Source organism: Dryobates pubescens, chromosome 23 (assembly GCF_014839835.1).
Source record: "Dryobates pubescens isolate bDryPub1 chromosome 23, bDryPub1.pri, whole genome shotgun sequence".
NCBI classification, from domain to species: domain Eukaryota; kingdom Metazoa; phylum Chordata; class Aves; order Piciformes; family Picidae; genus Dryobates; species Dryobates pubescens.
The window spans coordinates 6,320,981-6,391,558 of NC_071634.1; the positions used below are offsets into that span (position 1 = coordinate 6,320,981).

The 70,578-nt window shown below is 47.0% G+C and overlaps 2 protein-coding genes across 2 annotated transcripts; one reads left to right on the forward strand and one right to left on the reverse strand.

Annotated features, from left to right (window-relative positions):
- Positions 1–8,145: 8,145 nt before the first annotated feature.
- On the reverse strand, positions 8,146–42,525 carry ACOX3 (acyl-CoA oxidase 3, pristanoyl). Its single transcript, XM_054172426.1, has 18 exons — positions 42,478–42,525; positions 39,294–39,473; positions 37,739–37,972; positions 36,662–36,733; positions 34,393–34,482; positions 33,192–33,335; positions 32,172–32,260; positions 23,362–23,458; positions 22,199–22,381; positions 20,594–20,716; positions 19,378–19,498; positions 18,784–18,903; positions 17,988–18,101; positions 15,366–15,481; positions 13,401–13,575; positions 12,459–12,526; positions 11,195–11,281; positions 8,146–9,662 (listed from the first exon to the last, which is right to left on the reverse strand). Exons 2-18 carry the CDS (start codon positions 39,459–39,461, stop codon positions 9,543–9,545), a joined length of 2,121 nt encoding a protein of 706 aa, XP_054028401.1. The 5' UTR covers positions 39,462–39,473; positions 42,478–42,525; the 3' UTR covers positions 8,146–9,542.
- A 2-nt stretch (positions 42,526–42,527) lies between these two features.
- On the forward strand, positions 42,528–56,143 carry TRMT44 (tRNA methyltransferase 44 homolog). The gene is made up of 11 exons (XM_009909054.2): positions 42,528–42,958; positions 44,313–44,430; positions 45,232–45,451; positions 46,435–46,503; positions 47,881–47,988; positions 49,358–49,429; positions 50,632–50,738; positions 51,541–51,724; positions 53,194–53,569; positions 55,059–55,175; positions 55,757–56,143. The coding sequence occupies exons 1-11, from the start codon at positions 42,559–42,561 to the stop codon at positions 55,990–55,992; spliced, it is 2,007 nt and encodes a 668-aa protein (XP_009907356.2). The 5' UTR covers positions 42,528–42,558; the 3' UTR covers positions 55,993–56,143.
- The last annotated feature ends 14,435 nt before the right edge of the window (positions 56,144–70,578 follow it).

Consider the following 70,578-nt stretch of genomic DNA (forward strand, 5'->3'; position numbering starts at 1 on the left):
CTCTGGGTGAGAGCTTGCTGTTGTCACTCTGTCTGGGCCTTGTGTGCAAGTTATCACTAAGCTTTAGAACTCCTTGGAGATTTCTGCCCAAACTCTGGACTTCCCTCTCTCCCACACAGTAAAACTCACTCCCAGTGGTGTGCACTGGCCACTTCCTTTCTTCTGTCCCTGGCAAATGCACCTCTGTCCTCATTTCTGTGCCAGGTACAAGAGAGAGCAGAATCATAGAATGGGTTGGGTTAGAAGGGACCTTGAAGATCATCCAGTTCCAAACCCCTGCCATGGGCAAGGATACCTTCTACTAGCCCAGGTTGCTCAAGGTCTAATCCAACCTGGCCTTGAACACCTCCAGGGAGGGAACATCCACAACCTCCCTGGGCAACCTGTCCCAGTGCCTCACCACCTTCAATGTCAAGAACTTCTTCCTAATCTCCAGTCTAAATCTCCTCTCTTACCCCTTCAGGTACTGGAAGGTCCTAAGGTCTCCATGGAGCCTTCTCTTTTCCAGGCTGAACGGCCCCAACTCTCTCAGCCTGTGCCCATAGGGGAGGTGCTCCAGCCTCTGTCTTCATGGCCTCCTCTGGACCTGCTCCAGCAGTTCCATGTCCTTCTTGTGCTGGAGATACCAGAATTGGACAGAGTACTCCAGACTAGGTGCACTTTCCCTTAGCACCAGACCTTGGCACTGTTCCTTGCTTGCTTTGTCTTTCCACTGTCTTCTGTCTAAGATTAAGCCTAAATTCTTGGTCTTTACTCTCAGGTCTCATCATAGCTTGATCCTAGTTTTGGAATCTTCCATTCACTTACAGGATGTTTACTCCAGCCCCCACGATGCCACCCTTGATGCCAAGGGCTGGCTACCTATATTCTCATAAGCTGGCCTATATCAGGAAGAGTCTGGCCAGCACAAGTGTCCAGAGAAGGGCAACAAGGCTGGGGAGAGGCCTCGAGCACAGCCCTGTGAGGAGAGGCTGAGGGAGTTGGGGTTGTTTAGCCTGGAGAAGAGGAGGCTCAGGGGAGACCTTATTGCTCTCTACAACTACCTGAAGGGAGGTTGCAGCCAGGAGGGGGTTGGTCTCTTCTCCCAGGCAACCAGCACCAGAACAAGAGGACACAGTCTCAAGCTGTGCCAGGAGAAGTTTAGGCTGGAGGTGAGGAGAAAGTTCTTCCCAGAATGAGTTTGGCCATTGGAATGTGCTGCCCAGGGAGGCGGTAGAGTCACCGTGCCTGGAAGTGTTCAAGAGGGGCTTGGACGTGGCACTTGGAGCCATGGTTTAGTTGTTAAGAGGTGTTGGGTGACAGGTTGGACTTGATGATCTTTGAGATCTTTTCCAACCTTATTGATTCTATGATTCTAAATACCAGATTGTAGGGCTAGCACAGGGACAGTTAATCCTGTCCTGCAGAACAGCATTTGACTGGAAGAGACCCTGAGTCACCTCACCTCTCATGGTGTAGGAACGTGAATGAGTCTGCCTGGGACCTTTTAGCTGTTTCCGTGCAAGGACTGTTGCAGCCCTGAGTGGGAACTTGAATGTTTAGCAGAGGATCACTCTGGTAAGTCAGGGGCACCACAATGGTTCAGGGAAGTGACCAGACACACTTAACCCCTAATGATGATGCTCCCATGTTCCTCCCAAGTGAAACAAACCATAACTGAGGATGGTGCAAACTGAGCACCTAAGGAATTTGCCTCCCTGTAGAAGTTCTTGCTCTCTGCTCTGAGCTGAAGCAAAACACAGCACAACTGCTTCGACTTGCAGCTTTCTTAGGTCAAACAAAAAAAAAAACCCAAGAAGATAATTTTTTTTTTCTTTAAACATCTAAAATCCTGTCTTGTGAGATTAGCTGGTGAAGCAAGTTTTGGATTATGTGATTATGGGAGAAGTCAGGCAAACAGAAAGATGACTCAAACGCTTCAGTGCCAGGACTATTTCTTAACACGCAGGAAAATCATCCTCTGGTTGCATATGGAACCCTCCCACAATGAACAGGGAGTCTGGCAACAGAAATGAACTTGAGAATGCTCCAGCTTGGGCTCTGGACCCGGCCTCACAACTGAATTATGAGGAGGAGGCACCAGTGAAATGGACACTAGGGAGGAGAAGCCGTAAGATGGCTAACTAAGGCTGTGCCATTGCCTTGCTTGGCAAAACAACCAACCTGAGAGACAGAAAGGGAAACTTCTCTTTAATTCTCCCTCCCTGTCAAAAAAGGAAACCCAAACCACAACAAAACCAAACCAAACCAAAAAGAAAAAGCCCAACCAACCAATCCAAACTAAACCAAAAGACAAACCCACAACCTCCCCCCCCAACAAATAGGATAGAATAGAATAGAATAGAATAGAATAGAATAGAATAGAATAGAATAGAATAGAATAGAATAGAATAGAATAGAATAGAATAGAATTAACCAGGCTGGAAAAGAACTTTGAGATTGAGTCCAACCTATCACCCAACACCATCTCATCAACTAAACCATGGCACCAAGCACCCCATCCAGTCTCTTCCTAAACACCTCCAGTGATGGTGACTCCACCACCTCCCTGGGCAGCACATTCCAGTGGTAAATCTCTCTTTCTGTGAAGAACTTCTTCCTAACATCCAGCCTGAACCTCCCCTGGTGCAGCTTGAGACTGTGTCCTCTTGTTTGGTGCTGGTTGCCTGGAAGAAGTGACCAACCCCCCACCTGGCTACAACCTCAACAAGTGAACCAAAAGCACAGAAACGAACTCCCCAAGTGTGCTCTCACCAGAACCATGATGGACCATGCAAGAGAAGAGTGGCCTCTTCCTGCTCAGGTAGAGTGCAGCAGGGCAGCACTGCACCACCTCCAAAGCATCATCTGGTGATTGGTGTGGGACCACCCTGGAACAGAGCCCACCAGTGAGACCAGAGAGTGCCTCTGACTGCATCTGTGCTGATGGGTTGGTCTGGGATGAACAAAGCTCCATGCAGCTGTGTGCTGGGAAAGAGATGTGTGGTCTGCATCTGAATGCTGTGTATCCTCAGTGTCTTAGGCAATTGTCTGCTTCTTCCTTTCGCTGATCTTCTCAAAGATCAGGTGGTGGAGCCATCTGTAGTGTTTCTACAGAAATACTTTGTGACAATTCTGAATCACACAGGGAATTGTTTATATTGGAAAAGCCCTCTAAGATCATCGAGTCCACCCATCAACCCAACACACCCATGGCCTTTAAACCCTGCCCTGAGCTGCCATGTCTACACTTTTTAGAACACCTCAAGGGATGGTGACTCCACCACCTCCCTGCCCAGCCTGTTCCAATCCCTGACCGCTCTTGCAGCAAAGAATTTTTTCCTACTCTCCAATCCAAACCTCTCCTGGTGCAGCTTGAGGCCATTCCCTCTTGTCCTATCAATGTGTTTCTTGGGAGAAGGGACCAACCCCCACCTCACTCCATCCTCCTTTCAGGCAGTTGTAGAGAGCAATGAGGTCTCCCCTCAGCCTCCTTTTCTCTAGTCTAAACAACCCCAGTTCCCTCAGCTGCTCTTCATGCTCTTGTTCTCTTGTCTCTCCTGTTCTGCTCCCACTGCCCAACGCATCTGGCCGTGGGACTTGCCCACAGCTTTAGGCCTGGAGCAGGATCTGCAGTTTCTGTGGAGCTGGAAGGCATTCTTTCAATAGGAATTTGTGCAGAGATCAAAACACACAGAGAGAAACCCAATTCCACCCTATATGTGTCAAAACTAAATTTACAACTGGGAATACTCCCCAGGAGATGTTTTTGCTGGCTCCTCTATCACTCGAGTGAAACGCAGCCAGTGCTCAGCTCTGGGCTGTGCAAACACTCAGCATTGATAAACTGATGGAAAAAGCCAAGTGTTTGTGTGGGCTTAGGCAAAAATCATTATTATTTCATGACACTCAGAGCTGTGCTTTTTTGGAGGGCAGTTGAAGCAGCACCAGCTGTTCTGAAAAGCAGATTTAAAGGACCTGGGGACAGCATGCAGGAAAAGCATGGAGGGTTGCTTGGCCATCCCAAAGAACAGGGCTTTGTGCAGACCCTTTCTCCAGTTAAACCATCTCCTCAACTCTCTGTCAATCAGACCCCAGTTGGCTTTGTATTGAGAATGAGCACTTTCTTCCTCTTCTGGGCAAGCCAATGATACTGGAATCTCAGCATATTTTTCAGCTCCCCTTTGACAAGATAATGCTGAGTTTCCTGTTGGGCCACACTCACCTCCAGCTTTCAAGTCCATGCAGTTTCTCCTTTTTGCATCCCTTGCTGGTGGTTGGTGTCCTGAGGAAGGGCCCCAATCAAGTCCAGTGTCAACCTAACACCATTAAACCATGTCCCCAAGTGCCATGTCCACAGGTTTCTTGAACACTTCTAGGGATGGTGACCCCACCACCTCCCTGGGCAGCCTGTTTCAATGCCTGACCACCCTTAAAGAAAGCCCTGATGGGAACTGCATTTATTCCAGGGAGATTCATGCTGTGACAATGCTGAAGAAATGCAAAGCCTGCAAAAAAATAAAAGAGGAAAGGAAAAGGCAAGGTGGCCAGGGGAAGTGCTGCTCTCAGCAAAAGCCTGCCTGGGAAAGGAAAGGCTGTGAAATGCTCTGCTTGCATTTGACAAACCTGAGACTTGACTTGCTTGGAGAAGAGCAAAGCTTTCTGCTTCTGTTCTCACTGCCTGTTGTGGGCAGCCTGCTGTGATCACAGCTGCCCTGCCCTTGGCTGGACCTGCCTGTCTCAGGTGATGCCATCACATGGATGCCTCATGCAGCGAGCTCCCCTCTGCTTAGGGTTCTCCTTAGCCCAGTGAACCAAGCTGGAATGATCTGATCTCAGGCTGATGAGCACTGGGAACAACAAAGCATTGCCAAGTCCTGCAGAGGCACAGGGCTCCGAGAGGAAACACAAGGCTCTGGGATGTCCATGAGGCTGTACTGAGGGAGAGGCTGCTCATGCTGGTAGAATGTGCTAGCACTGAATCACCACTCAGGCCTGAAAACACAGGAGGTGAGTAAAGAAACTACCTGCATAAAGGCAAACAGAAGAGAAGCTGCTGCAGAACACAGGAGAAATCATTTCCTGCAGTGGGAAAGAGGCTTTCAGGCAGAAGGGGCAGCATTTGAGCCCATGGATCTGTGCAGAAAACAAGCACCTCTGGGAGGCTTGCACACTGGGAACTGCAGCTGGAATGCTGCTTCACGTTCCACCTCTCCTCTTCCTGACCCCATCATCACTCCTGCCAAAGGTGATGTGAAAGGTTCATCTCTTTATCTTGCCACCCCAGCAAGGCAGATGCGTGCATTTAATGGCCTAATGCACGGGGACAATTTGTTGGCCTTTTTACTGATAGAAAAGGGATGTTTTTTGCTTTCACAGCAACAGAAATATCCTGTCACAAAGCAAAGCAGTGTGAAACCCCCTGGGCAGCTGGTTTGAGAGTCAGAGAGAAGGCAAATTCCACCGTCCAGGAGAGAAGCCCTCCTGGGCACAGAGCAAGCAGTAGGCTGAGGCTCTTTCAGGCATGCTTGGATTCAGCTTTCTGGAGACAAATTTAGCTGCCTCCTGTAGCAGCTTGAAAGGACAGATTCCCATGGCCAAATTGTTTTGGACTGAAGCTATCTGACAGCCTTTGACCCAGCTCCCCAACCAAGCTGAAATGACACAAGCAACTTTATTTGGCATTTGAACTATGAAGGAAACGACTTCTCCCTTTTCATTTCATGCCCCGTAAAGAGGAACAAACTGCCTGGGACATCTTGTGGCAGTTGTTAAATTATTGCCCTGTGATTTAGTGGATAATTGGATGCCAAATTTCATGACATATTTCTCACCCCATGCTGCAGCTATTAAACTTCACACTTAACATGGACTACTGCTCTGAGAAGCAGGATGTACAAGACCTCTAGAACCTTTGGCTTACTGTTGTCTGCAGGGGAAAAAAGCATTTAGGTCATTTGATGACACAGGGCCTGGCTTAGCATAGAGATTAGAAATTCAGAGTCATGGCTCACTGCAGAATGGTTCTAGGGAGATTCATACAGGGAAGAGCCACTCTGTGCTCTGCTCTCAGTTATCTGACTGCACCAGGGGAAGTTTAGGCTTTAAGATAAGGAGAAAGTTCTTCCCAGAGAGAGTTGATAGCCATTGATTGGAATGTGCTGCCCAGGGAGGTGGTGGAGTCACCATCCCTAGAGGTGTTCAAAAAAGGGTTGGATGTGGCACTTGAAGCCATGGTTTAGTAGTCATGAGGTGTTGGGTAATAGGTTGGACTTGATGATCTCTGAGGTATTTTCCAACCTTATTGATTCCATGATTACACAGGGCTTGACTTAGCACAGAGATCAGAAATTCAGAGCCATGGCTCACTGAAGAATGGTTCTATGGAGACTCATACAGGAAAGAGCCACTCTGTGCTCTGCTCTCAGTTATCTGACTGCACCAGGGGAAGTTTAGGCTTGAGGTGAGGAGAAATTTCCTCACAGAGTTGTTAGCCATTGGAATGTGCTGCCCAGGGAGGTGGTGGAGTCACCATCCCTGGAGGTGTTCAAAAAAGGGTTGGATGTGGCACTTGAAGCCATGGTTTAGTAGTCACGAGGTGTTGGGTAATAGGTTGGACTTGATGATCTCTGAGGTATTTTCCAACCTTATTGATTCTATGATTACACAGGGCCTGGCTTAGCACAGAGATTAGAAATTCAGAGCCATGGCTCACTGAAGAATGGTTCTATGGAGACTCATACAGGAAAGTGCCACTCTGTGCCCTGCTCTCAGTTATCTGAAGGACTCAGACTAAGGATTACAGTATCACAGTACATTAGAGCTTGGAAGGGATCTCCAGAGATCATTGGGTCTCCTGCCAAAGCAGGAGATTAGGCTGGAAGAGGGCAGATTTAGACTGGAGATTAGGAAGAAATTCTTGAGAGTGAGGGTGGGGAGACACTGGACTCCAATGTTGGACTCCCTATGGATACACAAACCAGTTGAAGATAGGACTCTAGGACTCCAGGCTATCTAACCACAGGTATTTACTTGTGTTGATCTATTCTTTTTCCATGGGATGATAGAACCTGTTGGGCTGCAAACCAGTTCAAATAAATCATAGAATCAATAAGGTTGGAAAAGATCTCAAAGACCATCAAGTCCAACCTGTCACCCAACACCTCATGACTAAACCATGGCACCAAGTGCCACGTCGAAGCCCCTCTTGAACACCTCCAGGGATGGTGACTCCACCACCTCCCTGGGCAGCACATTCCAATGCCTAACAACTCTCTCTGGGAAGAACTTTCTCCTCACCTCCAGCCTAAACTTCCCCTGGGACATCTTGAGACTGTGTCCTCTTGTTCTGGTGCTGGTTGCCTGGGAGAAGAGGCCAACCCCTTCCTGGCTACAGTCTCCCCTCAGGTAATTGCAGAGAGCAAAAAGGTCTCCCCTGAGCCTCCTCTTCTCCAGGCTAAGCAACCCCAGCTCCCTCAGCCTTTCCTCATAGGGCTGTGCTCGAGGCCTCTCACCAGCATCATTGCCCTTCTCCGGACGTGTTCAAGAGTCTCAATGTCCTTCTTAAACTGAGGGGCCCAGAACTGGACACAATACTCAAGGTGTGCTGGGGTGTGTTTTTTTCAGCAAAGGCAGCTCAGGTTTTGATTGTTTCCTACTGCCCAACAGCTCAGCAAAGAGTTTCTGTTGGGACATGCTGAATTCTGGTGCCTCACTAGACAAGATGAAAGAAGAGAGGCAGAAAGCACACCGGCAACACTGACTGTTTCTGGGAAAGAATCACCTGTTTAATGCTGTCCTTTCAATGCATTCTCCAGCCATGAAACATTTCCTGAGCTCTGTCACTCTTAGATGGAACCAAAGAACCCTCTACAGAACCTCTTGGTCACGTCGGGGGCAGTCTGTAAAGACTTACACACATTCATATACTGACACAGCACCAACAGCTGGGATCAGAGCATCCCACAGGGACAAGGCTCTGACTCTGCTCAAGCAGCAGAATTAAACACTGAAGTACTGAAAAGACATTTATTTCATAGCCCAAATTCAGCCCTGAGCAGCCATAAACACCACTCAGTTTTTAGTTTGTAAAAGAACCTCTTTGGCTTGAGAGGATTGCTCCCAACAGCAAGGGCAGCAGGAATCAGGTTTTAACGTTATTTCAGCTCACAGATACAATGAATGGAAAATGAATTTGCTTTCCACAGCATGTGTGGATCATAAACAGTTCTGGATTGTCAAAGCCTTGTCAGTGTCTCTTCCATTTGTGAATACACACATTTGATAGTTCATCCAGCTGAGGGAGAACTGTCCCACTCTGTTCAATAACTCCTGCCACTGACATACATCCTTATAAGGCCACATTGACAATAATTCACTTGAATATACTCTGACCCAACCCACAGCACAGTTTCTGTGTCACTGTCTCCCAGGCTTGAGGCTGGCTTTGCAGGACTGAAAATGTTCTAACCAACAAGAACACAGAGAAGCCTCCCATGTTTGCATTGCCATATGTGTTTGAAATGAGATGCATAAACAAGTTGGTTTCAATTAATTTTATCTACAGAATCAGACACAATTTAGACAGATTATCTCTAATCCCAGCCCTCCCCTGCACTGAGAGAGCAATCCAGGAGTTTAAGACAGAGGCATCTGAAGAAAATCAGACCAGCTTCACAGACTTCAAAGAGGCTGCTGGAAAGAGTCCCATCCCTGAACACAGGTTTAGCACTGTTGGTGTTCTTGGGGTTGGTTTTTGGTTTTGTTTTTCTTCAAATTCTCTTTTATGTTGCTTTTGTTCAGCTTATAGAATCACAGAATTGTCAGGGTTGGAAGGGACCTCAAGGATCATCTAGTTCAAACCCCTCTGCCACAGGCAGGGACACCTCACACTAGATCAGGCTGCTCAGAGCCACATCCAGCCTGGCCTCAAAAACCTCCAGGGGTGAGGCTTCTATCACCTCCCTGGGCAACCTGCTCCAGTGTCTCATCAGCCTCATGTGGAAAAACTTCTTCCTAACATCCAAGCTGAATCTACTCATTTGTATTTTTGCTCCATTCTCCCAAGTCCTATCACTCCCTGACACCCTCCCCAGCTTTCTTGTAGCCCCCTTCAGATGCTGGAAGGCCACAATGAGGTCTCCTCAGAGCCTTCTCTTCTCCAGACTGAACAGCCCCAAATCCCTCAGGCTGTCCTGGTTATTCATAATCCCTGGTGGGAAATGGTTTTGAATTATTTCACTTCTGTAACAGGACAGCAAAGTCCAGAGGCTGACTGAACATTGCTTTGATAGGACCTCTGCAAAGCAGCAACCACAACAAATCCTCAGCTTTATGCATTGAGCTGAGTCAATGTGAACAGTGTGCAGATGTGCTGCTCTTGCTCCTGCCATTGGTGTGTTACCAGTCCCTGAGATCAACTTGGACTTGATTTCAAAGTTGTAAGATAACTTGGCATTTCTCTACAGAATCCTCTCTCATTTTCAGTGCTTGACACGTGTTCTCCTTTCTCCTGATGTCTCCATCCACCTCTGGCCCATCCAGCCTCTTACAAGTGGTTTGCTTTACAATCTTGCCCTCAGCCTGCCCACCACAGGCTTGTTGACACACAATTCTGCCCACCACGAAGGTCTGCTCAGAGCTTTGTTGCCTTGAAGGATCTCTGTCCACATGTTTTTATATAACTGCAAAACAATCATCATAAAAAAAAGCAAAGGATTAATTCATACAGAAAATAAACCAACCTTCTGCATGACAAATGACCTGACTGGCTGGTTGAAATGAGATTGTGATTGACTTTCTAGATAGCAAATGTGAATAATTATGGCCAGGCAAGAATAAAGCACAAAGATCAAGCACAACATTTCAAAGCACGGCAAACATCAGACATCTGTGTAAATCATCCAGACCATCCTTGGCTTAGGAGCAGGAAACCAACAACCTTCCTCCCTCTTGTTTTCTAACAGGACATGAGTTGTTTTATCAAAGGTAGGGATTTGGGAGCAAGGTTATGTGAAGCTAAGCTTTGTTCCATCCAAACCTGAAGGCTGGCTCTGAATGCATGTCTGCTTTTACCTTTAGTTAATCACACTTCTGGAAAGCCAAATAAGTTCTCTCCCAGATGTGACCCAACCGAACAGAGCACAAGAAATTCCCCTCTCTTAAGCAGATTGATAATTCATCATCTTCAGCAATCTGCAATTTTATGTGGAATGGTTAAAAAAATGAGTACAGGAGAAGTGGAACCTGCAGAAGTGTCACTGGAGCAACATTTGGCAGTTCAGAATTAAATGAAGCTTAATGCTTCAGAAAGCATTGCAGAGGCTGCGCAGAGGCACCTCAGGAAGGCTACGTTCTCAGCAGCCAAATAACACTAACGTGGTCTGAAAGCAGTCAGTGATGTCAAGTGAAGAGTCTTTCTTCTAAACCAATAGAGGGCTTGGCTCTGTATCATACACCTAGAGACCTGTTTGGGTTGGAAAAGACCTTCAAGAACATCCAGTCCAACCATTCTCTAACGTTACCAACGCTGGTGCTAAACCATGGCCTTCAGCACCACATCTCTGACTCTCTGAAACACCTCCAGGGATGGGGATTCAGACACCTCTCTGCAGAGAGTCTCCAAGACTGCTTCAGTCTTTCAGAACTGCAATCCAACTCTCTCCTAATGATTAAACTTGCCAACTTTACAGAATCACAGAATCACCAAGGTTGGAAGAGACCTCAAAGATCATCAAGTCCAACCTGTCATCACAGACCTCATGACTAAACCATGGCACCAAGTGCCACATCCAATCCCCTCTTGAACACCTCCAGGGATGGTGACTCCACCACCTTCCTGGGCAGCACATTCCAATGGCTAACAACTCTCTCTGGGAAGAACTTTCTCCTCACTTCCAGCCTAAACTTGCCCTGGGACAGCTTGAGACTGTGTCCTCTTGTTCTGGTGGCGGTTGCCTGGGAGAAGAGACCAACTCCCTCCTGGGTACAACCTCCCTTCAGGGAGCTGTAGACAGCAATAAGGTCTTCCCTGAGCCTCCTCTTCTCCAAGCTAAACAACCCCAGCTCCCTCAGCCTCTCCTCACAGGGCTGTGCTTGAGGCCTCTCCCCAGCCTTGTTGCCCTTCTCTGAACATCTTCAAGAGTCTCAATGTCCTTCCTAAACTGAGGGGCCCAGAACTGGACATGGTACTCAAGGTGTGAATAGGTTTTCTTACCTCTCCACTAGCTTTACCAATGGGAGAGTTGAGAATGAAGTCAGGAGGAGCAAAGACATCAACCAAGGCGACTGCATCATCTTTCAGCTGTTTGAAAACAAAAGCCATGCATGTGGTAAGCTCTCTAACTATCTGTGGCTGCCTGGGGGATGCAGAGCAGCATGGAGATGGTTTTCATAAAGTACCTTCAGAGAACTCCCCACTCAGGTGTCTAGATCGAGTTTGCTTTTATTTCCTCCCTGGGTGACTGTGTTTTAAATACTGTTTCCCCTTGCTTCTGGCTTGTTAAACACTTTGTAATCAAGATGCCACTCCTCACACCCCTAAACCCATGCATTTTTGAACTTTAGAAACACAGCACCCGAAGTCTTCTTTGAAATGCTGCTAACCTGAGAAGAACATCAGCCAGCTGGAAAATGGAAAATGGTTAGCCATGGGTTAGCCATGAGCTAACCCAGCAGTGAAATGAGCAGGAGTGGTCTGCCCCATTTTCACTGCCTTTCCAATGAGGAGTGCAGGACCACGAATGGTAGTGTCATTTTTTGGTGTTGTTTTCTTGGTTTTTGGTAATCAAACCAGGACAGACTCAGGGTCCATAAGCTACTAAACTTTACAGGAAGTTATTCAGAAGCTATTAATGTAATTGCTAGCTGACCCACAGAGGTACAGAATAGCTGGCACAGCTCTTCCTTAGTGTTTGCAAACTGTCATTGTTTTAGAATAGAATAGAATAGAATAGAATAGAATAGAATAGAATAGAATAGAATAGAATAGAATAGAATAGAATGGGATAGAATAGAATGGGATAGAATAGAATGGGATAGAATGGAATGGAATGGAATAGAATAGAATGGAATGGAATGGAATGGAATGGAATGGAATGGAATGGAATGGAATGGAATGGAATGGGATAGAATAAAATGGGATGGGATAGAATGGGATAGAATGGAATAGAACAGAATTAACCAGGTTGGAAGAGACCTTTGAGCTTGAGTCCAACCCATCATCCAACACCATCTAATCAACCAAACCATGGCACCAAGCACCCCTTCCAGTCTCTTCTTAAACACCTGCAGTGATGGTGACTCCACCACCTCCCTGGGCAGCACATTCCAATAGCTAATCTGTCTTTCTATGAAGAACTTCTTCCTAACATCCAGCCTAAACCTCCCCTGGCACAGCTTTTATTATTATTTTCTAATTATTATTATTATTTATTATTATTTTAATTATTTTCTCACAGCAGACACCAGTGGAAGCTTACCCTGCAGCACAGCTCCAGAACAGCATTCTGGATAAACTTCCCAGCACGTTCGCCTTCAGCATAGCCACCTGCAAACACAACACAGAGAAGTTTGTGCCAGGTAAGATTACACTGATCCAAGGGCTGGAGCACCTCTGCTACAAGGACAGGCTGAGGGAGCTGGTGGTGTTCAGCCTGGAGAAGAAGCCTCCAGGGGGACTTCAGAGCTGCCTTCCAATACCTGAAGGGATCCTGCAGGAAGGCTGCAGAGGGACTTTTCATGAGGGTGTCTAGAGACAGCACAAGTGGGAATGGTTTGAAGGTGAGGGAGAGCAGGGTTAGGCTGGAGCTTAGGAAGAAGTTCTTCAGTACCAGGGTGGGAGACTCTGGAATAGGCTGTGAAGGGAGATTGTGGATTTCTCCTTCCTGGGGGGGTGTTCAATGCCAGACTGGATGAGGCCTTGAGCAGCTGAGTCTAGTTGAGAGGTTTCCCTGCCAATGGTGGGGAGGATGGAGTAGTTGAGGTGACTTCCAGCCTGAGCTATTCTAGGATTTTATGATACAATACTTCTACAAAGGAGCATATTAGCTCAGTATTCAAGAGACTAAACAGGTGCTCCTGTGCAACTGAAGTGATTCCTTCATTAATGAGTTGACTGCAAACCAATGAATCTAAAGCACTGGGAGCTGTTTGCATTAATAGCTCCACTACAGCACCTTGCTGCCTCTCTCTCATTCTCTCCCCCCATCACTGCACCACAGCAAAACTTGTGAGCTGTCCATCACCTCTGGCCTAAATGAGAGTATTTTGATTACTCTGTCACTGAAAATATTGTCCAGGTTTTCTAACACACAGGCAACAAGAAAATGCTCTAATCTAAATCCTCACTAGGATCCCCACTGCTGCCTGGTCAGGACTTTTACAATGTGACACGCACAGAATATTCAGGGGGCTTATCTCACCTTGGTAGAGCACAGCTAGATGCTTGCTTAAAGACCAGAGTCCATAGAGAGCGCAGAGATTCTTCAGCACTGGCTGCAGAGCAGGTGGGATGCTGGGGTCATGTGTGTAGTCATGGTACCTCTGCAGGGCTGTCTGCTCAATGAAGGCAATGGCTAAGGACCGACAGTAGTACACCTGAGGAAGAGGAAGGAAGGACAATAAGTGACAAAATGCAAGGAACCAGCCCTCAGCTGGTGCCAAATGGCACTACCCTGCTGAAGTCAGTGTGTCTGACCACACTCACACCAAAATAATCCAAGGATAGGCTAGGAGCCTCTTCCAGATCTCCCACAGCAAACCCAAATATTATACATTAGTCAGCCCCGGGGCTGACAGGAAAGTGCTGCTTGATGCCCAGAAAGTTTTAAATCACTAAGTACATGTCTTTAAAGCACAGCTGGGAAATGAGTTTCAGATGTTTTTGAGGCATGCCATTTAAAATAAAACATCCTGCTGTCCTGAAGATGAATGTAGGCAGAACAGAAGACCTCAGGTACAGCCTAGCTCAGAAGCAGATCTGGGCCCAAGTACCTCCAACCTTTAGCAGTCTGGAACATAACAGACAAGAGAACCTTTGCATTTCTGAGCAAATCACCCTCTCTAACACACAGGCCCTGGCACCAGCCTCCCAAGAGCTGGCCACCTGACAGGCAACCAGATTTGAATTGTTAGCAAGTCCCACTCCGCATCTGATCCTGCAGAGTTTTGCTAATAGCCTGCTTCTGTGGTAAGAGCAGGGCAGATCTCCCCCACTCTGGCAGTGGTTTCACACAGCCCATCCCCTGCTGAAGCTAAGCTGGCTCCTCCTAGGTGCAGAGTTGACTGTAGTGACTTCCTGGTGTGTTTTAATGAGCTCTGCAGATCAGGTGAATGCCAGTGGCTATCCTCAGGGTACAGATGTCTCTTGTGACAAAGGACCAGCATCCCTTCCTTGGCTGGGAGCCAGTTTTGCTCGTGGAGGTAAGGGAAGAATTTGGGGAGCTCGGGGATAAACACAGGAGCCTGGACTGAAGCCATTCCTAGCTGTTAAAGCTCTCTGATGGGAGTCAATCTGCTCTCTGTGGATTGTCAAGGTTTCCTTTTTGGGTTCCAATGCTGTCAGTCTGGTATCTTTCATGAGTGCTTTGCACTATAGAAATTAAGAGATGGAAAAGACCCATTAGGTCATTGAGTTTACCTGCCTGCCAGAGCAGGATTCTTTCCTACAGTATGTATTTGGCCCTGAGAGCAGATGGAGATGGAATAACCAGCCAGTAGATTTAACAGCAGTAGATTTAGTCTTCAGAAGTTGTGCTACCAAAATCACAGGCAACACCCAGCACAGGCCTGTGACTCTTCTGAAGGGAAATGCATCCTGCAAGACTTCTGCTGTCACTGTTCTCCTGCTACCACTGTCAACATAAAGCACTTGGAGAGGTGTTAGGATTTTATCTTATTGCTTCTTGATGTCTACAACTACCTGAAGGGAGGTTGTAGCCAGGTGGGGGTTGGTCTCTTCTCCCAGGCACCCAGCACCAGAACAAGAGGACACAGTCTCAAGCTGTGCCAGGGGAGGTTTAGGCTGGATGTTAGGAAGAAATTCTTCCCAGAAAGAGAGATTGGCCATTGGAATGTGCTGCCCAGGGAGGTGGTGGAGTCCCCATCACTGGAGGTGTTTAGGAAGAGACTGGATGGGGCACTTGGTGATGAGATGGTGTTGGGTGATAGGATGGACTCAATGATCTCAAAGGTCTTTTCCAACCTGGTCTATTCTATTCTATTTTATTCTATTATGTTCTGTTCTGTTCTGTTCTGTTCTATTCTATTCTATTCTATTCTATTCCTTGACTTGCTGCTTTGTGCTTGAGGAAACTGTACTTCATGACACAAGAAGATAAAACTAACAGGATGAAAATCAGTAAATAAGAAAGATGAATAAGGGTTACCTGACAATTGTTTTTTGCCTCAAAGTCACCTCTCCCAGACTGCTTCTCCTTGCTCAGCTTCAGGTCACTTTCTCGGAGCAGGTAGCAAACCAGCCATTGATATGCTGCTAAAGCAACTGGGGAAAACAGAAAGCCAAAATCTTTAACATTCACATTTTTAAGGCAAGAAGTGCCATGCAGAATCTGCTGCAGGCTCAGGTTTTGTTACCAGAGATGAAGGGTTGAAGTGTTAATTAATCAATCCATTAACATGCTGTCAGTGCAGATGCCATCAGTGAAGATGCAACCACAGAATCATAGAATCATAGAATCAACAAGGTTGGAACAGACCTCAGAGATCATCAAGTTCATGAAGTTAAAAACTACTTGTTAGGAACAAGTTCTGCACTGTGAGGGTCCTGGAACACTGCAACAGGTTGGTCAGGGAGGTGGTTGAGGCTCCATCCCTGGAAATATTCAAGATCAAGGCTCAACAAGGCTCTGAGCAACCTGATCTAGTGGAGGATGTCCCTGCTGACTGCAGGGGGGTTGGACTGGATGACCTTTGGAGGTTCCTTCCAACCCAAACCATTCTTTGATTCTACTTCACCATAAAGTCCTTGGATGGATCCTGCTTGCTTGGATGGATCCTGCTTAGCTTAAGGTTTAATGCCTAAATAATATTCTGCAACTGTGAGTTTTCACATGCTGCCTAAATGCAGCACCTCAGCTAACAGCCCAGTTTCTAACAGAATAGAACAATAAACAGATTTGAGTATCCTTAACACTGCAGTCTGGTTCAGAAGGTTTTCCAGAAAAGCAGAGAGCACATTTTTTAGGTATCAGTTTCTGTTCTGCTGGATTTCACAAGTTGGAGACATACAGCAAAGAAGCAAGCAAGCAGCTGTTCTGAGCTGATCCTTTCTCTTATGAGCCTTTGCATTTTGAAGTTATTTAGATTCTATCCCATAGCTACTTTTTGATGCTGTCTCACTGGGTGCTGTGCATTGCTATCCAAAGCTCAGCCCTTCTGCAATTATGGCTTCAAACTAGAGAAAAGCAGATTTAGATTGGATGTTAGGAACAAGTTCTGCACCATGAGGGTAGTGGAACACTGGAACAGGTTGCCTGGGGAGGTAGTTGAGGCCCCATCCCTGGAGATATTCATGGTCAGGCTAGACAGGGCTCTGGGCAGCCTGATCTAGTTGAGGATGCCCCTGCTGACTGCAGGGAGGTCAGACTGGATGACCAGTGGAGGTCCCTTCCAGCCTGGACCATTCTAGGATTCCATGATTCTAAGATTTGAGCACTGAATAAAGATTCCTGAATGTTTAGGAATCAACTCAATTGCTCCTTGTATACTAAGGCTGCAGTGTCTTCTCCCAGCATGTTCTCAGCTTCACAGACTCCCTTCTGCTCAATTCCCTGTCACTGTCTCATTATCTGCTCATTTCTTTGTTAATTTGTGCCTCCAAGGGCCACTCTGTGCTGACAGTGACACAAAAATGGGAATGGCATCTCATGTCATACTTGATTTAATTAGAGGAGAGTGAGCCAGAAAATCTGCAGGGAATTTTCTTTCACCATTACTCATTTCTCCCCATGCAACCAAAAGCAACTGCCCAAAGCAGACACATTAAAGCCTTTTCAACCTGCTTCTAATCACTGGTATGGTGTTTTGAAGTGACAGAAGGTAGTGGCAACTCATGCTCCTTACAACAGTTTCATAGAATCAATAAGGTTGGAAAGGACCTCAGAGATCATGAAGTCCAACCTGTCACCCAACACCTCATGACTAACTTGAAAACAACAAGTGGCAAAACCCCTAGATCACAAAGGCAATTTTAGAGGAACAAAAATGGAAGTGCAATACCCACTGTCTCCCCCCATGTCAGAAGTGAGGCTGGGGACAACAGGACACATTTTGAAATGCAAATAATGCATGGTGCTAGTAAATGTAAGTGCATATCACATGAAGAAAATCAGCAAATAGTAATTATGACAAATATCTAGCAGAGGCTGAACCTCACATCTCGGAATTTAAGATTCCAGAATCCCTGCAGGAGCAGGGAATCATTCTGCCCCTGCACTCAGCACTGGTTAGGCCACACCTTGAGTCCTGTGTCCAGTTCTGGGCTCCTCAGTTTAGGAAAGATGTTGAGTTACTGGAAGGTGTCCAGAGAAGGGCAACAAAGCTGGGGAGGGGTTTGGAGTACAGCCCTGTGAGGAGAGGCTGAGGGAGCTGGGGTTGCTTAGCTCGGAGAAGAGAAGGCTCAGGGGAGACCTCATTGCTGTCTACAACTACCTGAAGGGAGGTTGTAGCCAGCTGGGGGCTGGTCTCTTCTCCCAGACAACCAGCACCAGAACAAGAGGACACAGTCTCAAGCTGTGCCAGGGGAGGTTCAGACTGTATGTTAGGAAGAAGTTCTTCACAGAAAGAGAGATTGGCCATTGGAATGTGCTGCCCAGGGAGGTGGTGGAGTCACCATCACTGGAGGTGTTTAGGAAGAGACTGGATGAGGCACTTGGTGCCATGGTTTAGTTGATTAGATGGTGTTGGGTGAGAGGTTGGACTCGGTGATCTCTAAGTTCTTTTCCAACCTGGTTAATTCTGTATTCAGTGGAACAACAGCAGAAGCCTACCTGAGGAGTCCATGCAGTCTTCAACACTGCTGGCTGCGAATTTCCAGCCAAGGATACGATGATAGTCTTGCAAAAAGTTTATTGTTCCAAAAGGGGATTCAAAAGAAGCTTTATCTGAAATATCAAAGAAAACAGTAAATGTTTTATGAGAAAAAGCAACAAGACCCTTTGGAACCAAAAGCCATGCATACAGCGGGTAGGTCAGCTGCAATTAGGACATCACATTTATTCCATTATGGCCTAGCCCTGCCAAAAGAGGACTGGTGGACAAGACCTGACATCACTGCCTGTAGGCCCCATAAGAGTCAGCTCCTATTGCTGAGCTTTCCAGTTGTGTAAGATGCTGGTGAAGCTCCCTGCTAGCACATGGAACCAAAATGGTTTTCCTAGAGAGTTCCCAAAGTTGCTTCTGGGTGTTGCTGCCAAGCCTGGTGATGGGGACTGTTTTAAGCACAATAAGCAGAGGGGATCCAGACTTACAGTGACTTCAGGAGCAGTTCCACTGAACTAGCCTGCACTTCTCAGGCAGTAAGATGTTACTCAGCCTGATTAGGGATGGCAAAACATCCTGCTGGCTTTGCCAGACTTAGGAGAAAGAAGCCTTCCTGCAGCAAGTATCAGTGCACTGTGAGTGTATCATATGATGGAGCCTGCAGCACATTTTGTATGCTCCACCAAACCATTCAATGACCAGGATGAAATTACCTCCTAATTCCATTAACCACACACAGCTGGGTGCAGCATAGGACCCTCCCCCCCCCCCCCCCCCCCCCCCCCATACACAGTGGCAGTTTACCTCTTATGCAGCTCATCCAGCTGATTAAGTAGTTGCTGGTTTGCTGGATCAGGACGTTGTTGTCTCCCTCATAGGTGCAGTTGGGGTCGTTGTCGTTGCGGATCTCACCCAGGCGATTCACTTGGCAAGAACAAGGGCACAGCTTCATACATTGCTGGGGGTTCATGCAAGCTAAGAGAGGCCTCTCTGGGGCTAAATGCAAGGGAGTTGTCTGCTCCTGTGTGCTTATCTATTGGTACCAGTGAGCTGGAAACTCTACTGTTTAGCTCGAGATAATGAATATATGGAAAGATTTTGGGGGAGTGTGGCGCTCACCTTACAAGGGGAATTTTCATCTACAAAGCCCCCAGCCTTGTTTTGGGAACTGAGACAGAATCAAATGGACAGCCTGCCTAAATGCCAGTGCAGATGCTGCATGGGTTTAGTTCTTTGTGCTATCAAGTAGAAAATGAACTTTAAAAACAGAGACAAGAGCAAAAGGCCCTTTGCAAACACGGTGCTAACATTCGGACACTGTGATGCAACAGCACTCCAAGAGCACCTCAACATAACCAATCCTCCTCTGACCAGTGTGTGCAGTTGTCTGTGACTTACTGGCAAGGTAACCATGTCCTCCACAAGCTTCTCTGCACTCCTGGGCTGCCTGCTGTGCAGTCCAAGAAGACAGTGGTTTGCTGGCAGCGGATAAGGCATGAATCTCACGTCCCATATCAGCCTTGGTGAAAAACAAGTTACAGGTCACTGGTAACTTTAAGTCTGCAACCAGTCAAAGCCATAGCTGTGTACTGCTTTATAATGAAGAGAGAAGTGACTGGAAATGCATACAGAACTTTTACTGTGCAAGGACAAAGCCTGTTTTTTACTGCCACCAAAAGAACCCCAACAACCTGCCACAACTAAAAAACCTTCCACAGGAACTTTCTCAGATGGGACAGCAATGATTTTGTCCCAGGTAAAGGACACATCTTAGCTGTGCAGCAGACATGGCACAGTCACACTTTTGCTTGAGACTAGTGACTGCACTGGAGACACCCAGAGATAAAGTATCTGATTGAAAACACCAAGCAGATTTGTCTGTGGTTTGTGCAAAGAAGAGAAGCTGGAATCCCCAGCTATAAGTACACAAATCTTTCATGAGCTCTGTGGGAGCTGAAAGAAGCCTGAGTGTCTAAGTGAGAGCTGAGCAATATCCAGCCCATGTGTAGGTCCTAACAATTAATACTGGCAACATTTTTAAACATCAATAAACTGGCTATGCTGTTAGAAAACTGTCCTGGAGCTCTTTTGGTTGAGAATTGGCTCTTGCACAGAGAGATCAGACTTGTTTGTTCTGTGGAGGGCTGATTTCCAGTGGTCTGACCGTGGATCAGAAATGCAGCATTAAGACTCAAAAGTCTTCACTTCTAATTTTCCCTCCAAACATATTTACCCTAGTGCATGAATGTGAATTGCAAACTCAAAGCAGAGCCCCAGAGTCTGGGTAGGAATTAAGAACACTGTCATGGCAGCTTTGATACATGTCCCCTGCAGTAGCACTAACAAGAGAAGCTGAATTTGCATTATCATCATATATTTATGACAAGGAATCCCACAAGGGCCCATAGCCTAAATCCCACAGCAATCAAGGAATCTTTAACCACTCCACCAAAACCAATTTGGATGCTTTTCTGACTTCAGCTTCCATCAGTGCTTTGTATCTCCCACAGTTCCTAAGACACTGCTCTTGCATTCTGGATTGTCAGACACCCTAAAGCAGTTGCCAGCTTATGATAGTAAGAACTCCAGAAGAGCAACTGTGTGGATATCTCACCTGTCTCTGACTCCTTTGCTTTGTCAACAAGCCTGCATAAAACTCTATGAAGTTCCCAAAGAGGGATTTGGAGAGGTGATCCAAGGCATATGCAGCAGCCAGGTAAGGCAGCAGGCGCCATTGCTGGAATGAAAGGGACACAGAGTGCATTGCAAATGACAGGCATTGATCATATGTAGGAGCCTGGAGCAACGGGGTTGGTATCTTCACCCTTGTAACAAGTGGTAGGATGAGAGGACATGGCCTCAAGTTGTGCCAGGGGAGGTTTAGGTTGGAAATTAGAAACTGAAAGGGTTCTCAAAGATTGGAACAGGCTCCCCAGGAGGGCGGTTGAATCCCCATCACTGGAGGTGTTTCAAAGAGGCAGAGATGTGGTGCTGAGGGAAACGGTTTAGCAGCAGCCTTGTGGAGTTAGAGAGCAGTTGGATTCCATCTTAAAGGTCTTTCCCAACCAAGATGATTCTATGATTCTGTATTCTTTATAGTGATCTATATGCAGCTGTCTCAGTATGCTGAACCATCCCATTTGATCTGCCTTGTTCCAACTGGAAAACTGAGATCCATGGAGAAGAGAACTTTATAACCATCTATAAACATAACACCTTGTAACTACACACAAGTTACAGTGATTTCAGTCTAGCTCATGACTGTGTGATAAATGCACTGTTATAGCAGTGCAAAAGTTCCACTAAGCTTTGGGGCCCAACACCAGGGACATGTTCAAACCACCCCAACACTTCCATGGGTGAACAGCAGACAGCCTTTCTCTGAAGAGATTACTACTTTAGGGACAGATAGAACACAATTAACCAGGTTGGAAAAGACCTTTGAGATCAAGTCCAACCTATCACCCAACACCATCTCATCAACTAAACCATGGCACCGAGCACCCCATCCAGTCTCTTCCTAAACACCTCCAGTGATGGTGACTCCACCACCTCCCTGGGCAGCACATTCCAATGGCCAATCTCTCTTTCTGGGAAGAATTTCTTCCTAACATCCAGCCTAAACCTCCCCTGGCACAGCTTGAGACTGTGTCCTCTTGTTCTGGTGCTGGCCGCCCAGGAGAAGAGACCTGGCTACAACCTCCCTTCCGGTAGCTGTAGAGAGCAATGAGGTCTCCCTTGAGCCTCCTCTTCTCCAGGCTAAGCAACCCCAGCTCCCTCAGCCTCTCCTCACAGGGCTGTGCTCCACACCCCTCCCCAGCTTTGTTGCCCTTCTCTGGACACCTTCCAGCAACTCAACATCTTTCCTAAACTGAGGGGCCCAGAACGGGACACATTACTCAAGGTGTGGCCTAACCAGTGCTGAGTACAGGGGCAGAATGACCTCCCTGCTCCTGCTGGCCACAATGTTCCTGGTATTTCTAGGCACTTCAGAGAAACATGAACATTTTGAGTTTTGCTATACCAAGAACTTAGGTCAAACGCCAGGAGAAGGTCCCGAGTTGGAATGAACCCCTCCAGCTGCACTACAGTGACACTTCAGATGGCACTGGCAACTTTAATTTCAGTAACCTCAGCGCTGCTGTTTTGATCTGCAGAAGCTCTGAATCCTGAGTATCATTGCATACAAGGCTGTAGGTGTGAATTCCAGAGTCCTCACCTGTGTTTGGTACTCCAGAACCGGGATTTCTTCATCCTCGGTTGGCCCAAACTGGCGGCGGGCTGCTGAGAAGCGAATGGCAATGGACAAGGCAAGCTTTAAATTGGTGAGGGAAATGGTTGTGATCATAATTCTGCCTGTGGACAGGGATCCCAGAGATGCACTGAAACGCTCTTTGGCATCCTGGAAGGACAAAAGGCACAGACTGAATGGTGAGGCTAACGTTCTGTTTAGAATCATAGAACTGTTAGGGTTGGAAGTGACCTCAAGGATCACCTTTTTCCAACCCCCCTGCCATGGGCAGGGATGCCTCACACTAGAGCAGGTTGTTCAGAGCTATATCCAGCCTGGCCTTCAAAACCTCCAGGGATGAGGCTTCCACCACCTCCCTGGGCAACCTGTGCCAGTGTTTCACCACCCTCACAGGAAAGAACTTCCTCCTAACATCTAATCTGAATCTATCCACTTCTAGTTTTGTTCCATTCCCCTCAGTCCTATCACTACCTGACATCCTAAAAAGTCCTTCCCCAGCTTTCTTGTAGCCCTCTTCAGCTACTGGAAGGCCACAATAAAGTCTCCTAGGAGCCTTCTCTTCTCCAGACAGAACAGTCTCAACTGTCTCAGTCTGTCTCCACAGCAGAGCAGCTCCAGCCCTCTGCTCATCCTCATGGCCCTACTCCAGACACCTTCCATCACCTCCAGATCCTTCCTGTAATAGCAGCTCCAGAACTGGACACAGTACTCCAGGTGGGGTCTCACCAGAGCAGAGTAAAGGGGGAGAATCACCTCCCTCAACCTACTGGCTGTGCTTCTCTTGATGCAGCCCCCACTGCAGGGACACACCTCTGGTAGCATGAGCAGAAGCCCAGAGGACTTCACAGTTTTATGTCTGATAAGGCATTCAGGCAAGACTCAAAGCAGGATCTCTCAACCACATTGGACTCAGTGGGGTAGTGCTAAGAGCAAGAAGTCAGTAAAATCAGCAAAGTGAGTTGTGACATCTCTGAAAGGCAATTAAAAATCCAGCAAACTGACTGATGAATTCATCCACATTCATCCATTCAGCATTACTGAAGTCCAGGTGTCTGTTTCTGCCCAGGCTCTATTTCTTAACCTACTTGCACCTTTGTATCTTTATTAATGAACCAAACCTTGATTCCTACCTGGACTGCACTTGAGTACTTCCCCTCAGCTGTGACATCTCCAGCCACATTCAATATGTTCTCTTTTGGTATCCTGACGTTGTGGAACATGGCAAATCTGTTCAGACAAACACACAAGCAATGTAAAATCCACCCCAGCACAGCCTGAGGTGTGTACAGCACAGAAGGAAAGGCAGAACAAAGCCAGGACAGCACATTGATCACATCAGTGAATAGAATAGAATAGAATAGAATAGAATAGAATAGAATAGAGTAGAGTAGAGTAGAGTAGAGTAGAGTAGAGTAGAGTAGAGTAGAGTAGAGTAGAGTAGAGTAGACCAGACCAAGTTGGAAAAGACCTTAAAGATCATAAAGTCCAACCTATAATCCAACACCATCTAATCAACTAAACCATGGCACCAAGCACCCCATCCAGTCTCTTCCTAAACACCTCCAGTGATGGTGACTCCACCACCTGCCTGGGCAGCACATTCCAGTGGCCAATAACTCTTTCTATGAAGAACTTCTTCCTCACATCCAGCTTAAGCCTCCCCTGGCACAGCTTGAGACTGTGTATTCTTGTTCTGGAGACAGAGCCCATCAAGCCAGGCAGGTATTCACTAGAGTATGCCTGGGAGAACAAAGGTTTCAGCCTCAGGGCAGCAGAGGGAGGTCAAGGTGGGAAATTATTTGCTCTAAGTCTTTAGTTTGATGTGTTAAAAAAAAAAGACAGAAGATAATGCTTACAACCCCCAAACACCTCACTGAATCTAGGAGACCATTTCAGCAGCTTCCTGTAAACTCATGGAATGGATGAAGGGTGCGTGTCAAGAAGAAGGGGCCAGGCTCTGCTTAGTGGTGTCCTGTGATAGGATAAGGTTTAACGGATACAAACTGGAACCCAGGAGGTTCCACCTCAACACAAGGAGAGACTTCTTTGCTCTGAGGGTGCTGGAGCCCTGGAGCAGGCTGTCCAAAGAGGTTGTGGAGTTTCCTTCTCTGGAGGCTTTCAAGACTCATCTGGACATGTTCCTGTGTGACTTGCCCTAGGTGATCATGCTTTGGCAGAGGGGTTGGACTCAGTGATCTCTAGAGGTCCCTCCCAATCCCTAACATTCTGTGATTGTGTGAACAACTCTTTTCTGCTCAGAACGTTGCTGTGCCGTTGTGACCCACACAATTCTGCTGAGTCACATGCTTTACTAAAGTATTGTTCAGTCCAGTCTGGAGACTGCTTTGGAATGGAGATACTGCAGATTTTCATGAGTCTAAACCACCTATCTGTGAGTGCCACTCATATTACTGTGCTACAAACAAGCACAGAGCTAAAAGAGTGCCTGGAGAAGGGACTGAATGGAGAATTTCCCTTTGTTTAAACTCAGGCAAGGACTTCTGCTCTCTGCCATGTGGCATATTAAAAAGGAAGAGCCAGGTAACCTTTTCTTACTCATGCTGTTCTAGCCCCAGTAAAGAGGGAGGTTGTCAGAATAGGCAGAATGTCCTGAGGATTCCTGTTCTTCAGAAGGAAACAGCTGAACTGCCTCACCCCGATAGGAAACAGAGCTTGATGCACGAGCACTAACATCAGCTCCCCTCACCAATATCTCAGCATCTAACAGCACTTCAAAAGCTGCATTTGTAATCAAAGCAAATTCCTTTTCCCTGCCAATGCAGCCTGATCTATTTAATAAGGCACAGGAGAGCCAGGGCTTTCACATTAATAAATTACATAAGGGCTGAATAGCTGCACGTGCTTTAGAACTGGGAGCTGTTTCCAAGGAAACATATCTGCACGCTGGATTTCTCCAGCCTTAGACAGCCACAGAGACAAGCATGCTATCAGCAGGGAAGTCATTCTGCCCCTGCACTCAGCACTGGTTAGGCCACACCTTGAGTCCTGTGTCCAGTTCTGGGCCCCTCAATTTAAGAAGGACATTGAGACTCTTGAATGTGTCCAGAAAAGGGCAAAGAGGCTGGGGAGAGGCCTCGAGCACAGCCCTGTGAGGAGAGGCTGAGGGAGCTGGGGTTGCTTAGCCTGCAGAAGAGGAGGCTCAGGGGAGACCTTATTGCTGTCTACAACTACCTGCAGGGAGGTTGTAGCCAGGAGGGGGTTGGTCTCTTCTCCCAGGCAACCAGCACCAGAACAAGAGGACACAATCTCAAGCTGTGCCAGGAAAGGTTTAGGCTGGAGGTGAAGAGAAAGTTCCTCCCAGAAAGAGCTGTTAGGCATTGGAATGTGCTGCCCAGGGAGGTGGTGGAGTCACCATCCCTGGAGGTGTTGAAGAGGGGATTGGATGTGGCACTTAGTCATGAGGTGTTGGGTGACAGGTTGGACTTGATGATCTCTGAGGTCTTTTCCAACCTTTCTGATTCTATGATTCTCTCCTAGCCGCACAGCAGCCACTCACTGCCATTAACACTGCTCAACAGGGCTGTAGGAAGTGCCACTTTCAGTGACACAACCACTTTGATACAGAGGGAAATTCAGAATTGCCCAAAACTTGACTTCTGCCTTTTTCATATCTCTGAAAATAAAAAACCTACTTAAAAAAAAAAACAAACCCAAAAAGGACATTTTGGTTAAATTTGCATTCCCTGCTCCCTATCTCCCTAATTAAACCCACCACAATTAAGCCTGTACAGCAAGCCCAGTGTTCTTGAGCAACAGCAGCTATATTAGACACAGCTTCAGCTTTTGCATAACATCAGAGTCACAGGATGGGTTGGGTTGGAAGGGACCTTAAGATCATCTAGTTACAACATCCCTCTCATGGGCAGGGACACCTCTCACTAGACCAGGCTGCTCAAGTCCCCCTCCAACCTGGCTTTGAACACTTCACAGAGATGGAGCCTCCAAGGACTTCTCAGGGAATCATCACCTTACAGGGAAGAAGCTCCTCCCAATGTCTAATCAACTTTCTTCCACTTTGAAGCCATCACCCCTCCTCCTGTCACTCCAAGCCTTTGTCAAAAGTCCCTCCCCAGCTCTCCTGTAGCCCCCTTCAGGTACTGAAAGGCTGTTCGAAGGTCTCCCCGCAGCCTTCTCTAGGTTGAACAGTCCCAACTCTCTCAGGCTTCTGTCAGAGGACAGAGGCTCCAGCTTTTGTGATACAATCCTGATCAAATCTAGAGGAAGTCTTTTGAAAACACTTTTTGAAAGTTTCATTCTAATCTTTCCAACATAAATATTTGGCTAATTCTCTGCCTCATCAAAAACCATCTGGAATGATGTGGATTAAAGCCCATATTACCTTCCTCATGGGGTCTTTTTTCCCCCCACAACCAGTGAACCAGAAGATTTCTAATCATTATGTAGCAATTTAGTTTCTTCAAATCAAGATCATAGAATCATAGAATTGTCAGGATTGGAAGGGACCTCAAGGATCATCCAGTTCCAAGCCCCCTGCCATGGGCAGGGACACCTCACACTACAGCAGGTTGCTCACAGCCACTTCCAGTCTGGCCTTAAAAACCTCAAGGCGTGAGGCTTCTAACCACCTCCCTGGGCAACCTGTTCCAGTGTCTCACCACCCTCATGGGGAAGAACTTCTTCCTAACATCCAATCTGAATCTACCCACTTCTATCTTTGTTCCATTCCTCCTAATCCCATCATTGCCTGACACCCTAAAAAATCCCTCCCCAGCTTTCTTGTAGCCCCCTTCAGATACTGGAAGGACACAACAAGGCCTCCTTGTAGCCTTCTCTTCTCCAGGCTGAACAGCCCCAACTCCCTCAGTCTGTCCTCATAGGAGAGGACGAGTTCAAAGAACAGTTAAGCTTCTCCCCCTGAAATTAGCCATTACAGACACATAATTGCCTTCATTTTCTGTATACCACTATTGAAATAAACTCACATAATATGGCAAAACCTTGAGGAAGCTAAAGAGAGAGAGAGAGAAAACTAGCAATTAAAAAATCACACATCTGCATAAAGAAATAAGTTATAGGCCTGTGAGCAGCAGTGCTGAAAATAAAAGCAGAACCTAACAAGACCTGGGAGTCAAGACACCCTAGTGAGATCATTGCCAACTGCTGTTATGCTTCTTCTCCAAGGGCTTTGCTGTTGGCAGTTGTTAACCATACTGGCCAAGATGAACTTGGACATATTAAAGAGAAATGGTCAGGTTTCATGAAGTCACTGAGCACGTCTCTAAATGGTTATTAGCCCAGAAATCAGAGTGAATAGCCATGGACCACATCTGGCAATGCAGTTAGGGGGAAAGCTCCTTAAAGAATTGCAGAAATCTCTTCCAGCAATGGAGCTATAAAGACAGTCATGGGGATATCAGGTACCAGCAGGGCTGGAAAATGGCTGCATTTCACTTGGTGATGACATGACCATAGGGTTGAAAGCTACCCTGCTAGGGCCTCTTCTGCATAGCATATGTGTGACTGGGATCAAGAAAGACAGAGAGCTGTCACTTCAAACACACAGCTCAGGGCTCTTACAGCAGTGTGCAGGTCTGCACCATGGAGCCCACAGGTAAACCAACCCTAGCCCACAGAGTTCTACCTGCATAAGCCGAGCAGACTGAAGGCTATGCCAGAAGCAGCATTCTTAGATTCACTGCATTGTTTTGGTAGGAAAAGCCCTTTAAGCTCATCTAGTCCAACCATTCTCTAACTCTGCCAAGGCTGGGGCTAAAAACCATGGCCCTTAGCACCACATCTGTGCCTCTCTGAAACACCTCCAGGGATGGGGATTCAACCAGTTCCCCAGGCAGCCTGTGCCAGGCGTTGAGAACCCTTTCAGTGAAGAAGCTTCTTCTAATATCCAGCTCTCCTTTTACAGCTGCCATTCATTCCACTGGATCACCTGGATCCTCAACAAGCAGAGCTTTTGCAGTGGGTGGGTTTTTGCCTCAGTTACTTCCATTGTGAGAGCTCAGTGAACAGCACATCTCTGCCAGAGCACTAGCAACAGGTGGACATTTTTATTTGTGAAAATGAAGACTGAAGCTCTTGCATCCCCTGCTGGAAGTTTGATTTATACTTTGCCAACAAGGCACAAAACCAGTCTAAACTCTCCATAAATAACACTGGAGTCCTCTTTTCAGCCACTGATGTACTGATTACACAAATGGTTGTAAATGGTAGAGAGAGAAAAACACTTTCAGACATTGTAATGTGATTTTGTCTGGGTAGCTGAAGTTACAAAGACCTGCAATCCCATGGGATTTTGGGGAATTCCAATATGAAGCTCTGAGACTTAGAAGCAGCAGGCCAGCTGACTGGATTTACACTGCAAAAATTCCCACATCCCTTCTGGAATTCCTTCTCTCAGTGAAAACATCACACTCTGCACCAGCAGGAAATTAGCCTTCAGCCAAATGACCCAAGAGATTCATTCTTTTCCAGAGCCAGAAGAGACAGCCACCATCACCTACTCTGTTTTCTTACATAGCATAAATCAACGTTATTTCCCAAGAGACCTCTGGAATTTCTTCCCTATGCCCTACCAAAGTGTTTAGGATCTCAACATTCTGTGCCTATATTGAAGATTGGTAGCATCAACTTACTGAAGTGCAGGCATGAAGCCTGGCAACTGCCAGAGATGTCAGATTCTGGCCTTCACTCTGACCATTTAGAATCATAGAAGCAATAAGGTTGGAAAAGACCTCAGAGATCATCAAGTCCAACCTATCACTCAACACCTCATGACTAAGTAAACCATGGCTTCAGGTGCCACGTCCAATCCCCTTTTGAACACCTGCATGGAAGGTGACTCTATCACCTCCCTGGGCAGCACATTCCAATGGTAAATTACTCTTTCTGGGAAGAACTTTCTCCTCACCTCCAGCCTAAACTTCCCCTGGTGCAACTTGAGACTGTGTTCTCTTGTTCTGGTGCTGGTTGCCTGGGAGAAAAGACCACCCCCCAACTGTCTACAACCTCCTTTCAGGTAATTGTAGAGAGCAACCAGCTCCCCTGAGCCTCCTCTTCTCCAGGCTAAACAACCCCAGCTCCCTCTCCTCGTGCTCAAGGCTGTGCTCGAGGCCTCTCCCCAGCCTCGCTGCCCTTCTCTGGACACATTCAAGTGTTTCAATATCCTTCTTAAATTGAGGGGCCCAGAACTGATTTATGCTGAGTTTCACTACATGGAAACATCTCTGAGTGACCAAAGTGTCTGTGACAGCTGAACCAGACTCCACACATACAGCAAACACCTGGCAAGGCATGCAGCAGAGAGCAGCACCTGCAGGCATAGCTGAATGGAATGCTTGCCTACACAGCATGCTCCTGCACTGCAGGCTGTGCTTTCTCTGGGCTAAGACAGGATGTAAGATTACTAAGGTACTGCTAAACTACACAGGAGAAGACGCTGACAAGGCAGTGGCTGCTAAAATGCCTCCCTGTGAATGCAGGTTTTTTGCAGATCATGCAACCAACAGCTGATTCTCCAGAACTGGCACAGCTTGTTGTCAACACAAGGTTAGGAATCTTTGAACTCCCCAGTGCCCAGCCAGGCCTTCTGAGAAGCAATGGGTACAAGTGCTGACATTTTGGACAGCTCCAGGTGAGCAGGAAGGTTGCAAGGTGAAAACCATCCCTCCAGTTCTTGTGAACAACTTTGGCATCTAGTCTGAGACCTCTCTGAAGAAGTTACCTGAGGTACATCAGGAACAGAGAACTTGAAGTGAAGGAAGGCTATCTATCAGCATTGGGGCCCCATCCCTCACACTTAATTTGCAGGTGCTCTCTGAAACTTCAGCTTTCCTAGTGCAGGAAATGTCTTAATCCACACTTCAATGAGATGGAGATCCATGAGTGGAGCTCCTCTGGTACTGCAGTTAGCAGCAAATAATAGTTTTTTACAGCAGCATATGCAAAGTAAGCAGAAAGCTTAGCAAGTCCTATCACTGCTTTAAATGCTATGTGGTGGCACAGCTCAGATAAAGGACTGGTTAGGCCACACCTTGAGTACTGTGTCCAGTTCTGGACCCCTCAGTTTAAGAAGGACATTGAGACTCTTGAATGTGGCCAGAGAAGGGCAATGAGGCTGGGGAGAGGCCTCGAGCACAGCCCTGTGAGGAGTTTAGGCTGGAGGTGAGGAGAAAGTTCTTCCCCGAGACGAGTTGTTCACCATTGGAATGTGCTGCCCAGGGAGGTGGTGGAGTCACCACCCCTGGAGGTGTTCAAGAGGGGATTGGACGTGGCACTTGGTGCCATGGTTTAGTCATGAGGTCTGTGGTGACAGGTTGGACTCGATGATCTTTGAGGCCTCTTCCAACCCTGGTGATTCTGTGATTCTGTGACTCCATCTGGCATGGAGATGGGAGGTCACTGGTACCTCTTTCTTCCAGTGTGTTATGTGGATTCTCATTCAGCTTGCTCAGCTGTTCACAGGAATTTCAAATGCAGGAAGGTATTTTAGGAAGTGCCCCATTTCCACCCCCCCAGCAGATCAAAGGACAACTGAGTTTTTCAGTGCCATGCATGCTGATGCACTGTGCCAAGCACAATCTTCTCCCTCCTTTGTGTTTCGCACAAAGATATGCAGCAAATTGAGAGTGAACAGCAGGATTTGAACGTTTCCACAGAAATATGGCTCATGCTGCTGTGCCATCTGGTGGCTACTAGATTGGAATGGAGGTGCAGGCAAAACCAGCCACCACGACCCAACCACCCTTCATTTCCAGACCTTTCCTACACTTGTTTTTCCTAAAACCCCTTCATTTTCTGTATTTTTTGTCTTTGTTAGCTGTCTTTGTTAGCTGTCTTCAGCTAACAAAGCATCCATGAGAATGAGGTGCACAAACAGTGCTACTTTTGGCACTGCAGCCTGTTTGTGACCTCACAGACAACAAACTACAGCAGACCTCTGACCTTCTGGACAGCAAGTCAAAGCTATTATGTTTGAACCCAGCATCTCTCAGGGTGTCTGCACTTTGTTTACTGCAGTGGCATGGAGCTGTAATGAACTGAAGCAACTGAATAGGGTAAATATGAGACAAAGAAGAGTTTCTCCCTCACACTTACTATTTTAGGTCTCTGTCTTTACACAGAGCTATGCAACTAATACAGGGGTATGAATCATTGTTTTTACATCAGAGTTGTTTTAGTGCAGAAATCTACCTCAATTTCCCCACTGCCTCTCCTCCATCTATGAGATCTCACCTGGAGTGCTTTTTCCAGGTCTGGGGCCCCCAACACATGAGAGACATGGACCTGCTGGAGAGGGTCCAGAGGAGGCCACCAAGATTATCAGAGGGCTTGAGAACCTCTGCTATGAAGACAGGCTGGAACAGCCTGGAGAAGAGAAGGCTCCTGTGAGACTTTAGAGCTGCATTTCAATACCTGAAGGGCGCATACAGGAGGGCTGGGGAGGGACTCTTCAGAAGAGCCTGTGGTGATAAGACAAGGGGCAATGGAGCAGGGGAGACTTAGGTTGGACATCAGGAGGAAGTTCTGCACAATGAGAGTGGGGAAATACTGAACAAGCTGTCCAGAGATGTGGTTGAGGCCCCACCCCTGGAGACATTCAAGACCAGACTCAATGTGTCCCTGGGCAGCCTGATCTAACTGGAGGTACCCCTGCTGACTGCAGGGGTGTTGGACACGATGACCTTTGAGGGTCCCTTCCAACCCAATGCACTCTGTGAATACTTTAGCAGTGACACTTCCTATTCCAAACAGTGGGAGCAGCAGAAAGACCCAAGGTTATTCAGGTATAAAATACTGAAATTCAAGATTTTCCAGCCTGGGTTGTTGTTTGCTTTTTAAAACAGCAACTTAAAGCCATGAGTGAATAGCTCAGAAGTAAAGCCAGGACTGACACAGGAGGAGACTGGAACCCCAAATGCCTCCTCCTCCAAGCAGATTCACTTACCCATTATCAAACCCATTCTGCCCAACTTTCTTCCCTATGTCTCCTACCATCACACCTGGCATTGGCAGGAGAGTTTTTGTGTCTCGAATCTGCAGGGAAAGGGAACAAAACAACAACTCACTTGTGGAACACTGCAAGCTATGGGTTGAACTTTCCAAAGAGTGGAAATAAATATTCCCAGCCTGTACTCTGTTCTTAACAGTAAAAAGAAGCTCTTTTCAAGCACTTCATTCTGGATGTGACTTGCACTTAAGTATCCCTTAATGAAAATTACTCTGGCAATGAGACTAATTACATCACTTTGTTAAATAGGCCTTCACACTGATGACTGCTCTCATCAGACTAGAACTGAAACCTTCCTCAGGTGCACATAGCAGGAACAACCTGAGCTTTTATGTACCAATCACCTTTGAGGTATTCCCCAGGTTTATGGCAGATCCTGCTCAGTTTGCACCTGATTCAGTTTGCTCTGTACAACTTCTCTATGGCACTCCCAGGTTTTCTGATGCCTTTAACCTTAGAAACTGATCTCTGTGGTAGAGGCTTGCAGGTGTCAGGCAGGGGTCAGCACTGGGACCAGGACTATTCAATCTACTCATCAGTGACCTTGCTGAGGGTACAGAGGGCACTGTCAGCCAGTTTGCTGATGACATCAAACTGGGAGCACTGATGACACTCCCTCAGGCTGTGCTGCCATTCAGCCAGGCCTGGGCAGGCTGGAGAGCTGGGCAGAAGAAATTGAAGGAAATCCAACAAGGACAAAGGTAGAGTCTTGCATCTAGGAAACAACCACCCCATGGACCAGGACAGGCTGGGGACTGACCTGGCTGAACCCTCACAAAATCAGTGAACATTTAAAATCCAGTGGACTTCCTGGAACTGGAATGAAGGCCAAGCTCATTAATTAAAGAATCTTCTGGTCAGATGTGAACAACAGCATAGGCAGAAAGTCTTTCATTTGAACCCCCTCTCCCCCTACCCCTCAAAAACAGGAGAAGATTAGCAGTATTTCTCCCCTACCTGTACAAGAAAAGAATGCAACCCTTGGCACTGCCCATCAGGGGTATAGAGCTGGGCATACACAACTGCATGAGTGGCATGCTTCCCCATATTACCAGACCAGAACTTTGCAGCTTCAAAGTCAGGAGTATGGATGATAAATTCCTGTAGCCAAAAAAGCAAAGAGCACATTATGTAAATGATAAAAATCAGCACATGCCTTTTTCTTTTTGTGTTTGTGCCCATGGAAGTGCTTTGAAAACATCCAGTAACTTCCAGGGTTTCATTCTGTACTCCACTCCCACAGCTGAGCTCCCTCTGTGTTCAACTTGGGAGAGAATTCCTGTAGACAGGAAAAACTTGGAGCTGCAAAACCAGCAGGAATCTGTTTGTTTGCCTTAGGAATAAATGAAGGGGAGAGAGAGCTGCCTGTGAACTGAGGCACCCACAGCACAGGACCTGTGATACACTTCTCTGCTTTGGTTTTCTTCAATCAAATCTCCCTAAAATCATTTTCCCCTCAATGTATCCAGCTTTTTCTTCTGCCTTTCAAGCTGAACTCAATTCTTTCTTGTTAATCAAAGAAATCCTTGGATCGTTCTGTCCTGTCAGCAAGTAACCTGAGTCTCAGAGTGTCAAACGTGATTCCTGTGCAGCAAGGACCAATCTGAGAGTTAGGATCAAAGGTGGCACTAACATGATTCCTCTGCAGCAAGGACCAACCTGAGTGTTAGGATCAAAGGTCCATAACAAGAGAACACAGTCTCAAGCTGCGCCAGGGAAGGTTCAGACTGGATGTTAGGAAGAATTCTTCACAGAGAGAGTGATTGCCCATTGGAATGGGCTGCCCAGGGAGGTGATGGAGTCACCATCATTGGAGGTGTTTAGGAGGAGACTTGATAGGGTGCTTGGTTGCATGGTTTAGTTGATTAGGTGGTGTTGGATGATAGGTTGGACTCGATCTCGAAGGTCTCTTCCAACCTGATCTATTCTATTCTATTCTATTCTACTCTAAAGGTGGCACAAACATGATTCCTGTGCAATAAGGACCAACCTGAGTGTTAGGATCAAAGGTGGCACAAACATGATTCCTGTGCAGCAAGGACCAACCTGAGTGCTAGGATCAAAGGTGGCACAAACATGATTCCTGTGCAGCAAGGACCAATCTGAGTGCTAGGATCAAAGGTGGCACAAACATGATTCCTGTGCAATAAGGACCGACCTGAGTGCTAGGATCAAAGGTGGCAGTGGTCCGGATTCCTTTAGTATTGGTTCCGTGGCTGAGCTCAGTCAGGGCAAAACATCCAAAAATCTAAGCAAGGAGATACAAGGCACAGCTCAAGCTTTTGTTACAGCAATTAAAACAGTTAAAATTTTCAAACGACTGCAAATGTAGCTACTGGAAAGTCATTCACAAGTGTAAGAAACCAATCAAATGGAACCTTGAGGAGAGGACATCATGCCTGCCGTGGGGGGAACAGCTGCACTGTGACTTTGCTGACGGCTGACTCATTCAGGCAGGTACAGATTGTTACATCCAAGGGTCAAGTTTGCAGCTCTCTGGGTTGAAATAACCATTGGGTGGTGAAAATCAGCAGCTCTGCCTGCATTGCAAGCAGTTCTGGGAACTCTTGAAGTTAGGAGAAAAACAGAACGAGGCTTTTTGTATTCAAAGTTGCAAGCAGCCTGCATTACAGATAAGTTTGGATAAAGGATACATTTGCCTTGCCCAGCGGGGCACTGACGGAGTCCTCACCGCTGGAGGGGTTTCAAAGCCATGCAGATGTGGTGATGCAGGATGCGGTTTGGAGGTGACCTCGCAGTGCTGAGCTAACAGTTGGACTTGGTGAGGTCAGAGATCTTTTCCAATCTAAATTATAGTGTGGCCAGCAGGGAGGTCATTTTGCCCTGTGCTCAGCACCGGTTTGGCCACACCTTGAGTCCTGTGTCCAGTTCTGGGCTCCTCAGTTTAGGAAAGATGCTGAGTTGCTGGAAGGTGTCCAGAGAAGGGCAACAAAGCTGGGGAGGGGTTTAGAGTACAGCCCTGTGAGAAGAGGCTGAGGGAGCTGGGTTGCTTAGCCTGGAGAAGAGGAGGCTCAAGGGAGACCTTCTTGCTCTCTACAGCTACCTGAAGGGAGATTGTAGCCAGGTGGGGCTTGGTCTCTTCTTCCAGGCAACCAGCACCAGAACAAGAGGACACAGTCTCAAGCTGCACCAGGGGAGGTTTAGGCTGGATGTGAGGAAGAAAGTCTTCATTGAAAGATTGATTGGCTATTGGAATGTGCTGCTCAGGGAGGTGGTGGAGTCGTCATCACTGGAGGTGTTTAGGAAGAGCCTGGATGGGGCACTTGGTGCCATGGTTTAGTTGATGAGATGGTGTTGGGTGGTAGGTTGGACTTGATGATCTCAAAGGTCTTTTCCAACCTGGTTAATTCTATTCTGTTCTATCAATGCATGCATTCACTTGGTACTCAGCAGCCTTTGGGAACACCTCCTGCTTGAAGTCACACTGAAATGTATGTACTGGAACTCTTTACCCTAGACTGGTTTGGCCTATAGTAGCAAACCTCTGATAAGCAAGTAAGAATAAAAAGAAACACACCACAAAAGCCCCAAACGCAACCCAACAGTGAAACCTCAGGCAGAATTATCCTGGCAATCACATTTCCTTAGACTTTTGTGTAGATTGAGAGTCATTAGAAGAATTCATCTGATTTCTAGCATGGGATATCAAATCCAAACTGTGCCAGTGTACTGCTGTCTACCAGCAGGCAGATAAACACAGTGTCAGAAACCTCAGTGACCAAGGGAGGTGGATGGCTGGCAAACTGATAAAGAGTAAGAAAGCAAGCATGAAGCTCAGTTTGGGTGTGCTCAGCACATTTCTCTTGCAAATCAAAGAGGGACAAGGCCAGACTGTGAATGTTGCCTGCAGGGCCAAATGGCATCAGCAGGAGAAATTGTTTGGGGTTGGTTCTTTCTGCATCACACTGGCTGCACTTCTTCTGCAGGGCACCTGGTCCTGAGTCCCCACTGGACTCCATGGGGTGTTTCTGTGGCTTTAAAGCATTATTAATTCCTGTTTCATAGCACCAGAATGGAATGTTTACAGCACCAAGGCAAGAGTATGTGTGGCACAGTGTATCATGCACACGTGGGAGCGTCTGAGCACGCAGAACTTGCTAGGATATACTTTTAAAGGCCAGTGGACAGAGACAAAAGTGGTGTGGTGCCATCTACACTCCTTTTGGGAGGAGTCCTCAGACTTTGTTGGCCTGTTAACTTGGAAAATCTTCAACAGATCCAGCAAGTGGCAGAATAGCCAGCAGTGAGGACAGGCAGAGTTCACTCCTTCATTCTGCACTGGTCATTTCTTTAGCTATTTAGAAGTACCTAGGAGGGTACAGAGATTAGGAAGAACTCAAGGGTGCAGACAGTGCCATGGTTTTGATGGCTGCCAGTTCTCTCAAGTTATCCAAAAATAAATTTACCTCCATGCTGTAAATTTTTTGGATGATGTCTGCAAATCTGTTAGCAGCACTCAAAATTGCACCTCCAAATGCCTGTGAAAACAGAGAATTCCTGATGAAATCAGAGCCCACATGATGCGAAGCACAAGTTGCACACCCTAGCAGTACTGATGGCCTTGAGAGAGCCCAGGGGAAGTAGGCTGCACAGTAAACTACTACTTAGACTACAGCTAGGGGAAGCAAACCAGGATTTGATCTTGTCAAGGCCTCTTTACAGAGAACTGAAATGTTCACAGTTCTGAGCTGTTCAAGTCTTCACTGTAAACTCTTAAGCTGCTTAATGAGCTCACTTTCAACTCAGTGTTGGTGATGTCCCCTTGAGTAAAGTAAAAGCTGAAGCCTGTTCTAGTTTGGTTTATTGCAGATGGACGGAGAACTGAAGGCAGTTGCTTCAAGATCAGACAAGAACACTGCAAAGGTACCTTCAGGTTTTCTAGATGGATATTAACATAACAAACCTCAAATTCCCAGACCATCCCCTGCCATGTGACTAGTAAAGCTTAATAAGTTCAACTGATAGTATTTAACCACCTCTGTCATCAAGTATTCTTCCTGAAAGACTCATCTAGGGAGCAGAATCCCAGCCAGTGATGTCAGCAAGAAACTTTTTACTGGTTTCTCCTCCTTCTGGATTCTGCCCTTACTCAACACAGGGAAGTTCCTCATACCTCTATCTGTAGCAAAGACACAGGTACCAGATAAGGCACAACAGCCAAGCTCTTTGGCTGCTAATGCCACAGAGAGGAGGCAGAGGATTAGCCAAAAGAGGGTGGAACTGTAACATCAGAACACCTTCCTGCAGCTCTGTCTACTGTTCCACCATGACTTTTCAAGTGGGCTTCCAGGGGAGACAGGGCTTAAATGACAAAGATCTACTAACCACATCCCACAGCTCTGATTTTTGTAAACAGTTCAAACAGTATTGAAAACAAAGGCCTGGAGAAAGACAGCTCTTTAATAAAGCAGGCAGAAAGCAATGGAATTACAGTACTGCCAAGACACGTACATTTAAATCCACCCTTTTTGAGCTGTACTTACCCCACAATGTAAGCAGTACTGGATACACACAGACCAGTCATACATTCCTACAGAGGCTATCATAGTAAGTAGCTTCAGTGGGTTCTCCATGACCTCTTGTTGAGTAACAAACTCATACTCAAAGAGCCTTTTCAAGCGCAGGAACGTCAGCTCCTGGTATTTCTCACGGCACAGATCTTCTCCAGGGTGATGTGCAAAGAGAGGGTCACTCTCCAGAGCAGAGAAGACTCTGTTCTTCAAGGGGGAAAAAGCTGACATGAGAATGTTTATCTAAAAGCATTAACAAATAATAAAGTTCTTCTAGGATAATACCAGGCCTCAAACTACTTTAGTTTGCTAGGAAGATGTAAATGTATCAAGTGGTGATGGGTTATGCCCATCCTGAAAGCAGGGGGGAGGGCTTGTGAGAGCATTGCCCTCCCTGCAGGGGGTTTTCTCCCCTGGGAAACTGAGGTTTGGCTGTTCCACTCCCCCTCCCTGCCCAGCAAAGCTATAAAAAGGAGGACACTGCAGCCATTAGCTCTCTGGGTCCCTGCCTTTGTTTGGATGAGGACTGCTGGTGGCTCCCTGCTTCTCTGCCACGTGGTCAGGCCTGATCCTTCTCCCTTCTACCTCCACTCCTCTTCAAAGAGACTGGTTTTGTATTCTTATTTTTTTTTCTCCCATCCATCCTTGTTCCTTACCCTTGTGAACCCTACCTGTTATTGTTACACATATATATATACACACACACACATATATATATGTATATACATATATACAGATTGTTTAAAGAAAATTCTTTACCTCTCTACTTCCAGGCTGACTCCAAATTGTTTCTTGGTAGATTTGCTCCTTCCCTTTCTTTTTCCTCTCTATTGGGAAGGAGGAGGGGGGGAGCAGGGGAGGGATTCTCAGCCTTGCCCCTATCTGAGCTCTTAAGTCCCAGTTAAGGCTCAAACCACCACACAAGTCAAAGCCCCAGAGAACTGTGAACATAAATTTAAATGGTTTGTTGTCATAGGTACAATTCATGCAGCTACAACTGAGGAAAGCTCCTCCATCACAAGGTAATAAATGAGGGACTGATCCAATCAGAATGTAAGAAAACAGTGGGGTAAAACCTGCTTGCTTTTGATAGCAGCTTCATTATCACACTGTTATGAAGCTGCTTGGCAGGATCTGAAGGGCAGAGGCCCTCAGTCTGAGGATAAAGGTGAGGCTGCAGGGGGTGCATTCACATGGAAAAACGCCATGGTGGTGAAGCCATGGAGTACCACAACTGCTCTGGTCCCAGATGCAAGGAGAATTGTACTTCATTTAATGAAAACATCCTCTGCAGCCATTCAGTATGGGGATGTGTATCTCTTACATGCTTCCACGTGGATTTTGTTTTACATTAGATGATATACCATGGCAATTTTTTTCCCCACCCCTGTGTCTTCACAATACCCATCAGTATCAACATCTTCTTAACTGGCTGCCACGGAATTCAGAGTAAACACTCTCCCTCTGGCAATCACTTCTACTACTATCTCCCAAATTGAAACATGCTTACAATTCCTGCAGGATTTACCTTAAGCTGGATGATATCTTCACCATCCAGTAGCACTGCCAGCTCTCTCCAGTTGAAGGAAGCCTTCTTACGATAGCTGCAAAGTGGCCCTTTAGGGAAATCTGGCAGCAGCATTTCCCATGAGCTTTGGTTGCCAGGGGCTTCTTTCAGGTTCAGTGGAGATGCCATTGCCAGCTACAACTGCACCAAAGACACATCACAAGCTGATGCAGCACAGATGTGCCACTTTCAAGAAATCCAAAGTGTTGCTAATTAAATCCACAGGCTTGTGCAAATGTATGAATGCAGCAGTGCAGAGCCAACTAAACCCTTGCCCTTCCAGCCTTCTAATTCAATTGGCTTCATACCATCTTCCTTCATACAAGGAAAAAACCCAAACCCTTTGACCAAATGTAAATGAATTACCTGATCTTTGTTATTGAAACATGAACAAAACCTTTGGAAATCAGCAAAACCTGAACTATTTTGGGACAGGGTTGGTTACTATTGTGTAGTAAGAAAGGGGAAAGAGCTGAAAGATACAAGCAAAGCAATACCTAACAGAATGTGGTGTTGGGCCATAGGCTGGACTTGATCATAGAATCATAGAATCAGTAAGGTTGGAAAAGACCTCAAAGATCATCAAGTCCAACCTGTCACCCAACACCTCATGACTACTAAACCATGGTACCAAGTGCCATGTCCAATCCCCTCTTGAACACCTCCAGGGATGGGGACTCCACCACCTCCCTGAGCAGCACATTGATGATCTCAGAGGTCTTTTCCAGCCTCAACATTTCTGTGATTCTGTAATATCTGTTACTTCACTTCTGATATACATGGAATTGTGTATATAAAAGCAACTCCACATGCAAACCCTGTTCACATGCAGGAGGTGCCTATCTCTTAAGTCTCCTATTGCTCAAGACTAAATTTTGAGCAGTATAAAGCATGAACTTTGCAACCACACCTCGTTTTCCCCCTCTTTCTTCCCTAAGTTTCCATTTTCATTTCTGTTATTTGGTGGCTTATAACATTTTCAGTCTGACTTCCCACTAAGCATTCTTCGCCGTGCTGAGCTGGCCTCAGTCTCTTGTGTATGTGACCACAAGCAGCAATGTCCCCTGCAGCCCGGTGGCATTTTGCTGTGTGCACCTACGGGCCGTGCAAGCACTCTGCCAAAGCTCACAGATCCAGCAGGATTTCAGGTTTTGGGGATCCTGACCCAAAGAGCAAAGCCCGCGCTGCTCCCAGCAGCAGATGCGGCAGTGCCCTCTGCTGCCTGCTCAGATCACACCCGGCAGCTTCTGTCTGCGCAGGTGGCAGAGGCCTGGGTTACGTTTGTGAGACGCTGAAGTGATCAGGCAGGGCCAGAGAAGCTGTCCTCATTGTAACAACGGGACGGGAAGGAGCAGTTCTCAAAGGCACTGCCAGGCCATTCAGGTGGAGGGCTGGCCAAGGGGTCAGTACTGATTATAAACACCATACAGAATCACTGGATCACAGAATGTTAGGGATTGGAAGGGATCTTGAAAGATCATCTAGTCCAACCCCGCCTCCCAGAGGAGGATCACCTTCAGCAGATCACACAGGAACACATCCAGGTACATCTGGAATAGCTCCAGAGAAGGAGATGCATTCCAAAAGCTAACAGCTTGTCATTCTACTGCCTCTGCCACTTCTTCCTCATCACCTTGATAAACCTCATTGCTGCATTTCTTCTCTTTCCACCTAATCTTCTTAGGGAGGTAATTGCCTGGTTCTGGACAGAACAGACATAGCACAAGTGGCCTGCAGGGTAGTGCTTGCATGTGACTTCCAAATCTCTGCCAGGATGGTGCACTTTCAGTATTGAGCAACAGATTGGGAAAGAAAGTAAGGGGGTGGGAAAGGCATTGAGAAAGAATATTTCAGCCTGAAGACAAAACAGGTATTACTATTCTAGCTGGTAGAAAAAAACAAACAAGGCAATTCAGGCAGAAGTTCAAGGCTGACATCAAAACTTTGCACTTGCTGCATCTGACTTTATTTACATTGCAGATCAGGGAGACTGCTCGAACAAGGAAACCTAAGGATCCTGTGCTCCCAAAAACATTACAACTTCTGCCTTCACACAGCACTTTAATATAAATTCCCTCCAAGCAAACAGTTTCAAAACTAATCATGAAGTCAGCCCAGGCAGTTGCAAAAGTCAAGCAACCAAGGACTGCCCTAAAGAATAAGTCAGTGTCAGCTTTGGCTGAATTGTTGTGTTATCAACAATTACTCTGCAGAAGGATGACACTGCACAGACACTTGGTAGCTGTCAGGCACACCACACCACCAACCTGTTATCTCAGAAATGCCATAACTAGGAAATGCAGAGCCTCTGGAAGAGGAATGGAGAAAGAGAAGTCAAAGGCAGGGAAGTAACCCACTCGAGTCCTTGGAAGCTGATGGGAGACATTCCGGGTCTCTACAACTCCCAGAAAGGAGATTGGAGGAGGGGATGTTGGTCTCCGCTCATTACTAACAAGTGACAGGACAGGAGGAAATGGCCTCAAGTTGCACATGGGGAGGTTTAAGTTGGCTATCAGAAGCTTCTTGACTGAAAAGGTTCTCAGACACCAGGCTAGCCAGGGAGAGATGAATCCCCAACCCTGGTGGTGTTTAAAAGGTGCTGAGGGACATGGTTTAGCCCCCCACTTGGTGGAGTTAGAGAACCGTTGGACTCGATGATCTTCAAGGGCTTTTCCAACCAGAACAACTCTATGGAATCACAGAATCCGTAAGGTTTCACTGCACCATCGCTACTTGAACTGCCAAAACTCAGGATGGCACCTCCTTTCTGTCCGGTGGTGAGAAAACAGATAAAGCAAACTGCACAGTAGCCTGGGGTCTCTGTAGGGAGCTCTGTCTCCTTGGGGAGCGAAGCAGCGCGGGGGCTCTCCGGCTGTCACTCTCCGAGCGGCGCCGGTTACACAGCCGCAGTCACAAACACAACAGCCACGGTTAAACTGCCCCGGCGCACGCCGGCCCTGGGAGCAGGTGCGTCCCGTTAGCGGCTGTTTATCACCGCGGCAGCTCCCACCCAGTTGGCAGCTGCCGGCTCCCCGGAGAAGGGCTGCGGGGAGGCGCTTCCCTCCTGCCCTGCGGTGAACAGCCCACGGCCGCCCCTCTCGGGGCTTCCCCAACCCGGCCCGGGCTGCCGCGACGCGGTACGTACCTGCGACCGCCGCCGTCCCCGCCTCAGGAACTGACGGCAGCAGCCTGCGACGCGCTCCGCCTCTGGCTGCGCGGTGCGGGTATGGGGCTGGCAGGGACGGCGGCCGTGCGCGATGGCAGCGTCGCGCTCCCTGACGGCTTCTGGGCGGCCGTGCGCGTCTGGCTGGAGAAGCCGCAGGTGCTCAACAGGCGGCTGTGCGGAGCCGCTATCGAGGTGGAGGGGACGGTGCCGCTCGGGGAAGCTGCTTCTTCTGTCGCCGCCGAGCGGGGAGGAGGCAGCGGTGAGGAGCGAGCGGGATCTACCGACTTGGGCTGGCTGTGGAGGGAGGTATTGGGCCAGCTGCCGGCCAGGGACCTGCCGCCCCCTCTCACGCCCTGGCGTGGGCCGGGCCACGGCTGCGAGCTCCGCGCCGTGCTGAGGACGCTGCTGCCCCGGGGGCGGCCCGTCGGATCCCCGCCCGTGAAGGAGCTGTTGGTGCAAGGTGAGAGGGAACCTGGTGCCGGGGCCGTGAGAGAGGGTTGGGTGCCGGGTACCGGGGTGCTGACTCTGTCAGACCTGTTCCAACCGAGGCTGCCTCGCAAATGAGTGGGAGTGCAGGTGGAGTTTTGTCTTCTCGTGCTTCATCTTTTATTTGTGCCTTTCATTTTTACCTTTCATTGTTTTTTCCCCTAGGAAGCATCAGTAGTTGAAATACAACTTCCAGAGGTCCAGCAGGTATAGGATTCTGATTTAAAAGAGCCTTAGGAAGGTGTAGGTGGGGGAGAAGCTAAATGTGTTGTGTAAGGGACTGCTGAGATGGAAAAAGCAACTTAGAGCAGCCAGGCCTGCTTCTGAAGAAGAGGAATATAGAAAAGGGCTATCCTTAAAAAGAAAAGATGAGAAGGGCTGGCATCATGCATGCTCCTGCAGTGAGTAAGATACCCACAGAAAAGATGCTTTTTGTAGTGCAAGCCTAATTACAGGCTTGTATGGCGTGATGGGAGCCTTTGAAGTACTTCCACTGGTGAGGCTGCACCTTGAATCCTGAGCTCAGTTTTGGGCCCCTCACTCCAGGAAGGACATTGAGGTGCTGGAGTGGGTCCAGAGAAAGGGAACAAAACTGGTGAAGGCCTGGAGAACAGGTCTGGTGAGGAGCGACTGAGGGACCTGGAGTTCTTCAGCCTGGAGAATAGAATGTGGGGAGACCACATTGCTCCCTACAGCTCCTTGAAAGGAGGTTGGAGCTGGCTGGGGTTGGCTTCTCCTGAAAAGTATCAAGGCGGTTTGTTTGGACGGCCCCCTGAAAGAAAAGTATCAAGGCGGTTTGTTTGGACGGCCCCCTGAAAGAAAAGTATCGAGGCGGTTTGTTTGGACGGCCCCCTGAAAGAAAAGTATCAAGGCGGTTTGTTTGGACGGCCCCCTGAAAGAAAAGTATCAAGGCGGTTTGTTTGGACGGCCCCCTGAAAGAAAAGTATCGAGGCGGTTTGTTTGGACGGCCCCCTGAAAGAAAAGTATCAAGGCGGTTTGTTTGGACGGCCCCCTGAAAGAAGAAACCTATTCACAAATGACAACTTAATAAATTGGTCTGAAGAAATCACTTTGGAGATATAGCAGTGAAGGTTTTTGCAACTGGTTTATGAAGTAACAATGCATAGGTAGCATATGTCATGAGGAATATAGTAAATGCCTTTAGAGGCACTGAATTTATTCCCTGTATATTTCCTCTAATGATGCTAACGTTAAAAGTAATTAGCACGTGAGTTTGAGGCTCCATGGTGCCACTCCTGTTTTGCTGCAGCAACCTTTCTTTGCCCCACAGAGTAATAAATGGGTCACTATTTGGATATCTTTTTCAGATGTTTCTAATGGGACTGTGACCTTTCTGCCTTTGGAAGAAAGCAATGAAGGAAAATACCAACTTAAAAAGTCCAATATTTATCAAATTCAACTGAAACACACAAAAGAGCAGGAATGGTAAGTTGTGGGAGTGAGAGAAGAAGCAGACTCCACAAGTTGTTGCAGGGATCACACCATGGTTTAGCACTTGTATCTATAACATTTGGTTTGTCATTGCCTGCTTAGTAATTTACAGTAGTGGTGTGGTCTTGGTGGGGAGTGTTGGCTGAAAGGAACATCTGCAATACCCAAACCAAATCAGTTTCAATGTGTACATTAACTGTACAAGTGTGTGGTCTAGAAAAAGTATGTGTTTGGGTCTTGGGAGCGAGCTTTTCCTGTGGGAGAGGTCAGCTTCTGTTAGTGAATTTGAAGGTGAAATTAGCATTGCTGTGAACCTCCTGAGCTTCAGTCTCTGAAGTGTAGGTCACTGGTCATGGGTGTCTGCTGACATAGGTCTAATGAAATCTGAACAAAGTTAGAGATGGTGAAATACTGGAATGTGCCAACTGATGTATTTTCTGTCTAAATATTCCTCTTGTGCTCATGAATTCACTTTTCCTAGTCAGTGTTTAGATGTCCTGCTAATCCAGGCTGTTCAGCGTGTGTGAGTCCTCAGTTGTGTTAATTGCAGCATGGATTCTCATGCAGGATGTGTGAACTGGCAGATACTGAGCAAAGCTGAAGGGAGACTGAGCCACTATTGAGTAATTTCAGTGCTTTATTTCCCTTTTGTATATTATCCTAGTTCTCCAGTCTGCCTCTTATACTTCTGCTGATTTTTCTCCACTTCCTCATTGTTTTCTGTCTTTGAGGTAGCTGACATAATGAAATATACTGTGTTTATAAAAGGTTGATGCTTTGCTTTTATTTTTAAAGGTCTATCTCTGTTGTAGCTCCACTTCCAGAAGACTGGTTTTCAGATGGAATTGCATACCCCAAACTAGCATGGCTTGGAAATGAGCTTCTGGCCAAACTGGCTAAATGGTCTGTGGAGCAGAAGAGCAGTGAGTTTAAAAGCACACTGTCACTCATTTCTGTAGCAAAGTACAGCCAAGTTTATCAAGAACTTAAAGAAAAATACAGAAGGATGGTAAAGGTAAGGTTAAAAATAAATGCAGTAACAGAATCACAGAATGCCTCCAGTTGGAAGGCACCTCAGATCATCTACTCCAACCTCCCAATCATGGGCAAAGGACACCTCTCGACTAGACTTGGTTGCTCAAGGCCTCATCCAACCTGGCCTTGAACACCTGCAGGGAGGAGGCAGCCACAGCCTCCCTGGGCAGCCTATTCCAGAGTCTCACCACCCTGGTACTGAGGAACTTCTTCCTAAGATCCAGCCTAACCCTGCTCTCCCTCAGTTTCAAACCATTCCCCCTTGTGCTGTCTCTAGACACCCTTATGAAATGTCCCTCTGCAGCCTTCCTGCAGGATCCCTTCAAGTATTGGAAGGCAGCTCTAAGGTCTCCCCAGAATCTTCTCTTCTCCAGGCTGAACACCCCTAGCTCCCTCAGCCTATCCTCATAGCAGAATTGCTTCAGCCCTTAGATCATCTTGGTGGCCCTCTGGACTCACTCCAGCAGCTCTGTGTTTCTCTTATGCTGCAGGCACCAGAAGTGAACGTAATATTTGAGGTGGGGTCTCAGCTGAGCAGAGGGATGATACTTCCACTTTCTGTCTTCCTGCTTCTGATTTTGATTCTGTGTGTTCTGTTGTGCCTGTACTGCAAAAATAAATGTTTAGATTCTCATGTTGTTTCTACTGCTGCACAACAGGAGTAACAGAAGCATTTTGCTTCTGAGTTAAGCACAAGGATGCCTGCTCTGTTACATAGCAGTTTACATGTGAACTGTATGTGTGGAGCCAGAATATTCTTGGGTGTTTTACCTTGATCCTTTTGTGGGACTCTCAAATCAATCTTTATTTATTACTTGCATTTTTAATGTGGTTGAAATGCAGAAGTCGTGAGGTACAGGAGCCTGCTGAAGTGGCTGAGTATCCAGATCACTCAGCATTTTGGAAGTCACTTCAGATGATGTTGAAACTAATTTTTCTCTATTTTATTTTTCCCCCCTGCAGGTGTGGCCTGAAGTGACAGACCCAGAGAAATTTGTTTATGAAGATGTTGCCATTGCCACCTACTTGCTGGTAGGGACCTGCTTTCCCTGTTAATATTCAAGAAGGTTCTGTTTCTTCATAACAGAGCTCCTCTAAAGGCAATCGGCCTCTTCACTTTAGAGGTGTTGAATGACCCAAAGTTCTTGCAGGCATACAAGGCAAGAGGAAGGTGGATAGGTGTGGAAAAGGCTATGTATAGTCCATGCAGGAGTTAATGAGGGATTTCTGGGAAACAGCCTAGAGTGCAGAAGTGCAATAATTGGTATGTCTAAAACTGTAAGCACAGCTTGATAATCTCATGGGCTGCCTGCAGCCTCTTTCCTGGTAGCAAAACTTAAGTAGCAGCAATGTTACAAGCTCCAATTTTCCCTAGTTACATGAATTTGAGGGTTTTTGTTAGCCATAGTGAAAATGAAGTGTGCTCTGTAGCTTCTCATTGTAGGAAGAACAGTTTGATAGGGATAGATTTACCCATGCCCTGATGACAAACATCCAGGTACTGACTAATTATGAATTGCATAAATATGTACATGTAGCCACTTAGGTACAGAACAGGCTTTAGAACTGGGCTGGAAGCTTTTGGATCCCTTTAGCTGATGTGGAGTTTGGCACAGCTAGGTAAGTTTTTGAAGTTACTAGGGAGGATTTATCGTGGAGATTTGAAAGAGATTCTTTCCAGTGAGGATAGGGAGACACTGGAACAGGTTGCCCAGGGAGGTTGTGGATGCTCCCTCCCTGGAGGTATTGAGGCTGGGTTGGATGAGGCCTTGAGCAACCTGGGCTGATGGAAGGTGTCCCTGCCCATGGCAGGGGGTTGAAACCTGATGATCTTTAAGATGCTTTCCAACCCAAACCATTCTGTAACTCTGAAGTTGCTGCTTGGTGCAGTAAGCAGAGATGTGACACATCCCAGTACACGGGCACCCGATTGCAAAGGGCATTTAGGGTTTTACTTGGAGCTCTGCTACCACTTCTTTCTTTAATGCAGTGGGTATAAATGCTGCCATGCTGTGACTTGCAGGACTCTAAAAGCAAGTTGGCTTGCTGCTTCCCTTGCTGCCTCTGCTCATCTTTTGCACCTTTGTTTTAGCTGCTTATTCTGTTTCTGCTCAGGGTTGTGCAGCCTTGATTTAATTTCAGCTTCCAGTGACCCAGAAGGGAGTGGAGGATGTGCTTACCACTTAGAAAATCGGTTATTTTCTGCAGCATAATTCCTGCCCCTCTCCATAAATGCTCTCAGTTGTATTTTGATGTTTTTTATTTTCCTCTCTTGGATTTTCTCAGTGTTTATCTTCTGTCCCACCTGCATTCTTTCCCAGCTTTCTCCTTGTTTCCAATAGCCTTTACTGCTTTCTTACAGTGAAACTTGAGAGCCCAAGTCTAAAATGTTTTCTGTTCTTTCCTTAGGTTCTTTGGGAAGAAGAGAGAAAGGAAAAAGGGTTGACCAAGAAACAGTCATTTGTAGATCTTGGATGTGGAAATGGTCTGCTGGTTCATATTCTGAGCAATGAAGGGGTAAATAGAATTGTTGTTTAAATAATGATGAAGAAATAGTCAACGTTCTTGTTATGTTTTCCTTTCACCTGGCATGCAGGTAGCCAAAATTCAGGTCATTCCTGGTGCTGAAATAGGTTTTTTTTTGTTGTTCTAGTTAACAGGGGGAAAAAATGTGGCAACAGCAAAATTCAGTTCCTTGAGGCACAATGTCTGAAACGCCAACCAAGTTCAGGGCCAGTGATTGATCAAAACTCAGTGATGTTAGGCCTGTCTGTTCCAGAGAAGAGTTTCCCACTTTTGGGAGGACATGGTAAAATGTGTTGAGGAAATTAATGTTTCCTATTTGATCAGTAGATTTCACTGAGGGGGAGAAGAAAGTCCCAAGTTCTCTGGCCTTGTGTGGCCAGAGATATTCAATGTAATACAAGATGCTGTTCCACTGCAGGTGTGTGTTTTTTCTATCCTATTAGGTCATCACTGCTGTAACACTGGCAGGCACTAACTGTCAAAACACTGTATGAGAGCTCTATGAATCTTTTGTAGTAATTGATATTTGAGTTCTGCACAGGGTTCTTGAAGTTCAAACTGTTTGTTTATGTATTCTTTAAGTCTTGATTTAGTTTCCAGTATCATAGAACCAATAAGGTAGGAAAAGATCTCAGATCAACAAGTCCAACCTATCACCCAGCACCTCATGACAACTGAACCATGGCACCAAGTGCCACATCCAATCCCCTCTTGAACACCTCCAGGGATGGTGACTCCACCACCTCCCTGGGCAGCACATTCCAATGGCCAGTTACTCTGGGAAGAACTTTCTCCTCACCTCCAGCCTAAACTTCCCCTGGTGCAGCTGGAGACTGTGTCCTCTTGTCTGGTGCTGGTTGCCTGGGAGAAGAGACCAACCCCCACCTGGCTACAACCTCCTTTCAGGTAGTTGTAGGGAATAATAAGGTCTCCCCTGAGCCTCCTCTTCTCCAGTATGATTTCTTCATCTCATCAGTTCACACAGGAAAAAGTGTTTAGACTTCAGCAGCCTCACTGACTTGGGTAGTTGAAAGGTGGTTCTCCAGCAAGGAGAGCTTGGAGCAGCACTCTTCCCTGAGCCCAAACAAAACAATTTTACTTGTGTGGAGATGCAGCTTTTCAAAAGCAGTCTCTAGGTGGAATTTCAAACCAGAGAAGTTCTTAATATTTGCCAGTCATTCCCTTCATGTTTTGAAGTGGAAGAAGAGTTCCTGCCTGTGTTGATGAGGTTGTGTTTCCTCAGTGTCTGAATTTTCTGTGAAAGAAAGAATCAGTGCTACCCTGTGCATTTGGTGAGTCTTGTTTGGCAATTTCTGCTATAAGTAGTACTTAAAAATTATCCTTTTCTTGCTTATTTCAGCATCCAGGCAGAGGAATTGATGTGAGGAGAAGAAAAATATGGGACATGTATGGAGCAGAAACTCATTTAGAGGTATTAAGCAAATGTATGTCAATCTCCCTGGTTTGTAGCTCTGTTCTTGTGTTTACTGCTTCAGGCTGTGTTGATGCAAGTGTGATCAGACTTACTGGGACACAGAATTAGCTAAAGTCACCTCTGGGTTTGGTGTGATGCCACCCATATGTCTTGGGGGACTGTGGAGTCATTATGAGAGCAATGCTGTGTCATAACCTTGCATGTCTGCAACATGCTTGTTCTTCAGCTGGGAAAACTGGGGTGATGTCCTCCTGCCTTTGCAGATGTGCACACCATGGCACTCTTTGTCCCCAACACAAGAAAGCCATGGTACTGTTAGAGTGGGCCTAGAGGAGGCTGTGAAGACAAGCAGAGACCTCTCCTATGAAGACAGACTGAGAGAGTTGGGATTGCTTAGTCTGGAGGAGACAAGGTTCTAGGGTGACCTTAGAGCAGCCTTCCTGGATTTCAAGGGGGCTTCCAGGAGGGCTGCAGAGGGACTCTTGAGGAGTGATGGCTTCAAACTGGAAGCAGCTAGATATAGATGAGACATTAGGAGAAATTGTTCCAGTGCTTCACCACCCTCACAGGGAAGAAGTTGCTCAGAGAAGTTGTTGAGGCTGCAACCCTGGAAGTGTTGAAAAGGCAGGTTGGATGTGAGCCCTTGAACAACCTGGTGGTGTAGGAGGTGTCCCTGTCTGTTGCAGGGGTGTTGGAGCTGGATGATCTTTAAAGTCTCCTCCAATCCCAACCAAGAGCCTGTGGGGGGAGAATAACCAACACAACAATGGGGCTGTGTCTTGACTGGTTGCTGTGTAAGTCCTAAGGCTGTAAGACCGCAAACTAAGTGGCTTTCTGGGAACTGGAGTCCAGACATGCATGAGAGAAGGAGAATGGCAAGAAATGGTAATCCAGTGCATGATTATTTGTTTGCAGGTATTTAGGGTGCCATACACTTTACTCAGAATTGTCATCCCACCCTTCTGACCAATGCTTTGTGGTTGGCTATTGCTAAATTACTGCCCTGTGGCTATGAAGAAATCACTGCCTGCCAAGAGTGTGGGCTGAGGAAAGTGTTGGTGGCTGTGGTTCTCACTCACCTTGTATTTGTCAGCTTGTGTGATTTGTATAATGCTGCTTAGTGCTTTATTAACAGGTAAAATGTGTTTAAAGAAGCCTCTAATAATAAAGTTCTGTAACACATTGTTTGGTTTGTTTAGGAGTCTACAATTGTGCCAGGGGACACTCACCTCTTCCCAGAGACTGACTGGCTGATAGGAAACCATTCTGATGAGTTAACACCATGGATTCCTGTCATTGCAGCTAGGTACTGATGGGGGGAGAGGAGTTGGGGAGAAAACAACTTAAAATCATAGAATCAGCAAGGTTGGAAAAGACCTCAAAGATCATCAAGTCCAACCTGTCACCCAACCCCTCATGACTACTAAACCACGGCACCAAGTGCCACATTCAATCCCTTTTTGAACACCTCCAGGGATAGTGACTCCACCACCACTCTGGGCAGCACGTTCCAACAGCTAACAACTCTCTCTGTGAAGAACTTTCTCCTCACTGAAAAGGTGTTGAGTTGCTGGAAGGTGTCCAGAGAAGGGCAACAAAGCTGAGGAGGGGTTTGGAGCACAAACCCTATGGGGAGAGGCTGAGGGAGCTGGGGTTGCTTAGCCTGGAGAAGAGGCTCAGGGGAGACCTTATTGCTGCCTACATCTACCTGAAGGGTGGTTGTAGCTAGGAGGGGGTTGGTCTCTTCTCCCAGGCAACCAGCACCAGAACAAGAGGACACAGTCTCAAGCTGTGCCAGGGGAAGTTTAGGCTGGAGGAGAAAGCTCTTCACAGAGAGAGAGAGAAACTGGCCATTGGAATGTGCAATCCAGGGAGGTGGTGGAGTCACTGTCCCTGGAGGTGTTCACCAGGGGATTGGATGTGGCACTTGGTGCCATGGTTTAGTAGTCATGAGGGGTTGGGTGACAGGTTGGACTTGATGATCTTTGAGGTCTCTTCCAACCTTACTGATTCTATGAATTTCCATCATTGCTTGTGTCTATTGGGTTTGTTCAGTGTGTGCTCTCTGAGGTAGCTTTGCCCTGAGCAGGTTGTTACCCTTCTTGTAGGTCTTCCTACTCATGTTGCTACTTTGTGCTGCCCTGTTGCTTCTTTGACTTCCACGGCAAGTACAGGCGAAGGCACTGCAGGAAGACTCAGTACCGAGAGTACCTTGACTTTGTTGCCCAGGTGGGAGCTGTCTGTGGCTTTCAGGTGGAAGAAGATTGCCTCAGAATTCCATCAACAAAAAGGGTAATTTTGAGCCCTGTACACCTTTTGGTTTCTTTTGTGCTGTGGTTAGTTTTGATTTGTGTGGTTTTGTTTGTTTTGGTTTTTTAAGCTGCTAGCTGTATGAAACAGCAATAGAATTGCTGAGGTTGGAGACCTTGGAGATCATCAAGTCCAATAGTTCACCTAGAGCTGCAATCCCACCACTACTGCTAAGCCACTGGCACTAAACCATATCCCTCAGCACCACATCCATGTGTCTTTTAAACATCTCCAAAGATGAGGACTCCACTTCCCTGGACAGCCTACTCTGATGCTTGAGAATCTTTCCTGTGAAGAAACTTTGTGTCCTGTCCAAACTGAACCTTGTCTGGTGCTTTTCTTCCTGTCCTGTCAATTGTTGTGTTTGAGAAGACCTCCACCTGGCTCCAGAGTCTTTCAGGGAGTTGTAGAGAGCAATGAGGTCTTCCCTCAGGATCCTCTTCCCTAGACTAAGTAATCCCAGTTCCTTCAGCTGTTCCTCACAAGACCAGAGAAGTGTGGCAAAGCTGGTGAAGGGCCTGGATGACACATCTGGTGAGGAGCAGCTGAAGGACCTGGGGTTGTTCAGCCTGGAAAAGGAGGCCAAGGGGAGACCTTGTTGCTCTCTACAAGTCTCTGAAAGGAGGTTGGAGCTGGGTGAGGGGTTGGTCTCTTCTTCCTTGTAACAAGTGATAGAATGAAAGGTGGTGGTGTCAGGTTGCACCAGGGAAGGTTTGTGTTAGACATGAGAATAAATAACTGAAAGGGTTCTGAAAGCCTGGAACAGGCTGCCCAGGGAGGTGGTTGAATCACCATACCTGGAAGGTGTTGAAAAAGCACAGAGATGTGGTGCTGAGGACCATGGTTTAGCCCCAGCCTTGGCTGAGTTAGACAGTGGTTGGACTCAATGATCCCAAAGGTGTTTTTCCAACCAAAACCATCCTAGAATTATGCAGCTGGGGGGCTTGGGGGTGTTCTGCTCTTAATGTCAGAGGTACAATCCCAAAGCCAAGAAAGAATGGAGGAGTTTATGGTTATTTCTCATGGCATCCTATAGGCTTGAAAACTTGGAAACCCCCTTCTTGCCTTCATTTTTTTCCAGCTGCCAGGGTGTGGTTTTGGACTTAATTTTGCCGTTTTTCCATGTTTCCTGCAACGTAAAGTGAAATGCTCTCAGGCTGAGGAAGATGTGTCCAGCTTGAAAACTTTGTATGTGAATTCTGAGGGTGAGAAACAGGCTCTGTGCTTGTATGGCCTGGTGGGTTATGGTTTGATTATTGCATTTCTTCTGTGGCACCAATATTCAAACACTGAACTGAAAAACCCTTCCAGGCGTTGATGAGCACTGAGTTTGAAGGGATACCTCCTCTCAGTAGATTTAGAAGCCTGCACAGGACACCTGTGGGCTGGGGGCCTGTGTGCAAGCCTGAGGCTCTGTGTAAGTAGTAATTTACCTGTTTCTACCAAAATAGGTGAGCTTTGTTGGAAAAACCAGGACCTACCCACCCCCAGAACATGCTCTGATTGACAGGCAGATAACACAGTACATCAATACCCGTCAGACCTGTGACAGAAGAGTTGGAGTTAATTACAGTGATCACTCTGATGGTCTATGCAAAGAAGCAGCTTCAGAACTTCTTGAAAGCGAGGCTGTGTCTGCTGGCACAGTTTGGCTGCCTGGATTTCAACCCCGAGAGAAAGTAGAACAAGTCAGAAACTGCGCTTCCCTGCCTCGGGATTTCGTTGAGGATGTGGTTCTCAACGTGGCGAACTTGCTGCTGAATGCAGCCCCCCAAAACTCATCTCCTAGGATGCATGGTGGAGGCACAACCACCTGGAATCAAGGAGGTGAGACTTGTTGTTTGACTGTCTTTGTTTTCCTTTCTCTGGTGCTGACAGAGGATGTCTTGAGGAAGTGAAACAGGTGGTAGGAGATACACTTAGAATAGACCAGGTTGGAAAAGACCTTCGAGATCGAGGCCAACCTATCACCCAACACCATCTAATCAACTAACCCATGGCACCAAGCACCCCATCCAGTCTCCTCCTAAACACCTCCAGTGATGGTGACTCCACCACCTCCCTGGGCAGCACATCCCAATGGCCAATCTCTCTTTCTATGAAGAACTTCTTCCTCACATCCAGCCAAAACCTCCCCTGGTGCAGCTTGAGTCTGTGTCCTCTTGTTCTAGTGCTGGGTGCCTAGGAGAAGAGGCCAGCCAAGAACAGTACAGAGCAATCAAATCTCTTTTTTCCCCATTATAAATAAGGATGTATCTAGGAATACTTTGAAATGGGTGTGGGCTGCTTTCCCACTAGGGACAATCAATTGTTAGATAATCAAACTGAACCAAGCCCAGCACTCCTCCATGTTTACCAAACCCAAACACTCTACATCTATCTGGGGACAACATTAAACTTCATTTTTAATAGTCACATAAGAGCTAGCTCTAATTCTGTGTGAGAAATGCTTTCAAGTGCCATTGGATTACAGCATGATTCAGAGCACTTAGTTTAGCCTTAGGGAGAAAAAGACCAGAAGTCGCTGGTAGTTCTTCAAGCCTTCAGTTTGTTCTCACCACTGCCATTTCTGTTTCCTCCCTCTCCTGGTTTGAGACCTCACTGAAGAACAGAATTTGTCCTGTTCTTTTACTGCTCAGCTCAATCTTTTCTAACTGCCTGCACCTTCTGAAGTTAATGGCCCTGACCCTTCACACTGCCTATCCTTATTATTTACTCACTGTATCATAGAGCAGCTCAGGTTGGAAGAGACCTTGGATCTTATCTGCTCTAACCCCCCTGCAATAGGCAGGGACACCTCTCAACTAGTTTAGGATGTTCAAGGCCTTATCCAGCCTGGCCTCCAACACACCCAGGGTGGAGGCATCCACAGTCTCCCTGGGCAGCCTGTTCCAGAGTCTCACCATCTTTATACTGAAGAACATACTAAGATCTAGCCTAACCCTGCTCTCCCTCAGCTTCAAACCATTTCCTCTTGTCCTGTCTCTAGACACCCTTATGAAAAGTCCCTCTGCAGCCTTCCTGATACTGGTGGTTGCAGTATTAAGAGAGACTTCACAGATACTGCTCACTGGCCATTGGAATGGGCTGCCCAGGGAGGTGGTAGAGTCACCATCACTGAAGGTGTTTAGGAGGAGACTGGTTGGGGTGCTTGGTGCCATGGTTTAGTTGATTAGATGGTGTTGGGTGATAGGTTGGACTGGATCTCAAAGGTCTCTTCCAACCTGATTTATTCTATTCTATAATCATTAACTTGGATAGGAGTTAAACTTCTATATGCATACATTTTTAATAGCTACACCTCTATCTCTTGCAGAAAGCCTTTCCTTGAAAGAAGTAGCAGAACATTTAACTAAGGAGACTTTGAAAAGGCTAAAGAGTGAATATGGAGGCCTGCAGACATTACTCAAGAACAATCATCAAGTTTTTGAAGGTAAAGAAGTGGGATATGTGTTTCTTCAGTCATCTGTTTTATCTTCTCCATCTGCAGTTAAACTTAGCTGAAAAACTTCTGTGATGCAGGGGTTTTCAGCTGCTTGGATGGATGTTAGGAAGAAGTTCTTCATAGAGTGAATAGCCATTGGAATGTGCTGCCCAGGGAGGTGGTGGAGTCACCATCACTGGAGGTGTTTAGGAGGAGACTGGATGGGGTGCTTGGTGCCATGGGCTAGTTGATTAGATGGTGTTGGGTGATAGGTTGGACTCAATGATCTCAAAGGTTTTTTCCAACCTGGTTAATTCTATTCTATTTAAAGCACACAAACAAGACCTTTAACTCCCAACTGCTCAACATCCCAGGGAAACATCCCTCAGGAGATCAATCAGTTCTTCTCTGGACCATGTCTGGATCCCTGTGGCTTGCTGTGCACTTCTCTCGCTGTACAAACAGCACATTTGGTCTTGCCCGAGTGATCCATTTGTCAGACACCTGCTTTATTCACTGAATGTCACTGTGCATTTTTTTCCCATGGCTGCCTGTTAACAGCTGCATTTGTTTGTTTTTAACTCTTTTAGTTCTAAATGGGAGAGTTCACATTCGTGACTGGAGGAAAGAGAAGCCAGGCAGGAGGACTCAGCCTGAAGTGAAACGCCGCCTCTCAGCTGGAGCGCTGAAAACTCGTCTCTGCTGGTTTTTCATTCACCATCCTGATGGTTGTTCTTTGCCTTCTGAATCTTGCCCCTATGCTCATGGGACTGAGGAGCTAAGGCAGCCTCAGATTATTAAAAAGAAAAAACATTTACAGGAATAAAATGCTGCTGTTTTAAGTGTGTGCACCAAAGTGAGGCTCTGCCTGACTTCAGGGCTGCCAGCTGCATGAAGACCTGGACAGTGTGGAGGGCATTTGCCTGTTCCTGTGCATCTTCTTTTGCATCAGGCTTACAAGTTCTCCTGTATTTGTAATTCTTTACTGTACCTTTTCCAGGATAATAGAAAACTGAAGTCTGTACCTACTCCTGGGTTCTGTCATGACTGGCCTATATGCATGTGTCTAAATAGAACAGTTTAAAAACTCCATTTCTAGGACCCTCTTACCATAGAAGCAACCTATCATCCAACACCATCTAATCAACTAAACCATGGCACCAAGCACCCCATCCAGTCTCTACCTGAATCCCTCCAGTGATGGTGACTCCTCCACCTCCCTGGGCAGCACATTCCAATGGCTAACGACTCTCTCAGTGAAGAACTTTCTCCTCACCTGGAGCCTAAACTTCCCCTGGTGCAGCTTGAGACTGTGTCCTCTTGTTCTGGTGCTGGTTGCCTGGGAGAGGAGACCAACCCCCACCTGGCTACACCCTCCTTTCAGGTAGTTGTGGAGAGCAATAAGGTCTCTCCTGAGCCTCCTCTTCTCCAGGCTAAGCAACCCCAGCTCCCTCAGCCTCTCCTCACAGGGCTGTGCTTGAGGCCTTTCCCCAGCCTCATTGCTCTTCTCTGGACATGTTCCAGAGTCTATGTCCTCCTCCTTCCTGATCCTCCATCAGACCAAATGTACAGGAGGCAGTTTCAAACCCTGGGAATCACCTGCTTTGGTCCAGATTTTCCAAGAGCATTTATGGTTTCTCATCACTCACAATGGCTCTTGGGAGACAGAAGTTGGAGGGATTTCACTCTTTTTTGACCTCACAGATTTCTCCCCATGATGCTAAGGAGTACTAATGCACATCACACTTCCTGTCTTGGTCAGGTCTCAGCCCTTCTGAAGTCGGAGCACTTGGATAATTGCTTCACCCTGGTGGCAGTAAGGAAACTGTCCTGACTGCTAATGGCTATTGAGTGTACACAGATAACCACAGGTGTGAAATGAAAGCCTTTTGGCTTTGGTGTGAGAGCTTTGTGTTAGTGGGGTTTAATTCAAGCAATAAACACAGAAGTGAGGAAAGGGCATACAACTTCCCCTCCCTCTCTCAGGTACACAATAGTGAGAGAATGGAGTTTTCAAGTTGCTTTCCTGTTTTCTTGGAGTGTGGGGCCAGGGCAATGCTTTGACTGCATTGGTATCCACTGCTGCTTGGTGCAGTGTGAGGGCATCCATCTGGTCTAGGCATTGACATCTTCTCTACAATGTTGTGGAGCAGCACAGATCTGATAATGGTCTCTTCTTTTGTCTTTTCAGTGTTTGTTTTGTCAGGGATTTTTTCAGAGATGATAAATCCCACCTCACCTACAGCAATGATCTACTAATGCTGTGAACCTAAAGACTGAGTTTAGCCCAGCAGGTCTCTTCTTTCTCCTGTTTGCAATCTAAGCACGGAGGGAATGCCTTCAAGAGAGAGAGATCTTCTGGGATGCCTCACCAGAGGTGTTGATCTTGCTTTTAATCGTAAAAAAAAAAAGAAGAAGGTAGAGAAATTTTATTAATGACCTGTGGAAGTACCTCAGTGTGAGGGTAGCAGGACTCGAGCTGGAGATCTTCCTGTTATCCAGTCCGGGTGCTCTGCTGCTCTCCGGCATCGCCAGCAGATGGAGACAGTGAAAAGGCTGCAGGAAGATGGAGAATTAACCAGGTTGGAAAAGACCTTCGAGGGCGAGTCCAACCTATCAGGCAGCACCATCTAATCAACTAAACCATGGCACCAAGTGCCTCATCCAGTCTCTTCCTAAACACTTGCAGTGATGGTGACTCCACTACCTCCTTGGGCAGCACATGTCAATGGCCAATCTCTCTCTCTGTGAAGAACTTCTTCCTAACATCCAGCCTAAACCTCCCTTGGCACAGCTTGAGACTGTGTCCTCTTGTTCTGGTGCTGGTTGCCTGGGAGAAGAGACCAACCCCCACCTGGCTACAACCTCCCTTCAGGTAGTTGTAGACAGCAAGAAGGTCTCCCCTGAGCCTCCTCTTCTCCAGGCTAAGCAACCCCAGCTCCCTCAGCCTCTCCTCACAGGGCTGTGCTCCAGACCTCTCCCCAGCTTCATTGCCCTCTGGACTCATTCAAGAGTCTCAATGTCCTTGAGGAGCCCAGAACTGGACACAGGACTCAAGGTGTGGCCTAACCAGTGCTGAGCACAGGGGCACAATGACTTCCCTGCTCCTGCTGGCCACACTATTCCTGATACAGGCCAGGATGCCATTGGCTGCCTTGGCCACCTGGGCACACTGGTGGTACATGTTCAGATGCGCTCAACCAGTACCCCCAGGTCCCTTTCTGCCTGGCTGCTCTCCAGCCACTGTTCCCAGTCTGCAGCACTGCATGGGGTTGTTGTGGCCAATGTGTAGAACCTGGTGCTTAGATCTGTTAAATCTCCTGCCCTTGGACTCTGCCCATCTGTCCAGGTGATGCTTTGGCAGCATTTGTGCTGCTGCGGGACATCATTTAGTGGCAGTGGCTTTGCAGCAGTGGTGGAATTGGCAGCTCTAGGTGAGTGGTTGGACTTGATGATCTCAAAGGTCACCTCCTACCTTGACAGTTCTGTGATTTTATGTGCAGTGAGTCTTGAGGCTGCTCTCCAGCACTGGAGAAAGTGGGCTGATGGCTGCCTTGCTATTAGGTGTTGAAGACAGTTGGTCCTTGCATCATTCATCCTGGGTATTCCTGGATTTCCCCCTTCTCCCCCTTTCTGGCTAGGGTTTTGCCCCAGGAACTGAAATGTGTCAGTGATGTTACTATGATAATCTGGTCTGTTGTCTAATTAGGAGAAGACTATTTCAAGTAATTTCTTGGCAATCTGAAATGCAAATTGATAGTAAGAAGGTGGGTACTTCAGTAATGTGGCAGCTTTGGGGTGTTTTGCCTCTCAAATACTGCTTTCTAGCACAGTACATATGCCTGAGGTGCTCTAGGTCTTGCAGTGGATAGCAAAAGAAGGGTATTTTTTTTGCCCCCTCTCCTCTTCTGGGAAGTTAGATGGCCCTGAATTGTCCTGATCAATAGAGTGACGTGTCACAATCTTTCCTTTTAAAAGGCTTCTTGGAATCTTTGTTGCTCTGGTGGCCAAAGCATCACAGCAGGAAAATGCTGCCCAGTGGTACAAATGAGTGGCTCCTAGGGGTCCTTGTGTGAAGTGTCTTCCTGGCACAGTTAAGTGCCTTTTTGAACTCTCATTTTTTTGACTTGGTCAGTTAACTACTGGAGGTAAAATGTCCATTGTGGTAGGGAGATGTGCTCAAGGGTATTTGTGAGCTTTATGCCCTTAGAAGACCGATAGAAAACAACAGGAGTAGCTCACTGCTGAACTACAAGAGCCTAGAGAAGAGAAGGCACTGAGGAGGGAACTGCAGAGCTTTCAGTACCTGAAGAGATCCTCCAGAAAGGCTGCAGAGGGACTTTTCATGAGGATGTCTAGAGACAGAATGAGGAGGAGGAATGGTTTGAAGCTGAGGGAGAGCAGGGTTAGGCTGGATCTTAGGAAGAAGTTCTTCAGTACCAGGGTGGTGAGACTGGAATAGGCTGCTCAGGGAGGATGCTCCAAGAACATCCAACCAAGCAGTAGCAGTCCCTCTCCTGTGCAGCTGGAGCAGGAACTTCCATGGGCAATAGTTTAGCAAGGGAGTGACTTCTGGGTGGAGAGATTCTAATGTCAATCATAAAAATAACTGCTTCAAGTCAGTATAAGTGACCTTCATGACTTGGTCATGAAAGTTCTAGTGCTGGTCTATCATTGTGATGGGTTACACCCATCCTGAAAGCACAGGGGGGAGGGCTTGTGAGAGCATTGCCCTCCCTGCAGGGGGTTCTCCCTCTGGGAAACTGAGTTTTGTCTGTTCCATTCCCCCTCCCTGCCTAGCAAGGCTATAAAAAGGAGGACACTGCAGCCATTAGCTCTCTGGGCCCTGTCTTTGCTTGGATAAGGACTTCTGGTGGCTCCCTGCTTCTCTGCCACGTGGTCAGACCTGATCCTTCTCCCTGCTACCTCTACACCCCTTCAAAGAGACTGGTTTTGTATTCTTATTTTTTTTTCTCCCATCCCTCCTTGTTCCTTGCCCTTGTGAACCCTACCTGCTATTGTTACACATATATGCATTGTTTAAAGAAAATTCTTTACCTCTCTACTTCCAGGCTGACTCCAAATTATTTCTTGGTGGATTTGCTCCTTCCCTTTTTATTTCCTCTCTATTGGGAAAGAGGAGGGGGAGAGCAGGGGAGGGGGTTCTCAGCCTTGCCCCTGTCTGAGTTATTTCCTCTCTATTGGGAAAGAGGAGGGGGAGAGCAGGGGAGGGGGTTCTCAGCCTTGCCCCTATCTGAGCTCTTAACTCCCAGTTAAGGCTCAAACCACCACAGTCATCTTGCTGTCAGCCTGGAGATGGGTCCCCAGAGCCATACTTCAGTGCGTCACAACTGGAATCTGCCCCTTGGTCGTCACTGACACAGGGCAGAGGTAGCTTCTGCAGCTGGTTAGGAAGCCCCCCTGCTCCCATGCCTCATTTATTTACAGGCAGATTCTGGTGTCATGGCAAAAGGGAAAATCAGCTCTGTTCTCCTCTGGGTCCAGAAGAGGACCCTTTATTAAGGCCCTGCAAAGGCAATGAGCTATTTTTCTGTTTAATTTGAGACACAGGATCAGACCCTGATGCAGGCTCAGGTTCCTCTGAACGACTTTGCTGCCATTACTCATCGCTGACAGCACTCCACCTCTGCACTTCAGCAGATTATGGGCTGAATTTTTTTGAACTCCAGACATATTTTGTGATTTTTGTCAACAAGCAATCAGCTTTGGCTGGAAATACTATTCTTAAAGCTGTGCACTTCATGGGAAATGGCTCTTCATGTGTGTTTCCTCCACAAATGATGGTTGTCAATGTTTAATCAGTGATGAAAAGGAACCTGGCAGCTTCACACCATTTTGATGAATAGGGGACTGATGTTTCTGATGAAAAGAAGGTTATGCCCCAGCTAGCTCTTGGAAGTACCTTTGTGAGTCATTGTCAGACTTTCTGTGGGGTCAGGAGAAGTTTGCTGCTCTTTGCACAGGAGCCAATTTCTGCCAAGCATTGGGATGTTTTACACAGCAATGCCTGCCTCTGTGGAGGGTAAACCAGGGTGTCAGCTGTGGGCTCTTGGCAGAGAAACCTAGAGGTTGTGTTTCCTCTTCCAGGTGGGGGTTGAAGAGCGATGGAGATAAGCATAGCCAAAGGTTTTTTTCCAGAGGATGAAAAGCAGCATTGCACTTGTGTTTTCTTGGAGCTTTCTAAAGAAATAATTCCTGTCTACATGGCCACAGGAGTGGTGCTGGCACTGCCAATTGCCTGCCCTTTTTGTAACTGAATATGCCAAGGTTTCCAGCATTTCCCCCACCAAGTGGAAGGTGTGCAGGCAGGGATGAGATCTGTGTGTGCTCGCTTCTTTCAGAGACTTTTTTTAGTATAAGTCAAGCAGCTTTGAACAATTCTCCTTTGACTCATTAACTGTCAAAAGCAAATGTAGATGGGAGGCATCAAACTGGTGGGTTTTTCCAGAACAGGAGAGCTGCAGTGCAGTCTTCCTCCATATGGAAGCAGCCTTCACATGAGTCCAGATTTATACATGACCGAACTCTGCCACATTACCTGACAGGTAACAAGACAGGGAAGAGCAATTCAGCTGCCTGATCATGAAGTGCCATTTGAGAGATCATTGTTTCATCCCTGGGTATCTCACCAGATCTCCAGCTTCTGCCCCAGTGGAACACAGGCTCTCTCTTAGGTCCTTTATTGTATCTTGATCAGAGGCCTGGCAGCCCTGCTGGCTGAGGAAAGGCTGGGAGCTGGGTTTGCTCAGCCTTGACAGAGAGAAGGCTTAAGGGAGACCTTATTGCTATGGACCAGTACATAAAGAGTGGCTAGCAGGAAGATGGAGACTCCCTTTTTACAAGCAGCCACATGGAAAACACTAGGGATGATGGGGAGAACTTAATGCTGGGGAGATTCCCATTGGATTCTGGAAGAAAATGTTTCCCCATGAGAAGAGTTGGACATTAGAATCATTTCCCAAGGGAAGCAGTGAATTCCCCCTCCATTGGGCACTTTTAAGACTCAGCTTGACAGGGTACTGGGCCAGCTCATTTCAACTCTGTTACCTAGAAAGTTTGGACCAGATGATCCTTGGGGGTCCCTTCCAACCTGGCATTCTGTGGTAGCTTGTGTGAATGTATCACTTCTCTTAGGGTCTCACAAATGGCACAAGATACTTGTGCTTAGGCTAATAAATTCAGCCCCTATAGATGAAAATAGCTTGAAGTTTGTTCCTAGCTGCTTGAAATACAACCTCCAGTTGTGCCAGGGCAGGGTTAGATTGGGCATTAGAATAAATTCTGTCCTTGAAAGGGTTCTCGAAGCCTGGAACAGACTGCCCAGGGAGCTGGTTGGATCCCTACCCCTGGAGGTGTTCCTAAGGGGCAGAGCTGTGGTGCTGAGGGCCATGGTTTAGCCCCAGCCTTGGCTGAGTTAGAGAATGGTTGGAGGCAATGATCAATTCTGTGATTCTAATTGTGGGATTTATGAGCAAGGAGATGATGCATAGGAAGCAGGAAGGTGAAATGTAGGGTCTGGTTCTGTACACCGTGCCTTCAGAAAGATGGGGATGCATTCAAAGAAGGCTGCAGGAGATCCCTAAAAAATGACTGGATGTTTAAAGCCCACAGGGCATGATCTTCAGGTGATGTGAAATCACTTCAGGCTCAGTACCTCCTGAAGAACTGAGCTGATTCAGCTGAGGAGCTGATTTAAAGAGTTATTTTTCACATGTTCTTTCTAATCTAACCTTAACAGCGGCAATTTACATTCACTTCTCGGTGCCATCAAGTTTCCCCCCCAGGCTTACAGGAAAGAATTATTTGAATGTCATAATTTAACTCTCTTAGATTTCATTCTTTATTTTAAACTGAGCCAGAGTGGTGGGGAGGCTTTATTTCAGTTTCTATTTTAGCATCATTTAAAAATGAACACAGCTGAGATGGAGGGGGGGGTGGGGGGAAAGGAAACACCCTTTAAATACAAGGCACAATTAACCTCTGAACCCTATTGTCTCCTGATGATAATGCCAGAAGCTTAATAGGATCAAGGAAAAAAAAGGGTAAGAGATAATGAGCAAATCTCCTGACATATTAAAGGAGATTAAAATAAAAAAGAGCTTAGGGGAAAAAAAAACAGGAGAGAAAGTGAGAGGCCTCGAGCACAAGCCCTACGAGGAGAGGCTGAGGGAGCTGGGGATGCTTAGCCTGGAGAAGAGGAGGCTCCAGGGAGACTTTATTGCTGTCTACAGCTACCTGGAGGGTGATTGTGGCCAGGAGAGGGTTGGTCTCTTCTCCCAGGCAACCAGCACCAGGACAAGAGGACACAGTCTCAAGCTGCACCAGGGGAACTTTAAGCTGGAGGTGAGGAGAAAGTTCATCACTGAGAGAGTTGTTAGCCATTGGAATGTGCTGCCCAAGGAGGTGGTGGAGTCACCATCCCTGCAGGTGTTCAAGAGGGGATTGGATGTGGCACTTAGTGCCATGGTTTAATCATGAGGTCTGTGGTGACAGGTTGAACTTGATGATCTTTGAGGTCTCTTCTAACCGTTGTGATTCTGTGAAAGCTTCATGCTTCAGGATGGAAGACAGTCTCTATGTACCTGAGTGGAGGAAGCTGGGTTCTCAGAGCATGTTGTCTTGTAGCTGCCCTTAAGGGGCTTGCCTTACTTTGAAACACCTCCTGTTACCCCCTTGTCAGATGAAGGATGCTGAAACACATGGGCACAGCTCTGAAGGGATTTGGACATCATACCATGTCCTGCTTTGAGTGCTCCTGCAGCTCTAACTTCCCAGTGATGTGTGAAGGGGGCTGGAAGGAGCTCCTTGAAAAACCAGCAGGGCAAGCTGTTTTTTTCAGCTGTGGGTTCATGCCTGGCTGGAGAATCATAGCAAATTCATCCTCACCACTGTGTTGTAGCCAGTAGGGGTTGGTCTCTTCTCCCAGGCAACCAGCGCCAGAACAAGAGGACACAGTCTCAAGCTGTACCAGGGGAGGTTTAGGCTGGATGTTAGGAAGAAGTTCTTCACAGAAAGAGATATTGGCCATTGGAATGTGCTGCCCAGGGAGGTGGTGGGGTCACCATCACTGGAGGTGTAGGAAGAGACTGGATGGGCTGCTTGATGCCATGGTTTAGTTGATTAGATGGTGTTGGGTGATAGGTTGGACTTGATGATCTCGAAGGTCTTTTCCAACCTGGTCTGTTCCTATTCTGACTGAGCCAGACAACATGTCTACTTTGATGTCTGTTAGTAGAGGGTGTGGCCTGATCTTATTTCTGTTACACAGGGAGCAGAGGCTGTGTGGTGCTTGTGCTGTGGCCTGTCATCCTTGCCCATCTTTTGGGGGCAGCTAAATGCTCCCCAAAAAGAGAAAAGAATGGATGGAGCTGAAGAAAGAGAACGTGCCCCTTTTGTTTCCAGTGTTACTCTAAAGGTTTGGGAACCTGTAAATGGCACAGATTATTTTCCTGTGGCCCTGAACTCAATGGGAACAGACTTGAGATGACAATGAGCTTCAAGCCGGATCCCTATTACCTTTGGCTGCTTGTTCATTAAGCTTTAATAGATTGATAGAAGAAAGGGCTGTAAAAGGTCTGTGACTTTCTTTCAGCAATGTGCTGTCTTGGTTTGAAGGTCTTGGTGCTTAATCACTCTTGCAGTCTTGTTTCCAGTTTGAATTTGTTCAGCTTGAGCTGCCTACCGCTGCTTCTTGCTCTGCCTCTGCTTGATTACAAATCCTGCTCTGACCCTGCACTCTTGGAGGTCTCATCTCGAGAAGGCAGGCAGCGTGAGCTTTGAATGCTTCCATGTTTGTCTCTCTCCATTTTGCTGCCATAATTTGCCAGATGTGGGCACCAGAACTGGAAGCAGCATTTCCCTTTCAGTGCTATCAACAAATCTTTCTTTTCCTAGGTGCATTTAAAGAAGGAAGGTGTTAGGGTTTCCTGTGTCTTCATGGCACTCAGGATAACAATAAAATCATTCTTTCTGGGCCCCTCAATTTAAGAAGGACTTTGAGGCTCTTGAATGAGTCCAGAGAAGGGCAACGAAGCTGGGGAGAGGTCTGGAGCACAGCCCTGTGAGGAGAGGTTGAGGGAGCTGGGGTTGCTTAGCCTGCAGAAGAGGAGGCTTAGAGGAGACCTTAGTGCTCTCTACAACTACCTGAAGGGAGGTTGTAGCCAGGTGGGGGTTGGTCTCTTCTCCCAGACAACCTGTGACAGAACAAGAGGACACAGACTCAAGCTGTGCCAGGGAGGTTTAGGCTGGATGTTAGGAACCAGTTCTTTCTGGGAAGAGAGATTTGCCATTGGAATGGGCTGCCCAGGGAGGTGGTGGAGTCACCATCACTGGAGGTGTTTAGGAAGAGACTGGATGGGGTGCTTGGTGCCATGGTTTAGTTGATTAGACGGTGTTGGGTGATAGATTGGACTTGATGGTCTCAAAGGTCTTTTCTGACCTGGTTAATTCTATTCTATTCTCTTGAGGAAAGACTGAGACAATTGTGTCTTTTTAGTCAGGAGAAGACTGGGGGGAGATTTCACAAATGCTTAGAAACAAAAGGTGGGTGTCAGGAGGATGAGACCAGGCTTTTTGCAGTGGTGCCCAGTGATGGGACAGGAGGTAATGGGCACAAACTTGAACATAGGAAGTTCCATCTAAACAATTCTGTGATTTGACCACTTCAACTGGATTCATTTTAAGTCCCTGCTCTGCCAGCATGCCCTCCCTTCTGTAGGGATGATCTGCACTTTTCTTTCTGGAAGTATAATGTGGATGTGATTTTTATTACAGTATTTTGTGGGCTGAGTTGTTTCATTTGCTGAGTTACCTCAGCTCCTTCCATGGGACTGCTCCGTCTTTGCTCTTCATCATTCCGCCTGCTTTTGGCAGCTGCCATTGTTGGAAGATTGCATTAGCCTTATTTCAGAACCCTTTGATGACACTCTTCTGTATTCCAAGGGCCAGTAGCAAGCCTGAGGAATCAAATTAAAAGTCCTTGGGTTCCATGGTGTTTTCTTTTCTGGGACTATTTCTGGAGATTTCGTGGGCCACTTGTTAATTCCCTTGATGTGTGCTTTATTAATAATGTATAGTGTTAATTTTTAGACCAGATTATCATCTGCTGCTGCATAAGTTAAGTGCCTGAAGAGTCTAACATCCTCAATTTGTCTCTTTTTCTTTCTCTTGTAAAGAAAAATGTGACCTCATCAAATGCTTTGATGAGATTTGGTCAGTAAGATTAAGATCTGCTTTCTGTATGACCATTCCAACCTGGTCTGGTCTGTTCTATTCCTTACTCTGTTCTATTCCTTACTCTGTTCTATTCCTTACTCTGTTCTATTCCTTACTCTGTTCTATTCCTTACTCTGTTCTATTCCTTACTCTGTTCTATTCCATCTGCACTGACTGGAATTGTACTCCAGCAGTTATTGTTCAATTGATAAACAGGCACAGGTTTTCATAGACTCACAGAATGAAGCTGGAAGGAGCCTGTGGTGGGCTACACTCATCCTGAAAACAGGGGGTGGGGGAGGGCTTGTGAGAGTTTTTACCCTCCCTGGAGGGTGTTTTCCCCCCTGGGAAAACTGACTTGGTCTGTTCCACTCCCCCCCCCAACCTTGTCCAGCAGGGGTATAAAAGGGAGGACATTGCAACCATTGCTCTCTCTCTTCCTTCTGCTTTGTGGGGACGAAAGAGAGTTGCTGCTGGCTTGCTGCTCCCCTGCCACGTGGTCCTCCCTGCTGTTTCCACACTTGGCAAAGGACTGGTTCTGTATCTCATATTTTTCTTTTCCTTTTCCCATCCATCCTTGTTCCTTACCCTTGTGAGCCCTGCCTGTCATTGTTACATAAATACATATATATACTGTTTAAATAGAAATTCTTTGCCTTTCTACTTCCAAGCCTAACCCAAATTATTTCCTGGTGGATTTGCTCCCCTCCCTTTTTTTTCTCTCTCTATTGGGGAAGGGATTCTCAGCTTTGCCCTCATCTGAGTTTTTTTTTTAAGCCCCAGTTAAGGCTCAAACCACCACAGAACCTTAAAAGATCATCTAGTTCCCACTTCCCTGCCATGGGCAGGGACACCTCCTGCTAGACCTCCTTGCTGAAGACCCCATCCAACCTGGCTTTGAACATTGCCAGGCTTGGTGTCTCCGCTACTTCCCAGGACAACTTGTTCCAGTGTCTACCCTCAAGGGGAGGAATTTCTTCCTAATGCCCAATCCAAATCCTGCTTCTTCCAATATTAAGCCATCATCCCTTGTCCTGTTGCTATATGCCCCTGTAAAATGTCCCTCCCCAGCTCTCCTGTAGCCCCTTTGGGTATTGGAAGGCAGCTCTAAGGTCTCCCTGGAGTCTTCTCTGGGCTGAACAACCCCAGCTCACTTGGCCTGTTCCCATAGGAGAGGTGCTCCAGTTTCTGATTATCTTCATGGTCCTCTGTGTGACCATGGCAAGGCAGGCAAGGTGACAGTGGCAGTGAGCTATGGGCAGTGGGAGCAGGGCTGTAGCTGCTGCTGGTGGCAGGGCTGGGTGACTCAGAGGAGCAGGGCAGGCTGCTGACTGAGGAGCTGCATGTGACCTGCACCACCAGGATGCTCCTCAGCCTGTAGCACTGAGTGGGGTTGTTGTGGCCAATGTGAAGAACCCAGCGCTTAGATGTGTTAAATCTCATGCCCTTGGACTCTGCCCATCTGTCCAGCCTGTCAAGGTCCCTTTGCAGAGCTCTCCTACCCTCCAGCAGATCAAATCCTGCCCCCAGCTTGGTGTCATGTGCAAACTTACTGATGGTGGACTTCATCCCCTCATCCAGATCATCCATGTTGCTTAATACCAATTTAACCAAAGCATCCTCTCCTCTTAATGAAGTCCTTTGTCTTGTGTTAATAAAGATCAATAAATACAGTTTACAGCAAACCACTGGTAAAAGCAAGGTGACAAAACATGGAGCAGGAGGGTGATACAATTATTGGGTTTGCCTGTGTTTTCCTGGCCCCTTGAAGCCAAGTCAAGCTGCATGTAATTGAAATGCAGAGCACGTACCCTGGATTCAAGGAGAGGTTGAGCATCTGGTAAGAGCAGCAGCCTCAGTCTTTGTGTTGGCAGAAAATAAAACTGGATCTGCTTTAACCAGGAAGGAGACTGAAAAATCAGCACTGAGGACTTAAGAGACAGCCAGTAAGAATTAAAATCTGAGCTTTCTGAGGCATCAGGGGCAGCTGAGAGGCATCCTGGGACTGAGAGGGAATGGGCACTCCTCAGAGACAACTGGATTTGAGCTGCAGCTGTCACATTGGTGGAGAAGGAATTATCTGGACCAAGAGATTTGGTGCCTTATCAAGGAAAGAGAAGCAAAGAGAAATCCTTAAATCAGACAAAATACCAGAATGGGCAAAGGAACAGCGTGGCACAAGCATGACTTGGCAAGATGAACCCAGAGCTCTCGCAGGCCTGGGAAGGAAAGATGAAACTGTGGCTGGAACCTGAAATCACAAGCTGCATTTGACATTAAGACAAAATTAATCTGGCTAAGACTCTGCCTGCTGGGAAGCCTCCACCAAGAGAATCAACCAGAAGCAGGTCACCTCTATCCACCAGCAGGAGAAGAAAGCTCTAATGGTGGTGTGCTGTGTACTTTGAACTCCAAGCTCTGCACATGTATGAAGCTGTGATGCCACCAGTAAATAGTGTTGTCCAAGACAGACAACCCATTGCAGCCCAACACTAAGAAGAACACATAGCAGGGATTGAGGAATGGTTGAAGTCAGTGCTATGCAGTATCACTGTGTTTTACACAGGAGGAGGCTCAGGGGAGACCTTATTGCTATCTACAGCTGCATGAAGGGAGGTTGTAGCCAGGTGGAGGGTGGTCTCTTCTCTCAGGCAACCAGCACCAGAACAGGAGGACACAGTCACAAGCTGTGCCAGGGGAGGTTTAGGCTGGATGTTAGGAAGAAATTCTTCCCAGAAAGAGAGATTGGCCATTGGAATGTGCTGCCCAGGGAGGTGGTGGAGTCACCATCACTGGAGGTGTTTAGGAAGAGACTGGATGGGGTGCTTGGTGCTGTGGTTTAGTTGATTAGATGGTGTTGGGTGATAGGTTGGACTCTATGATCTCAAAGGTCTTTTCCAAGCTGGTTAATTCCATTCTAGTCTTTTGAGGAAAGACTGAGACAATTGTGTCTTTTTAGTCAGGAGAAGACTGAGGGGAGATTTCACAGATGCTTATAAACAAAGGGTGAGTGTCAGGAGGATGAGACCAGGCTTTTTGCAGTGGTGCCCAGTGATGGGACAAGAAGTAATGCGCACAAACTTGAACTTAGGAAGTTCTATCTAAACATGAAGAGGAGCTTTAAGAGTGCTGGGGCACTGGAACAGGCTGCCTAGACAGGGGGTGGAGTCTCTATCTCTGGAGACATTCCAAACTCACCTGGACATGTTCCTGTGTGACTGTCTGTAGGGGACTCTGCTTTGCAGGGGAGTTGGACTTGTAGATCTCCAGAGGTCCCTTTTAACCCCTATCATTTTGTGATTCTCTTTAGTAATTAACCACTTGGAAAAGACCTTTGAGATCAAGTCCAACCTGTCATCCAACACTATCTAATTAACTAAACCATGGCACCAAGTGCCTCATCCAGTCTCTTTTTAAGCACTTCCAGTGATGGTCACTCCACCACCTCCCTGGGCAGCACATTCCAATGGCCAATGATGCAGGACCAAAAATGTTGAAGCATCTTGACACTTAATTCTCTTGTAAACTGAGGGGCTCATGAAAGGCTTTGGCTTATATATCACTCTCTGTTTACATAGCTCTCTCTTCTCCAAGTTGAAGTGAACAAGCCTGTTTCTCCCCACCTCACCCAGCTCCAAACTGGGCCTGAGTTCATCTGCTTGATAATCTTTGTTGGCACTTTTAACATGCAGGACTACTTTTATTTTTGTGAGTCAAATCACAAAAACAGTATTTTATTCTATTCAGTGCTGCAGGTAATTTGATGACAGCTAACCACCACTGTTTCAGAACTGACATGTACCTACTCCTCCTTCAAAGAGAAGAATCTATGTCAACTCTGCAAAGTTGCTAGGACAACACAAGGGAACTTCTGAATGCCTCTCCTGGAGGAGCAGCGCTGTTCTTGCTGCTGCATTAATTATATCACTCTATATTTATCACAGTTCAGGAGAGAAGTGACAATTAAGCTGTGACACTTCTGTGGGGAGTTGCCATTTTATTTAGAAACAGCATGAAGTGTTGGGGGGAAAGGGGGGCAGATAATCAAAATCAAACAGTGCCCCTTTGCCACGCTCTGCTATCAGTTGTGCTGCAGACAGAGGCTTCTCCACCCGTGCTCAGTTAAGCAGTGAATGCAGCTTTCACTTGAGAAAGGGCAAAGTTTTGGCAAGCAAAG

Bases quoted from the DNA above. Each gene is read 5' to 3' on its own strand.
- ACOX3 (XM_054172426.1), bottom strand. From the start codon at position 39,461: ATGGCATCTCCACTGAACCTGAAAGAAGCCCCTGGCAACCAAAGCTCA. The intron at 20,717-22,198 runs GTGAGGACTCTG...CTTTCATTCCAG, and splicing joins TTCTGGAGTACCAAACACAG to CAATGGCGCCTGCTGCCTTA. The intron at 18,904-19,377 runs GTAAGTCACAGA...GTTCTTGCCAAG, and splicing joins AGGACATGGTTACCTTGCCA to TGAATCGCCTGGGTGAGATC.
- TRMT44 (XM_009909054.2), top strand. From the start codon at position 42,559: ATGGGGCTGGCAGGGACGGCGGCCGTGCGCGATGGCAGCGTCGCGCTC. The intron at 47,989-49,357 runs GTAAATAGAATT...TGCTTATTTCAG, and splicing joins ATATTCTGAGCAATGAAGGG to CATCCAGGCAGAGGAATTGA. The intron at 53,570-55,058 runs GTGAGACTTGTT...TATCTCTTGCAG, and splicing joins AACCACCTGGAATCAAGGAG to AAAGCCTTTCCTTGAAAGAA.